Source organism: Microplitis demolitor, chromosome 10 (genome assembly GCF_026212275.2).
Source record: "Microplitis demolitor isolate Queensland-Clemson2020A chromosome 10, iyMicDemo2.1a, whole genome shotgun sequence".
In the NCBI taxonomy this organism is placed as follows: Eukaryota; Metazoa; Arthropoda; class Insecta; order Hymenoptera; family Braconidae; genus Microplitis; species Microplitis demolitor.
In genome coordinates this window covers 8,113,644-8,185,732 of record NC_068554.1, presented here as the reverse complement: position 1 = coordinate 8,185,732, position 72,089 = coordinate 8,113,644, and the positions used below count along the sequence as shown (strand labels likewise).

Below are 72,089 nucleotides of genomic sequence, written 5' to 3'. Positions count from 1 at the left end.
CTTCCTAGAACCTCAAAACGTCAAGATGTCTCAGAAATTCGATTTTCAAAAATCGGACTGAAACAAGAAGTGGGTAGTTCCAGATCTGTATAGTTCCATGAACTATGTCTTTTGTCGGATACGTATCCGATTCTTCCTCAAAATTGATTTTAGTATACTCACTAGTTCTTTTTCGTCCGTCACTGCTGTCATTACTAACAAACAGTAAAATAGCAGAATAATCTTAAGTTGATTATTTTTTATGAAACTTTGAGTTGAATACCAATCATAATTAATTTTCTATTTAGTATAAAATAATATAGTTTGCCCTGAATGCGTCTTAAACACATAGGTCGCATAGCATAATGTTGTGTATACTAGAATATTTTGTATGTCTACGTTCTAAATACTGAACCTTCATGAGAATTGAAAACATTGAATAGTTCCACGGATATGATTCCAGGAACTAGTTCCTTTTCGCTCCGGAAACATTTCAGGTTCAATCCGGAATATTCCCGGAACTACCCACCTCTAACTGAAACCAATAACTTCCCGAATTTTTGAAAATTTGCAATTTTCTTAGCGGGAAGTTAAAAAAATTACTTTTAATCAAGCAAATCCAAAAGTCCCAGGGTTCAAAATAACTACTATTTGTGAATGTGACAATTCGTATATCAATTCTGGATTAATGATTGATAACGCATCTTGAAGAAGAGCTTCTTCAGCTCAACAAGCTCTTTTCGAAAAAGAGTAAGGTGAATTATATCGGTTTGGTATAACAGATTAGCTGTAAGTATGATTTTAAACTATTTATAACAGTGAAAATGATCATTTTATTTTTAAACGCGTTTTTCTCGAAATAGCATTTTCCGAATTTGCTGCAGTGATTACTCAAAGACAAATGATCCGATCACTACCAAATTTTTTTTACATGTCCTTTATATCGTTTTCCATACAATATTCCAGACAATAAATTTATTTCTAATCAATTGGGAATTATTTGGGAAGATTTAGGAATATGACTCTATTATTTAGGACTAATTAATTAATGAGCAATTAGCATTTGTTTATTAGTTTATTATTAGCTAACGAAAAAGTCGAGTTATTCATATTTTTTAACATGCGCACTAAACGCTCAAACAGTATTAAATAATTACCCATTGATGAATTAGTGTTGAATAATAAAATTATATTCCTAAATCTTCCCAAATGATTCCCTATTAATTAAAAATAAATTTATTGTCAGTTAAATATACATTCTAAAGTTGATGGTAGGGATTTCAAGTGGTCAGAGTTTATTCATAAATGCAGCTTGGTAGTGTTTTTTTTCTGGTAGTGATTATATCATAGTAGATATTTTCATTGGTAGAGATTTTGAGATGATAGATTTTTTTATTGGAGCGGGAATTCTCTAGGTAGATATGATTCTGTAACGGGGTAAATTCGAATTTACCGCGTTCAAATAAGTCCAAAATAAAATCTATTATGCGTACTGTCGGTCATGTGACATTACCTCTTCGGGTATTCCGGGTAGGTAGCGACTAGTCGTCCGGAAATGGAAATTTCACTTGCTCGACCGTCGACCCCACCTAGAGTTAAGTAAGAGAGAAAAAGGACAACTATAGTCAAGAGTGAGCGAGCAATTATAAACGGGGACCGGAACGAAAATCGGGCATTAACCATCGGGACGTCCGAATAGAGAGGTGGAGAGACAAACTGACGAGACAACCGACGCCATAACAGACGCCGTTAATTTAATTAAACAGGTAATTAATTAATTATTAGCTTGAGTTTATTGTGGAACCAAGCGATGAAAATCTCAATTATTAATAACAAATACCAGGCAGTTAGCCGGTATTTTCTATAAAAACACTACTGATTGCGTCTGATTGTAACAGGTTGAAGGAGAGTAAGGAGAGAGAGAGAGAGAGGAGAGTAAAAACAAAGAGAGAGACGGAACCAAAAATTAGACCAAACATTTACAAGGACAAAATTAATCGGAAAAACCCGGACAGAGACACGACGAAAAAGATCTGGAAAGTTTAACTGGAGAGGTATTTATATAATTTATTCCAGGCGGGAAGCCGGAAAATTTTATTAAATACTTGGCGTACGTTAAGATCGTCGCGTCTAAAGAAAATTCTCGCGAATTAAATTAATTTTGTAAAGAAAATTAATAAATTAAAATTCGGAGATAATTTTTGTAGTTAATTAACTCCAGGCAGGTAGCCGGAGCCATTGCGTGTATAAAATATTTCCAGGCAGGTAGCCGGAATTGTTCTAGAAGTTTCCAGGTGGGTCGAGTGACGCGCGCACCGGAACTGTCGAATCTAGTCATAGACGCTAGTCAATTATTAATTACTTATAAATAAAATTTAATAAAAATAATAAAATAAGAAAATCAATTAAAATTGTCTCGGAAAAATAAGAGAAGTCCGTGGTCGAAGTCGTCGTAAAATTAAATAGGAGAATTTATGTAATTAAAGAAATTATAATTAATTAAGAAAAAGGCGTAAATAAAATAAGAATAATTTTCGCGGTGATAAAAGTACCTGAAGTAACGCGCTATTAAATTACGGAGTCAAGGTCGTGGTATTATGGAAATAAAATAAGTGATAAGAAATTGAAAAGAAATAATACTCAATAAAATAGGAAAGGAAAATCAATTAATAAATTAATTAAAAATTATATAATTCTCTAAATTAATTAAATTATTAATTGCGGAAAATTAATTTAAGAAGTGTGTGTAAAATAAGTCCAGGGGACCGAGTGAGTGAAATAAGTAAGAAATGAAAGAAAAATATTAGTAATTAAGTATCGCGAAGGTTAAGCGATTTTTAATCAGAGAGTGTGTGAGTGTGTGGTAATGCCAAAGGTAGTTGGCTGTTTTAGTGAAATATTAGTAATTAAGTATCGCGAAGGTTAAGCGATTTTTAACTGTTGTATGTGTGAGTGTGTGGAACCGCCAAAGGTAGTTGGCTGATTTTTGATAAAATTATTGCGGGTAAATAAATAAAAGGTTATAAGGTTTAATGATGTTACAAAGGTTATAAGGTTTAATGTTATAAGGTCATAAGGTTTAAGGTTTAAAAGGTTTAATGTAATAAGGTTATAAGGTTTATACAAGGTATAAAATATAAGGGTTATAAAAAGGTCATAAGTGAAGTTAAAATTATAAAGGTCAATTAGGTCATAAGAAAATAAAAGGTTTAACTTGTGAATTGAAATAGTAAATTATTTATAAGTTATCCTTCCTCATCCTTCTCTTACAATTAAATAAAATTACACCGACCCTGAAGATTTAAGATCCGGTTCTGGGAGGCCGTTATCACTTCCAGTGGCGCCCTTAAAAAGGTAATTTAAGGACGACCAGAGTAACAGCATAGCCCTGTTATAATTCGGCTGACTTCAATTGGACAGAGTTTTATTTTTGGTACGGTCATTTATGGCTGAGTCGTATACCTGCCGCCACACCACCGCAACGCCGCAGCAACAAATTTGTAACGAAATAATAAAATAATAATTGCCGCGACACCGCTGCAACACAATAGCACTATATTAATATTCTTTGAAAAAATTTCCAAATTTTGCAACACCGCTGCAACAAGTTTATGATGAAATAAAATCATGATTGCCACAACACCGCCGCACCACAGCCGCAACACTTGACAATGAATCATATATATTTTATAATTTTTGAAATAATTTTCTTTGTCTCATACCATTATGTGACTTATTTCTAAGTTCAGATTAAAAATAAACAGCGTGCCTCAAGTGAAAATATTTTGCCGAAAATAGGCCAAAACAGCTTAATTTGGCCGAAATCACGCCAAAACTAAAATTTTATTGAAAGAGGCCGAAAGTTTAATTCTGAAAAATATTTTAAAAATTTTTTTTCACGAATATTGACATACTTTAAAAATATTCTCATTCAGAAGTATTTGTAAAATATTTTAAAACTAATAAGATATAAAAATTCAATATGGAAATAAAGTATTAGAAGCACAGTTGAACTGTAATTTTTCAACTGGTTCCGTAGCGTAGCGGTATTACCGTTGGTCTCTCACGCGTTTAGTGTGTTTAAGTGTTAGGTTCGAATCCTCCATAGGGTAGTAGCGAAAATCCAATTCTCAGAGAGAAGTGCGAGCGTGTAGGTATGATAATAATATGTTAATGCAGTATAAAACTAATTACCCTTGTACTTCATTTGAATTGAGAATTTAAAAAAAAAAAAATAATTTTTTGAATTTATCATTGTTGAAATAATTGAAGACGCTAAACAAATAGAGTTACTAAAATTATAAATTCTTAATAGTGGTTACTATGTTTATCTTGTAAGGGTCCGCCCTGGCTTCCTCGTACCAGGAAGTTCGGACAGCTCTTCTGAAAATGCTCGTGTGGACGTTGAGCACCGGGTTCGGGAATGCCTGATATAGCCAAGTACGCGGCTCGATTTTGTATAGGGAAAATTGGTTGAAATAATTAAAGAATAAATATAAATAAAATTAATTTATTACAATAAATTGTTTCTTTATTTGATAATAAATAATTGAAGTTAAAAGTCTTTGAAAAATAATTCATAAATTTAATTACTACAGAAACTTAACAGAATTCCACTGCGCATGCGCGATACTCTTTCATCAAGTGCCTGAAGACTTCTACTCAGATACCCGCGATTCCTAACCTCAATTTCACTTAAATTTTATTGTTATAAATAACTCTTTTGCATTATTAATGACGGCTTTGAATTTAATTGAAAGTTTCTGCATACATAGTGATTAAATAAATGAAATTAGATATATATAAATAAATTAATTGATAAAGACGATAAAAGTAGTTTTGGAAATTACCCATGTGGTTGACAAATTGATTGTTATAATTAAATTAATCTCTATACCAAGGAACTTATAACAACTTGTCCCAAGTGCTGAGCCATGATTCAGGTTTCTCCTGGACAAAAGACTGGACTGCGGGAAAGACGACCAAAAAATTCACCAAAGAACTGACTTAATTAAAAGGCGTCTGCCTGACGATTAAACTCTGTTAAACTTGGAGACGATCACTACTGTGGACTGAGCGACTACTCGACTCGGCTTCCAGGTTACGATTCTTTTTGAGAAAATGAGTCTGACGACGAGGTGCGTTGGACTTCTACCCCCACCGTTGCGCGAAGTAATTAAAATTTGGTCGTCGCAATGGCTGGTGTGTAAAATAATGAGGCGCGAAATTTAATTTGACTGACCTGGCAGTCGAATGCTAAGTCACCCCGTCACAATATTGTGATGATAATTATATCAAATTAGGCTTGCTAACTATAGAACTATGGTTCTCATAACAATTTTCTTCTGAACATGCTGAATAAGAAACTATTAAATTTACCACGAAAGAGTTACCTTAACTATACTTTTCTGTTACTGTTAACTAATATCATATCAGTTAACAAGGTCTTATTGAAATATGTTTTTTATAGTTTAGAAAACCATTTGTTCTCTCAGTGTATAATAAAATATTTTGAATTTATTATTTAATGAAAATGTTAATTTTTTTTTATGCTGATAACTTTTTCGATCTAATAATATTTAAATATGCAGTTCAAAATAATAATAATAATAATAAATATATTACATATATGTAAGGTTTAATTGAAATAAAACTTTATGATATATGATTTAATTAATATAAGCCGAAGGAGTTTTACTTCTTCTGCGTGTACACACTTACTGATACACGCACCGATTTTTTACACTGTATATCTTACTTTTCGGAAAAGTAACTGTTACCTCTATTTAACTCCTACTGGCTCACTTTTTTTATTATGATTTAATAAAAGTAACTATAAATAACTAGATAGCACTCATAGAAATGGCAAATGAAAATTTCCTTCTTGCAAAATTACCAGCTTGTGAAAAAATTCCCCAGCTTCAAACGTGGATTAAATATCGTGAAGGATTTAAAGTATCTCGTATAAAGAAAGGTTAATTAGTTCGAAAATTATTTACTGATTTATTTTCAACATAATATTCTTTGTTAAATGCTTCTATACTTTAATTTTAAAGATGAGCTTCTGGATAAAATTCAAAGTATATGGAATGAACAATCTAATAACACTTCGATAAGAATTACTGCACCGAAAATTAAACTTAATAAACATCAGGACACATTAAATTATTCTGATATAAATAAACTCAAACGTTATGTAAGTATGAAATAAATATTTTTCAATATATTAATAATTTTTTAATTTTCCGCTACAAAATTGATAATTTTCAAAAAAAAAAGAGAAGTTATTGGGTTGATGATGTGAGAGTGTATTAATGAGCTTACGAACGTACGTGTGTATATAAAATTTACATTGTAAATATTCTATAACTTTTGAACGGATTAACCGATTTAGATCTTTGATGAGGCATTCTAAGGGGCTTATTAATTTTCAGATTCTGTGAGAAAACAAGCTTGATTGGTACAGAAGGAAACATACTGACATTTCGAATTGTTTCAGAAATTTTATTTTTGAAAAAATATTTTTTCGGATAACTTTTATCGTACTTCATGCATTGATTCCAGAATCTAATCAGCTCTAAAATTCGTATCAAATGCCTTTAACCAACAAAATTGGATCATTTGTTCGAGAGATATCATTAACTAAAAAAATTCAAAAAATTGTTTTTTTCGAACATCGGAATTGTTGAACTGATTGACTTGATTTTGTTCAGCGTTAGAAGCTAAAAAACTGCGTCGAATACCGGATTGTACATCAAAATCGGTTAATTAGTTCAAAAGATATCAATGACGATAAATTCAGAAAAAAACAATTAACGTAATTTTTTTAACTTCCCGCTGTGAAAATTAAAAAATTTTCACGGAAAGAGGTATGTTATTGGTTTCGATCCGATTTTCGAAAATGGATTTTTTATCAGATCTCGACGTTTCGAGGTCCTAGGAAGCTATTCTGACTATTTCCGGATGAACTCCGGCATGTACGTAAACTTTTTTTGTCCGATTTTATCTTTGGAACGAATAAACCGATTTAATATCACATATTTTTCTGGAAGTACACTACATTGTTATATTTTTAACAAATCATCTAAATGACAATGATCAAGTCATTTAATTGCATCGATTATTAAAATGAAGTATTATACAATAAAATACACATATACTAGCATACACGGATATTGGTTCAAGCAAAACTTACGCATGAGTTGTAGGTGGCGCGATTTCTAGTTTTGCCTCGATATCGCTAGCGAGGGCCTAGTTTATAATCTAGGTGGCCCTCGATTATTTATACTAGGGTGCTTAACTGACTAGAATTTTATAGCAAATGAACTAACTAGACTTTTTCAATAAATAAATAAACTTGACAATAAATTAGCGGACTTTACTTTAACAAATTGACTAGACTTGACTAGTACAAAAGACAGACAGCAATGTGTGCTTAGTGAACTGGAGAGTGTAAAGTAAGGACCTCGCTAGGCGTCCTCAGCCCTTCTCTAGACCTTCCAGCTGATTGCTAGATGCTAGTGTGTACTAATTGTGTATTAACTGTATGATAACTGAGTTCATCGTCAATTGTTCGCCCTTATATAGCCGTAAAATTCAAGGAGGGGTCATTCACGTGACCTCGTGTGAATTTCCATCTAGGATGTCTAGCACACTGACCCATGGGCCTCTCTTGGAGTCTCGGTGAACCGGGAAGCGAATATGTAATGATAAGGGTAGTGTGTGAACTTAGGGGCTCCCTAAAATCGCGCAACCGACTTGAGCAGTCGAACCTCTATAATAACAATAAAATTACTCAATTACTCGAACTCAAAATACACAAATCGGGCTACGTTACACTTCGCCCACCGGTCACTACTCTCATTTCCTCCAAATCCTGGCGGGCGCCAGCCGACTTTTATTTCCCCGGTATCGGCAACCGGTCTAAATGTACCCGTAAATTAAAACCTAATATCTAAATCCTTCAGAGATGAGAGCAATGAACGATGGTAGCGGCATGTGCTGGTGCGCTCAGTATGCTATGTTGTGGAGAGAGGGTCGCAGTTCTTGTGACGTGAAAGAAGCCGGTTAATTACATTAAATTAAAATTAAATAAAGAAAATAAAACCAAATAAAATACTGTAAAGATGACGCGAGAGTGACTCGGAGAGCCCAGGAGGCCCGCGGTCGAGTACTCTCGATCCATCAGACAAACAAATACTCGGGTAAAAAACATCGGGAACCTCTCGTGGACGACGAATCACAAAACTTAACACACTTCTAGATGAATAAAAGAAATAATGCGGTAAATCACGACACCACAAGTTCCAAAACGACATCAGCCCAGGGTGTGGTCGAGGCCTACCTTGGTGGCTCTCCGACTCACCACCACTCGCTCCAAAAGTCCAAACTCGACTAGCGGGTTTGCTCGTACTCGAGCGACCCCGAATCCCAACTCTCTGGCCCCATGGTCTTCCCTCAACTACTCTTCTCTATTCTACCACTCCATTCACTCGCACGCTCTACTACTAGCAGTCACTCTCACATCCTCGCTTCTCCATCCATTCTTTCCCTACTACATACAAACCGTGGACTCACGGGTCTTCCTGCAATGTCACTCCCCGTGATATCCGAAGTTAGCGAATTTTTGGCTTCCTCGAGCATCGCAAACGAGGCCTGCCATTCCCAAATAAACGCAAACGTACCCCAGCTAACTCCGGGTACCAACGTGAAGGGGCGGCGATATCTCAGTCGCTCCTTAGCGATCATCACGTCAACCCCGAGGGCTAAGCCTAGGCCTAGTCGTCATCACTGGTCAGGAGACACGTTATCTTGGCCACTATCCACGACGCAGCTAGACATCCCCCGTTAAATCCACGTTCAACCACACAGACACTCTAAAACATACAACATATCGTACACGTACTCGTACTCTTAACACACTTAATTCACCACACACATATGCTTCATACTCTCTACTCACTATTTACTACATTCAACTCGATATACATACTAACTCTATTTCTCTCTAACACACAGACTCACGCTTACTCCACCTCCAACTCCATCTCCTCGGCAATGTAACGACACATACTCCCCTCTCCTTAGAGACAGGCTCGCCTGACAAACCTTCCGGTGTCCGCAGATGAGTACATTGCCGAACTCACGATAACTTCGTGGTCCACGACCACACGGCAAACGAAATAATATTTCGATGTATTACAGTCTTCCGTCTGTAGTACGACGCGAGATATCTGCGTCAAACTCGAGATATCACGCGAGCTCCCTATTGATTTCCCGACTGGCGCGTGGAAGGCGATAGAATGTATCACCACCGGCCAAATCATTCCGTCAACTATGAAGTTGAGGATCTTGACGCCTGAAAATTGGTGCTACCTAAAGAGATGAAGAAGAGAGCATTCCAAGAAAATCATGAGACCCCGCAAGCAGGTCAGCTGGGCGTGGATAAGACTCATCACCATTTGGCCTTACACTACTACTGGCCAAACATGTTCCGAGATGTGACGGAGTACGTGCGAAGGTGTGATGCGTGCCAGCGAGGTAAAGTGGAGCATGCTGCACCCGTGGGCTACATGCACGCTGCAGACGTTATGTGTGCTGGTACTCCAAGTAAATCTGGTCACGCAGCTATTCTGGTCATTATGTGTCGCTGGGGAGTGCCGAAAGTTTTGCTTACCGATAATGGTACCGAGTTCGTTAACAGAAATTTGCACGCTCTGGCTGCGAGAGTTGGGTATAAGCACGTGAGCACTCCACCCTATCTCGCGCAAGCAAATTCGGTGGAGAGAGTCGACAGAGTCCTAGGGACTATGATACGTGCTTTTATTAGTGCTGATCACCGTGAATGGGGCCTGCATCTGCATGAGTTCCAATTCGCATACAATACTGCGTTCCACAGTTCCGTGAGGTTCACTCCAGCCTTTGCCAATTTTGGTAGAGAGCCCGAGGCGGCTATTTCAGTTCGGCGAGAGGTGAAGGGAGTTATCGAAATTGTTCCGCGTCCATACCAGGAATGGATCGACCGCATGGCACGTCTAAACAAGTGGAGAGAGTCCATTGTACATGTGTTGGAGACCGGGTTTCAACGTCAGGCGCACTATTACAACTTGCGCCGACAACATCGACAGTATCAAGTTGGTGACTTGGTACTGAAGCGTCAGCATGTGTTATTCTCACCCGCAAAGAGATTTATGGCTAAGATGATAACCCCATTTCATGGACCATTTGTTGTTTCTCGTCGTATTTCTGATACTTTATATGAGTTGGAGAGATTAGATGGATGGAGTCTCGGAAAGATTTCTGTCCAGGATCTGAAACCATACCACACTCCCGAGTAATCCGTCCCAAGATATCTAGTGTCGCAATTTTCTTTTTTATAACGTTGAAATCGGAGTAAGGCCGTTTGGAGAGTGAGTTTCTATAAAACTATTATATCTTGGATATAACTTGTGTTTATTTAAACCTCATCTTCCGATAATAGTAAAGCCGAGTTGAGACCTGTTTCAGGGGAACATTAAATCCAACGGGCTAAATCTCGTTGATAAGTTTATCGTTAAGTATCACGAACCTCTGGATTTAATCCAGTGTGTTTAGTCGATCCGTACCGCGCCTTTAAGGCAAAATTAATTTTTTTTTATTTTATAGTCTCGCGTCCACCTCCAACTCCATCTCCTCGGCAATATAACGTCACACCTTATAATATATTGTATTGATATATTTTCTTTTATATTAAAAAAATATATAATTTTTATATGAAATAAAATATATGGTAGCATACAATTTATATGATGTATGGCATCATCTATTTTCCCGGGAAAAACGAATTATATATGGCCATATATAAATGCAACAGATATGGCAATATATGGAAATTTGCGATATATGGACATAGATAGTTTGATATGACTATATATAGCTTGATATGGCCATATACGACTTGATATGACTATGTATAGAAATTTTAACAAAATTGAAAAAAAATTTTTTTTTTTAATTATTTTGGCAACGCAGAGATTATCAGATCTGTGAATAATTGAATTCCTCATCGAATTGGAATTTTTTAATTCAGAGAAAAAACGCTGGACTTATTAATGACCGCACCCGCTTCAGTAGGATTTGAACCCGGGACCTCCCGTACGAGAGATCGAGGCTTTAACGACTAGGATATGCTACCGACAGTTGCAACGAAGTTTAATTGTGCTACGTAACATTGAAAGAGTAGAATCACTTTCGAAAAAGCAAAATATAATGATATTGGTTGATTGATTATTATTACAGTAAAAATTGATTGATTGATATTCGATGTGTATGATATCGAGATATATGAAATTTTTATGTTCACTTTTATGTATTACTATGAATTATTATACATACCCATATATAGTTACATATGGTCATATGTAGAATTTGAGATGCATACAACTTTTACGTTCACTTTTATGTATGACCATATATTATTATATATACCCATATATAGTTATATATGGTCATATATAGAATTTGAGATGCATACAATTTTTATGTTCTTTTTTATGTATGGCCATATATTATTATATATAGCTATATATAGTTATATATGGTCATATATAGAATTTGAGATGCATGAAATTTCAATGTTCACTTTTATGTATGCCCATATATTATTATATATACCTATATATAGTTTTGTATATCTGTACATAGAAACCATGTATTGTTATATATGTTCCATAAATGGGCATATATGATCATATATAATTCGTTTTTCCCAAGTTATTCGGTGTATGTATATGTATATGAGTATATATATTCGCATCGAATTAACAGATTTTGAAAATTTTAACTGTAATTTAAAGAGTATATCAAAATTTAGATTTTATTAAATTGAGGCTGGTCATACCAATAAGAAAGTTTTTTTTTCCGCACACAATATAAACATATATTTTTATATATGATCAGAATATATTTTTCGCATATGATAGAAATATATATTTTTATGTATGATAAAATATATTTTTTATATATCATTTACACTTATATCTTATATATGCTAAACGTATATAGACTCGTTTATGATAAATATTACATTTTTTAATATGAAAAAATTCGTCTATCGGTTGACCCTGCGGGCCAGCCCCAAAACTTCCCGCTGTGTTCGAGTTCCTTAAGCTCGAAAACATCGCTGTAAATACATTTTCAAGCTTTTCAAGCTCGAAAATACTTCTGTATACCATTATTTTCGAAAAAAACCATTTTTAGCATTTCTTTCTCCCACGATATCTCTCGAACAAATTATCCAATTTTGATGTTTGAGATGGCAATCGACGCGTTTTAATAGATTCTAAAGCAGAATAGATTTCGGAATTATTTTGTAGAGTTGTTTCAAAGATATTCGCAAAAAACTGTTTTTCACCATTTCTTTCTCCCGCGATAACTCTCGAACGAATTATCCGATTGAGATGGCTAAGGCGGCAATCGACGCGTTTTATTGAGTACTAGAGCTGATAAGATTTTTAAGTCGATCGTATAAGTCGTTTCTGAGAAATCAATAAAAAACTAAAAAAAAAAATTTTTTTTACGTAATTCGCAAATATTTTCGAGTCTATTCGATCAAATGATCTGAAATTTTCAGGAAAGTTGATGGCCAACAAGCTCTTTCGATTGCCGCCTCAACTATCCAAATCGATTCATTAGTTCAAAAGTTACAAAGAGTTTACACACACACACACACTTGGACATCATTCTGAAAATAGTCAGAATAGCTTCCTAGGACCTCAAAACGTCGACATCTGATGAAAACTCGATTTTCGAAAATCGGGGTGAAAACAATAACTTCCCGAAATTTTTGAAAATCGTCGATTTTCTTAGCGGGAAGTTAAAAAAATGTATCAGAAAATATAGTTAAATTGGCCACATATATTTTCTGATATTTATCATTTATGGGATAGTACCGTCCATCCACTTGAATGCAAATAGAGAAACAAAGGAAAACGCGTCATTCAAGTCAACCAGTTATCCCAAGGAATACAGACCCATTGAAACATTGAAAATTATCAAAAATAAGTTATCTCTATTTGTACAACGTTACGATGGACTATTTATGCGTTGTCAGGATCTCTGTGCCATGTGAACGCCTTTTTTCCACAGCTGAAAATATTAAAACTGAGGAACGAGATCGACTGACAGCAAGTCATTTTGATGAATTACTATTTTTAGGTAGTTTAAGTGCTAATGAATACGGTATATACGGGGAAACACCCTTATATATATATATATATATATATATATATATATATATATATATATATATATATATATGTATATATATTTGTTCAGTCACGAGCTTGATTAATTTAAATCAAGCTTCGTGCATTTCCGCTCGGTTCGGGAGAAGCCGAGCTCGCTACTAACTGAAGGTCAGAATAGTGCCGGGTCACTCGCTATTTGGGCCCGGCACATACTATTTCTAACTCAGGATCGTGTCAAGACGTCCTGAGAACCCGCTACAAGCTGACCAATCACAAAATTCGCTTCCTGTTGGCGCGCTTTTAAGCCAATGGGAAAATTCGTTATAGGCAGCAAGGCTGCCACGTCGACACCAAGCGTCTCGACGACTCAACGACGCTACCAATTTTCTTTCTACAACTATCTGTCTAACCGCTTCGCTCAGAGTTTCTACAACGTGTCTTTGCTACGTGCAACCTCGTGCTTGAACCGCTTCGCTTATTAACTTGTGTGAAACTAAATCAAATCGCTACGCTAAATTATCCTCAATTCTTAGTCAGTAAATCAAGGCTGCTATTTATTGAGAATAAATAAATTATTCTTGTGATAATAAGTTAATTGTTAATTAATTATTATTGAAGTAACCGCTACTGACCACGTGTCAATTTTTATACGTGAATAAAATATCTGAGTTGCATTCGCTATCGCGTATAAATTTATCTAGTTGCATTCGCTATTGTATATATTTCTCATAATTTTAAGGTGTAAATCAGTGTAAATAAATCTATAATTTAATTTATAATAAAATCTGTGTAATTTTTAATTGTTTAACAAAACTCGCCTAAACCAGATCCATTAGTTTTATTCGCTCATTTTACAATATTAAAAATAAAAATTTTGGTACCAATCCGGGCTCTTAATAATGATATTAAGGTTCGCCTCAATCCATTTTTCTTTTTTCCATTTAAATAACACGGGAAAAAAATGTTTTTTTTTTTTTCGAATTTTCTAGCTAACAATTTAATCAAAGGATTTTTATGCACAATAAATTTTTTTGTAGAAAATTGAACGCTCTACAAAAAAAGTCTCTTATCATTTTTTGATGAATCTCATTGTTCAAATGTTATTTAAGCTTCAAGTCAAATTTATAGTAAATTTTGATATTTTGTTACTTTTCCGGCGAAACTATCAGTCTTATCGTAAAATGTCATTGGAACTTCTTGTAGATAATTTTATTCCTTACAAATTATTAGAAATAAAGTTTTTCGAAATTCCACATTGTTCACAGGTTATTTTCATTTCAATGACAAGCTCTTAAAATCAGTCTGAAATCTATTTTTTAAAGAGCTTGACATTGACATTAAAATAACTTGTGAATACATCCGGGTAGATACTAAAGATGAGGTTTGGAAATATAGGCGTTAGTTTCACAAGACAAACAAAAGAAGTGGTGGGATTCATAACAAAAATCCCCTCGAACAAAAATTTTATGAATATTTTGTGAGAAAAAGTTTTAAAATATACTCTGAACGAACGCCATAAAAATAATTAGCAACACAATCGGGATTTCTCATTAATAAAAATAAAATTTATGAAAATACTATAAGAATAATAAATTACAAATAAAGTTCCGAACAGAAAACTTCTATAGTAGTTACTTACATAAAAAAAACTAAAATTCGTACGAATTTCTACGAAACTTATAAATTAAATTCAAATTTTCCAAATTATTAATCAAAAACTGTTAAAATTAGTGTGCATTGAAATTTGACGATGAATATCTTTTAAACGGTTAATTTAATCGACTAATCATAAGAGACCATTTTCATAGAGCAGTGAATCTCCTATAAAGCCATGAGGTGCGCGTATCATAATAATTTTTTTTTGACGAGTTATAAAATTCGTAAGAAAAAAGAAATCTGCCTGAAAATAATTAAACTTTAACTTATAATAACTTTTGAACGGCGAGGTTTAGAAAAAAATTGTAAGATTCCTTTTTTTGTAGAGAATTCAATTTCCTATAAATATATGAGACGAAATATTTTTTCCAAATAGTAAATACCGAGATATGAATTTTTCTTTCTAATAATAAGAAAAAAATAAAAAACTGAGAGGCGGAGGACTTTCCTATTAAAATTAGAAGCTCATACTTAAAGAGAATTTGTTAAGATTTCTACCAACTGATTTTTCAAAGTATAAAATGAAAAAAAAAATAGTTGATTTTTTTGGCCCACCGTAGTGTATACGCTAATTGTAATAACTCAGGTATAAAGGTATTTATTCATCATTTCTCATTAATAAAAATAAAATTTATGAAAATACTATAAGAATAATAAATCACAAATAAAGTTCCGAACAGAAAACTTCTATAGTAGTTACTTACATAAAAAAAACTAAAATTCGTACGAATTTCTACGAAACTTATAAATTAAATTCAAATTTTCCAAATTATTAATCAAAAACTGTTAAAATTAGTGTGCATTGAAATTTGACGATGAATATCTTTTAAACGGTTAATTTAATCGACTAATCATAAGAGACCATTTTCATAGAGCAGTGAATCTCCTATAAAGCCATGAGGTGCGCGTATCATAATAATTTTTTTTTGACGAGTTATAAAATTCGTAAGAAAAAAGAAATCTGCCTGAAAATAATTAAACTTTAACTTATAATAACTTTTGAACGGCGAGGTTTAGAAAAAAATTGTAAGATTCCTTTTTTTGTAGAGAATTCAATTTCCTATAAATATATGAGACGAAATATTTTTTCCAAATAGTAAATACCGAGATATGAATTTTTCTTTCTAATAATAAGAAAAAAATAAAAAACTGAGAGGCGGAGGACTTTCCTATTAAAATTAGAAGCTCATACTTAAAGAGAATTTGTTAAGATTTCTACCAACTGATTTTTCAAAGTATAAAATGAAAAAAAAAATAGTTGATTTTTTTGGCCCACCGTAGTGTATACGCTAATTGTAATAACTTAGGTATAAAGGTATTTATTCATCATACCAATAACTATATCCAGTTCTTTAAATCCTAACAAATTTAATATATTTCTGCATTTTTAGCCCTACCATGACACCTAGGGCAAAATAGACCAGCCGAAAATCCTGAAAAAATGATTCGTTCATGTTTTTGTTGTCAAATTAAAAAAAATTTAATAAATTTATTCATTTTTCGGCTGATTTTTTATAGTTGGGGCATATTTAGCCACTTAAAATATTCGAAAATAATATTCGATTTTTTAATTAATAAAATTTTTTAAATAATGCAAAATAATCTGTAATCTAAAAAATAAAAAAAACACGTTTTTTGGGTTCAAAATAATGACATATAAGAAATATAGAATTTTTCTTTTTTTTATCAAATAACAATTCGTAATTAAGTTAATCGAAGGGCAACGATTTATTACATCTCAAAAAGTTTTTTTTGAGCATTACAAAACCAAAAATAGTTGTCAAAAGAAAAAAATACATTTTTACTGATGAAAACATAAAAAAAAAAATTATCATTTTTTGGAGGGGGCCTCTGTCCTCCACCAAAAATTTGTTTTTTGCCTTCGTATCCACCAATGATGTGAAATGTAATTTTTTTTAAGTACATTACATATAAAAAATTAAAGTTTGATTATGAATATCTTTTGAACGCTTAATTTAATCGTCAAAACATAAGACACCATTTTTATAGAGCAGTTAATTTCCTACAAATATTTGTATTGTGCATTTTATAATAGCCAGTTATTGTCGAGTTATAAAATTCATAAACAATAATAAAATTTGTCTTAAAATGATTAAACTTTAATTGTCAAAATCATTGGAATAGTCAGGTTTACGGAAAAAATATAAGATACCTTTTTTGTAGAGCATTCAATTTCCTAAAAAGTTCTTTCCGAACAATTTTTTGTACAATCAATTAATCATGAGGTATGTATTTTTTTCTATTGGACTGAGAAAAAAATAGAACACTGCGATGCGGAGGATCTTCCTATTAAAATTAAGAGCTCATATTTGGTGAGAATTTTTTTAAGGTGTCTAGCAACCCATTTTTCGATCGCATTTGTAAAAAAAAAAAATTGTTGATTTTTTTGACCCACCCTAATATATATATATATATATATATATATATATATATATATATATATTAGACTGTGCCAAATGAAATCGATATTTTTTTTTTCGGTCCCATACCAAAATTAGGTTATGTCAGGCTATTTCTGCTCAATATGTCCATTTTTTAGTTAGCGCTCGCGTAAATAAGAATTTTCTGAAAAAAAATTTTTTTGTCCCAATTTAATGTTCTATAACTTATTCAATATAACTGATTAAAAAATGTCCAAGGTGTTATTTTGTAGGGAATGAAATTCTCTACAGAAGCAACTTTTGATCGGATGAAAAAAATCAACTACTTTTTTATTGCAGTCATTTGAACCTTTTTTTTTTTTAAGAATGTACATTTATAATTATTATGAAATGCTTATAAAACGATGTCACTATGTATGAAACCCATTGAATTAAATTTTTTTAGAAATCGTTATGTTCTAAAAAAATAGTTTCCATACTTGAAGTAATAAAACTAACATTAAACTATTGATATTAACGATTTTTCTAACAATACTTTTCTCTCGTTTTGACGTATTTCTCATTTAATCTTTCTATTAATTTTTATCTGCATTAGAATATCGTTCATAATTGTGATTTTGAGATTCTCATACCGTTTATCAAAAATTATTACTTTATTGATAAAAATATACATTGTTTATGATAATACAATATCCATAAAAATTCAATTAAAGGAAAAAGTGATCTTCGAGTGTGCAAAAAATTTTCTTTCAATTCTGTTACTAGTTTTTACCCGACTAGAATTTTCATGAAAACTTGACGCGATCCTCATCAGTTTAACCTTATTTCAAATAAAGTCCGGATCAGGATATCCTGACTAGGAACTGATGTCGATGTAACACTTAAGACCCATGAGATCGTTAACAGGATTGCCTTATCAGGTCCTTACCAGGATACACTCATCGAATCCTTATCAGGGCTGCTTTATTAGTTATCAATTTTAAAAAAATATTAAATTGCGAAAAAAAATAAGAGAATGCTAATTCGATCGGAAATATTATCTATTGTATTGAGGGCATTAATTAGAGGAAGTAAACATTTTTTTCATTGACGAAAAAGTCCCGATGACTGCTGGGCTCGAACCTGCGTCCTTCCGATTCGGAGTCCGTGATGCTATCAACTGCGCTAGCATACATATGTGATCTGGTAAGGATAGATATTATATTGACTATGATGTCGAAGAATTATAACGGTGGGCCCTGGCTACTTCGTGTCCAGTAGCCACGAACCACAGTTAAATAATTTCCCGATTGAATAATTAATTAATACTAATTTATTAAATATAAATATAACTTATAATTATTATATCGCTGGTTCTGAAATGCGGGAAATAGATCTCAGAGAGTAGGTCGACTCGTTTTGACCGGACACGCGGCTGAAATTTAACTTATTCTAAAGACACTGGTGATGAAAGTAATTTTATTTAGAGAGTTAATTCAATTATTATATATAATAAATTTTATTTAACCAAATTCCCAAATATGTACAAATTCCCCTTTATATAAAATTAAATTTCTTTTATAAATAAATAAATAAGTAAATGTCCATTGACAATAAATAAATTCATTTAACTTGCAGTTATTTAATTATCGCGGGAAATAAAATAATTGTCATTTACGCTAAATTTACGTTGAAGAGAGAGATATAAATAGTAAAACTTTATTATAATCTTATCTGGATTTTATTGTATACGACGTACTGCTGGTATCGGCCGTCGCTGCATCTTGGACCTCAACGGAGCTTCTTTTCAGGTTCCTGGGCTATTGGTGCTGGACACTCTCGCGAAATCACTCAGACAAAATTGCACAAGGTGACCGAATGGTTGTATAAATCAGTTTACACTATAATTTTATAGAAACGAATTAAAATTTTCAAAGTCTTGCAAAATAAAAACGGCTTATGCGTGACTAACTCGTCAAGCACTCGAACTTGTGTGTTGATCGCTTGAGCTTGAATCGATCGCTTGAGCTTGAATGAGTTCACTCGATCCTTGAACTTCAGTATTGGACTCAATGACTAGATATATCAAACTAATAGACTAGATATCGTTAGGCCGACTCAAATAAATTGTTATGAGTCCTGGTGCTAGAGTGCGACCTCGCTAAGCGTCCTCAGTCCACTCTAGGTGATGGCCAGGGCCTAAGTCTCTCGAGCAAGTGTTTGCTGGCCCTTTTATATCTTAATTTTTGGAGGGGTGGAACTACCCCACTGTCGTCTAAGTTCGAATTCGATCTAGATGGCCTCTGACATGGCCCAAGTGACTAAGGAAGTGCCAATCAATATACAAATCATTCCAATAGATGGCCGTAGAATCAGCTAGACTTTGCGCTCGATCTTCAAATCGTAAAATCAAAACGCACGTTTACAGAATAACTGATGAAGAAGTAAAGAATCCGTGCTGCAAACAATGTATATTTTTATCAATAAAGTAATAATTTTTGATAAACGGTATGAGAATCTCAAAATCACAATTATGAACGATATTCTAATGCAGATAAAAATTAATAGAAAGATTAAATGAGAAATACGTCAAAACGAGAGAAAAGTATTGTTAGAAAAATCGTTAATATCAATAGTTTAATGTTAGTTTTATTACTTCAAGTATGGAAACTATTTTTTTAGAACATAACGATTTCTAAAAAAATTTAATTCAATGGGTTTCATACATAGTGACATCGTTTTATAAGCATTTCATAATAATTATAAATGTACATTCTTAAAAAAAAAAAAGGTTCAAATGACTGCAATAAAAAAGTAGTTGATTTTTTTCATTCGATCAAAAGTTGCTTCTGTAGAGAATTTCATTCCCTACAAAATAGCATCTAGGACATTTTTTAATCAGTTATATTTAACAAGTTATAGAACATTAAGTTGGGACAAAAAAATTTTTTTGAAATTTCAACACGTTTTTTTTTTGTATGACACAACCTAATTTTCGTATGGGGCCGAAAAAAAAATCGATTTCATTTGGCCAGTCTAATATATATATATATATATATTTCTTATTTAAAATGACCAATTATCTAAAATGCTATTTGTTGATATTGTTAAAGACTTAATAAATATTCCATATTAGGATGATTCAAAAAAACCGAATATTTTTTTTTTAGCTTCTGACATTGAAAAGTTGTTTCTCAGGCACCTCTAAAAAATGCTCACCAAATTTGAGCTCTTAATATTAATAGGAAGATCCTTCTCATCACAGTTTTCCATTTTTTCTTTAGTCCCTTAAATAAAAGACGATATCTCATCATTCATTGAAGGTTTAACCAAATCATCATGCATATTTTTATAGGAAATTGAATGCTCTACAAGAAAGGAGCAGTGTGTTCAAGCGATAACTTTCATCATTTAAAAGATATTTGAGATCAAAGTTTGACGAATTTGTTAAAAAAATATTTTTTTTTAATAATTTTCTACATCATTGAAAAATGATTATTGATAAATGAGCGTGACATATTTTTGTAGGAAATTAAACGTTCTACAAGAAAGGTCTGATGTATTTATTTGATTTCTCTAACCGTTTAGAAGATATTCCTTGCCGAATCCCAATGTGTTCTCTCCAAACATAAATTTAGTGAAAATAAGTGAATATTCACTATTTCTAAGTGTAAACCGAACCACTGATTTCAAAAAGTGGTTTAAAATTCGGCACTCAGAATTAGTGAATATTCACTTATTTCATTTATTCATGTTTAGAGAGTATGAATTTCGAAAGTTTTTCAATATCTTTCTTAAATTCATCAACTTAATTAATGGATTTTATAAACATTCATAAGAAATTCAGCTTATATAAATAGAGTAAAAGTATTTACTTTAGATTTAATGTGAATGTCAAAAATATAATATTTTCTAACCAATTTCTTATCAATATTTTTTAACTGATTTATTAAAAATGTAACTCTAAGTTTTTCCCCCAAAATTGATAAATAAGTATATTTTTTGGGGATATCTGGCAAAATATCCCAATTTTAATACGACGAACAGATATATTTTTTAGTATAATTAATATTTTCGTAAGTACTAATTTAAAATAATCGATTATGAATAATTAATTCGATTTTTTTTTCTTTTATATTAATATAAATGATGACATTTCTAAAATAAGAGCGTTTATTTCTCAAAAATGAATCTTAATTTATCTCTATGTAATAAACTGACGTATTATTTATTATTATTATTCTTATTATTATTATTTATTTTATTATTCTCTTCTTCTAAAAGTGAAGCTTACATACATCTATGAAAAGGTTTAAAAGAGTTGAAAATGTTTATTCTATTGACATGAGCTGAAATTCTTATGAATATTTATAAAATTCATGAATTAAGGAAACTCGGTGGTCTAGAAATTTCGGAAAAATTTTTTTTTTCATATTTTGAAAGTATAGTATTTCAAAAATATACTGTTAAAATGCGGTGATGATATTCCCAGTATTTCTTGTTCTAAAAGCGAGTGAGTAATTTTTATTCTATTCCCGGGAAAAAACGATCAGACCTGACCATGCCTGTTCATGTATGATCAGGACTGAAATTAGACCTGATCAGGCTTGATCATACCTGTCCATGCCTGTTCATGTCTGAAGCGTTGAATACGCTCAGGCCTGATCATACCTGTTCATGTCTGTTCAAGCCTGATGTATGGGATTAAATTTAAAATCTTAGTTATAATTAAATATAACTACCTTAGTTATAATTACATATAGCTAACGTAGTTATAATTACATATAACTTATATAGAATTTCATATAACTATTAATCAATAATTAATAAATTTGATATAAAATTTTGTTGACTAAAAATCAATCATGTATAAGATATAAAATTTTGTTGACCAAGAATCTATCATGTATAAGATTTTTATTACTTGAAGTTTATACGAAACAAACTTTTCAAGTCAATCTCTTAGGTCAACGGGTAGCGGGTTAAAGTTCCGAGCGTAAGATCCACAGTTCAAATCCTACACACGCCCGAATTTTATTTTTTTTTTTTTTCATTTTTATAGAAATAATTATATATAATTATATATAATGCAATTATCCATAATTATATATAATTATCAAGGACCATTTTTTATCTATAATTTTTTTACCCGGATGGGCCTGAACAGACATGAACATACATGATCAGACCTGAACATGCCTGGCCAGACCTGATCAGGCATGGCCCTTTTTCATGTCTGATCAGGCCTGAAGACTCATGCCTGTTCATGTCTGATCATTTTTTCCCGGGTTGTTTGGCGGAAAATATCTGCTTCGAATTCTATACCTAGTTATAATAATGATAAACAAGTCAACATATAATGAAAAACAAGAAAAACCGAAGAAATGCACAAGAAAAAAATCAGTCTATCGGTTGACCCTGCGGGCCAGCCCCGAAACTTCCCCCTCATTTCGAGCTCCTTGAGCTCGAAAATATTGTCAGGAATACAGTTTCGAGCTCTTTGAACTCGAAAATACTTTGGTATGCCGTTGTTTTCGAAAAAAACGTTTTTCACCATTTCTTTCTCCCACGATATATTATTGACAAACGATTTGATTTTCATGTTTGAAGTAGCAATCGACCCGTTTCGATAAAGTTTAAAGCTGATCAGATTTTGAAATCGTTAGATTTAGTTATTTTAAAGATTTTTGCAAAAAACCGTTTTTCACCATTTCTTTTTCCACGATACTTCTTCAAAAAATAACCCGATTTTGATGGTTGAGGTAGCAATCGACGCCTTTTACTAAATTCTGAAGCTGATCAGATTTTGGAATTGGTTTCTTCAGGAGTTTCAAAGATATTCGCAAAAAACAATTTTTTATTGTTTCTTTTTCCCGCGATAACTCTAAGACAAATGACCCGATTTTGATGGTTGAGGTGGCAATCGACGCGTTTTATTAAACTCTAAAGCTGATCAAATTTTGGAATCGTTTAGTTCAGTTATTTCAAATATATTCGCGAAAAACCATTTTTCACCATTTCTATTTCCCACGATAACTCTAGAACGAATTGTCCGATTGAGATCCCAGACAGCATTCAAGTCGGAATGACTGCTTTACGACGTCTTTTTGAAGGAGTCTTCAAGAAGTCTTATGATGACTTCTTAAAGATGTCATTTTTAAGAACTCTTAATTAAGAGTTCTTGAAGACTCCATAAATAATACGTCAGTTTTTTGATGTCTAAATGTATTCTTTTTTAAACTTCTTTATGAAGTCAAAATTAAGAGCTCCTTAGAGACGTCATAGTAAATTCATAATGGAGTCTTCTTTGTGAAGTCAGAAAAAAGCACTCTTTGAGAAATTTTTTTAAAGACGTCTTATTGAGTTCGCTAGGTGGCTCATTCGACATCTTGAGAACTTCTTAAAGACTTCTTTAAGATGTTGATGAGACCTCCAAATCATAAATAGGAACTCATTCAGAACTCATTAAGACGTCACTTTGCTATCTCGGATGGCTAAGGACGAAATCGACGCGTCTTTTTGAGCCCGAGAGCTGATTAGATTTTGAAGTCTTTCGTAGGCCCGTTTCTGAAAAATCAATAAAAAACTAAAAAAAAAAAAAATTTCTCGAAAATATTAGCGAATTACGAAAAAAAAAAAAAAAAATTTTTTTTTTCGTAATTCGTTAATATTTTCGAGTCTACTTGATTAAATGATCTGAAATTTTCAGGAAAGTTAATGGCCATCAAGCTCTTTCGATTGCCGTAAGAACCATTCAAATCGGCTCATTAGTTAAATAATTATAGACCGGTCACACACATGCATACACACACACACACACACACTTATACAGACACTCGGACATCATTCTAAAAACAGTCAGAATAGCTTCCTAAGACCTCAAAACGTCGACATCGGATGAAATTTCGATTTTCGCAAATCGGGGTGAAAACAATAACTTCCCGAAATTTTTGAAAATCATTGATTTTCTTAGCGAGAAGTTAAAAATATGGTGCTGGAATAGCTGACTAATCGTAAGTATATGTTAAAATCTAGTTTTCTTCAGAATTTCTTTAACTAAAACTTTAAACGCGTTTATCTCGAAACTACTTTTTTCTGCCTGGCGTAGGGGAAAAAAAAACTATCCGGTTGATTGCTTTCAAATTTAAATATATTATTTAATACACTAACAACTATCGTTGGAACTAGAATAAAATTTTTTCGTCGAATATTTCTATTTTTTAACATGCAAAATGTTAAGAAAAAAATGGAATTTTCGGACTACAAATTTCAACAATGTGCCACTTCTTTAAAAAAAATTTTTTTTTTTTATTCTAGTTCCTGCGATAGGTATATTTATATTGATTAAAAATCCATTAATTTTTTTTTTTCAGACCCAAAGAAGAGCTGAATTGTTCTACGCCGCCCGGGTCTCTTTTTTTAAAGGGGCTGGCTTCAACGCAATCTTTTAAATATTAAAAAGCATATTTTTTCTTAACTATAAGGATTTTTGTATATTTTAGTATTAATAAAATAATCCCTCAAAATTTCAAAAAGTTTGATTTTTATTAAGATATAAAAAAAAATTTTTTTTTTAAATCATGAAATTTTCAGCCTCTCGACCACCGGGTCCCCTTAAGTTGATGAATCTAAAAAAGTTATTAAAAAACTTTTGAAATTCAAACCCATTGGGATTCAGCAAGGAATATTTTCTAAACGGTTAGAAAAATCAAATAAATACATCAGACCTTTCTTGTAGAACGTTAAATTTCCTACAAAAATATGTCACGCTCATTTATCAATAATCATTTTTCAATGATGTAGAAAATTATTAAAAAAAAATTTTTTTTTAACAAATTCGTCAAACTTTGATCTCAAATATCTTTTAAATGTTGAAAGTTATCGCTTGAACACACTGCTCCTTTCTTGTAGAGCATTCAATTTCCTATAAAAATATGCATGATAATTTGGTTAAACCATCAATAAATAATGAGATATGGTCTTTTATATAAGGAACTTAAGAAAAAATAGAAAACTGTAATGAGGAGGATCTTTTTAATAATATTAAGAGCTCAAATTTGCTGAGCATTTTCTAGAGGTGCCTGAGAAACAACTTTTCAATATCGGAAGTTAAAAAAAAAAATCGGTCTGTCGGTTGACCCTGCGGGCCAGCCCCAAAACTTTCCGCCTATTTCGAGCTCCTGGAGCTCGAAAAATCGTTGTAGATACATTTTCGAGCTCTTCGAGCTCGAAAATACTTTTGTATGCCTTTGTTTTCGAAAAAAAAAACGTTTTTTCATTTCGAAAACAAAGGCGTACATACATACATACACTCGGACATCATCTTGAATTTAGTCAGAATAGCTTCCTAGAACCTCAAAACGTCGACATCTTTTGGAATTTCGATTTTAACAAATCGGACTGAAACCAATAACTTCCCGAATTTTAGAAAATTTGCAATTTTCTTAGCAGGAAGTTAAAAATATTCGATTTTTTTAAATCACCCTATTCCATACGCTTTTAAAATGTCTACATTTTTCATTAGATCAATTTCATTTCGCTGTAGATTCATTTTGAATTTTCTCCCCCATTTTTATACTCGATCTTCAACATCGATGTTACGATATTGATGTATTTTTACAACATCGCCCATCCCTATCGCAGGGTCACTCGTTTTTCGGATTTTTTCGAATATATCATTTTAATAAAATATTTTCTTTAGTCTTATTTTTTTTTGCAGATTGAACTACTAAAGAAAAAATTATTTTATTATGAAGTGAAAAGATTACAAGTCAATCATTCACGTTCTGTGTGGAATCAACTGGAATTTAATATCTTTTTGCCAGATTTATCATTCAAAACAGCTTATTTTACTTATCAAGCAATGTAAAGAAATCAATAGTCTTTTGTTTAAGCCGTGTTTTCGTTAATCAATGAAAAAATCAAAATAATAGAGTTTCTTATTCATTTATCGCCCATTTATTCGAAAACTATTTTGTAACACTATTTTTTATCAGAGATTCAATTGGAAAATCGTGAAATTTTAATTAGACCATGAAGAACCTACTCGAATAAACGAATATATTAATAATCAAAACTTGTCTGTTAAAGTAAACAAACCCTAGAAGAGTTTTGACATCCAGTTAAGAACATTAAGAAATATAGAAAAATAAGAAAGTTACTGTGAAAAGTTACCACTCTTCTCTTAATGTTTCAAGATTTTATCGAGTGATTAGTCATGAAAGAAAAATAGCGATTTTTTACCATTAACGCGAATAATCAATAATCAAATAAATATAACAATTTTTACAATCTCACACAGAGAAAATGATAATATAAATTTTACCTTGTAACTGTGAGTAAACTTAGGTCAAGACAAATAATTTTTCTTGTTTCTCAATATTGTCCGGTAATAATGTAAGCTCGATTTCGAGTAATTATTAAAAATAAAATAATAAAACGTAAAACAGAAGGTATTCGTATTTATTCTTCTAGTAGTTCTATTGTTTTTGGCCCAGGTTTACTTAAAATTGTCCGGTAAGTGTTTTAAAGAAATTATTCTTATGCATGCATTAATAAATAATAATTTAAACAATCTGATAACTATTTAATGAATAATATGTAAATTATTAGTTGTTAATTAACTACTATTTATAATGACGCACACACATAATCATGCAGCAATAGTGTTAAGAATATCATAATTTAGTAAATATTTGTTTATTTGTAGCATAGAAACTTATGTTTCATATCGATCATATCTTTTTACATTACGATAACTTAAGTTTAATTTTCTTATATCTAACAGAATTATCACCATTAAATAATATTCGAATAATTTGTCGCATATATATTTTATCACTTTTTGACCATATTAAAAAATTAAAAACATTTATTATTATTTTTATTACCAAAATAATATTTACAAATGATTATTAATCATGGTTAAAATAAAGCACTTGATTCGTGCTCTTGCTTTTTCCGGCAGTCGACGAACTTGTGGTTGTAACTTTAATAAAAAGCGGTTTGTTTCACTTCTAATCGGTAAAAGAGTGTTTCGAGTACGAGCGGTCATCACTCTACGTCCCGTTTTTTGTCTTCCACAATTAGACTGTTGTCGTTCTTTCTCATTTTTTTTTTGTTCTTGCTCATTATTTCCAACAATCGTATTGAAAACAAACTGGTTATGTGAATTCATCTCTTCATTAATAACATCAGCATTATCAATATCCAAAATTTCTTCTGCATTTTTTTCTTGGCCTTCTTGTTCTTCTTCTAAACTCTCATCATGATAATTCTCGTCAATTGTTTCAATTATAACTTCTTCCGTAATGTCATTTTCTAAAAGTGTTTCGTCATCTTCCTTCGTCTCTTTTGTCAGCGTCAACAATTCTTCTAAACTGTGATTAAGTGTTTCAGGTTGTTGTTCGTTTACAATGTTAACGATTCGATTTTGCATTTTACGTTTGCGTCCTCGTTTACGTCTCTGCAATACCACCATTGATTCATCATTATTATTATCTAATTTTTCACGTTTTTGCGGTTTGATATTATTCACATGTGTATTATTCGTTTCAGGTAAATCAATTTTTATTAATAAACCCGGTGGAATACTTTCTAAACTTGATACAGGAATAGGTTTACCTAAATTTGAAATATTACCTGTAAATGGTAGTATAACTTTTTTAACATTCGTCGAATTAACATTAGTTAATGGTGTTATATTATTTGCAATTGTTATCGGTTGTATTTGGTTAGGTTGGATTTGAGTGAATTTCCATAAATCACAATTATTTGATGCCGGTGGCAATGGTAATTTACGTAATACACGGTTATCAATTATCATTTGTGGCGGTGGTTGTAATGATGGGGGTGGTGGTTTTGGAATCGTAATTAACGTAGGTCGTTTAGATTTACCACGTTTTTTAGCTAATGGCATAGGTTTATTCGCGATAAACGGTTTTTTACTAGATACTATGGGTGCCTCTTTTTTTTTTTTACGTTTATCACTATCTGCAAACATACATTCACTGTCTAAATGACTTGTATTTCCATTAATTAATTCACTTCCTGATGCTTGCTTAATTTTTTGATCCATATAATCCCCAGAGTCAATAGGTATTGTTATTTCTTCAAAATCTTTAATAGTGGGTACAGCATCACATGGTCCGACTTTTTGAAATGATTGACCAGATAAAAAATGCTTTGAGCACAATACAAGTTTACGAATTTGATTAGGTGACATTCTCAATAAATCTTCACGACCTAAAAACTGACACCATCTTAAACAACGGCCAATTTCATAAGCAGGAAACGGATGAAATTTGTATTTTTCTACACGGTTCATTGGATCAGATCGAGATCGTCCGCATGCTGCACATGCCTGGCTTTCTAATACTTGTGGTGGTAATGGTTCAAATTTCTTCATTTTCTCACTAATCGGTTTGATTATATCGGCAGGTGGCAATCCGACAACTAATTCATAATCTATCGAATCAGGATTGCGGATCATCGGTACGGCATTATCGATAAGACGATTACGGTAACCCGGCAAAAATTGTGATTTTATAAAATGATGAGAACAAATATAACAATATAAAATTTCTTTCCGTGTCAAACGATAATAAGAATCAATTCCGACAAAATCTAACCATTTGAGACAACGAAATTCTTCACCTGGAAAATGATGAAATGTTGTGCCATCATAATCTGGGTCTGGCGGATCTTTACGATACCTTCCACATAATACACAAGTAATATTATATAAACTTTGTTTAGGATCGTATATAGTCGGTACAGCGGTACAATTTAAACGATCCAAATATTCATTGAGAAAATCTTTTTCTTGAAAGTGTTTAGAACACACCATACGTTGAAGTAATTGTTTTTTTGTTAATTTATAAAGATCTTCACGGCCACAAAATTCAAGCCATTTTTTGCAACGATCATCATAATTTACAGGAAAACCAAAAAACATATATTCTTCTTCTCGGTTATTTGGGTTCATCCGAGACCGCCCACATACTACACATGGATGAGGCATTTTTTAATGTCTCTATGTATACTCCATATTTACGGTGCATCAGTCATGAGTTTTTGAAATCTATTGAAAAGAAAAAAAAAAGTACAAGAATTAGTAAGTATATGTTAGTGAACACATATATATGCATATATTAGATTGATTCGATAAAATCGAGTATTTGAGAAATTACTAAACGACTTGTAAAATTTGCTTATCTGTTTATAAATTTTTCATATAAATCACAAGCGTTTCAAGATTACTATCCAAATTTAGTAATTATTCTCATATTTTTTAGTAAAATTTACTATATTTTTTTCTTTGTGTACTAATTTCTGCTTAAATATATTGATTTTGCAAATTTTGAGCATAAATAAAAACTTTAAAAACACTCGATTATTTAATATTTTTCATTTCTCTAGTTTTCAAAGTTTAATATGAAATATATATATGTTTAGTTCTACATATCTTGGAAAATAGGAATATAATTTTAGAATAAACATTTTTCAGATTACACAATGGCTTCTCTGAGTTCAAAATATAGAGAAGAAAATATTAATGTACATTTGTTATTGCCTAATGAGGTCACTTTATTGAGTCATGATTATCAAAACCAGATCTAAATCATTTGCAGTAGATTTAAATTTAATAAAGTTTTATGAAATTTTATAAAATAATACAGGATCATTTTTTCATCGGAAGTGATACAATGCTGAGAATTTGCAAGCTTACGTTCCAAACGTCTTTCTTAAAGATGTTTTGGAGTTCAAATAATTCGTCATTTAATTTTTGGTTCAGAAAAAAAAATCGGTCTATCAGTTGACCCTGCGGGCCAGCCCCAAAACTTCCCGCTGTTTTCGAGCTCCTTGAGTGGTAATTGACGCGGCTTATAAAGTTTTAGATCTGATTAGATTTTAGAATCGATCCATCGAGCACATTAAAAGTTATCTGAAAAAAAATATTTTCGAAAAAATTTTATTTTTGGAATATCTTCGAACGCACTCGATCGATCAAGCTCAATTTTTCACGGTTTCTAGATATTAACAAGCCGCGTCGAATGACGCCTTAACGATCAAAATCGGTTCATTCGTTCAAAAGTATAAATTGCTCACACGTCTCATCCGACATTGCCATTATAATTATTGTTGTTTACATGTAAGATTTTATTTAATTATTGCGTTAATAATACTTCATTGATTTCTTAGGTGTGAATTGTGTTTGAATCAGGAGATTTCACTGATTAATTTAAGCATATATTTGGATTTTGTAGCGCTGGGAAAATAGTTGCGCATTTCATTTATGTGCTTATGATTATTTTGAATTGGTTGGCGCATGCGCGTCAACGCAACAGTTGGCATCCGTAAATTTAGTCATTATAAATAAATTTACTAGTTTTATGAATAAATCATTGATTGATTTATCGGTAAATAATATTAAGAATTAATTATGGAAAATACAATTGGTCATTTAGCGTCAGGAACTTGATAAATTACACGGCCATAGTTATGTAGTACGTTGGTGGTACTGTAAAGAAATAACATGCGACGGTTGTATATCTCTATTGGTCAAAGTGAGATATACGACAAAATGGCGTCGGCCTAGGTGCCGGCGTGAGATTCACGTGCTGTCATGGTCAGACGTGGGAAAGTCTCTGTAAGAGTAGCGTGTGTGCTCTGTTACATTAAAATAATTATAAATTTGTCGCCATTTGGTATTTTGTGTAGATAATATAAATCCATTGGCATTATTTGAGCATTTTGATAAATCGCATAAAGGGAAAATACATTAACCGTATTAGCGTGCAACCAAGGGAGTTGAATAATACGTAAACTGTAAGTACTTTTTTGGCTAATACATTGGCGTGTAATTTGGTTCCCGAGTTGGTGATCATTTGTATATGGCATAAGCGTGAGAGAGATAGTGAATTCTGAGTATTAATAATTTGTCATAAGCATATGATGGAATGCGTAAATATTATACTCAGTAAATACGAATACAATCAGTGAAAATATTCAGTACTATTTCACCAAATATTGAGTGTGATAAATGTTTGGTTATTTTTCATTATCATTTATTATTAATTTGAGTTATTATTTTTATAATTAATTTATGGTGCGTATTATTATTTTATTATTTTAATTATCACGTGAGAGTGATACAAAGGTATAAATATCACTCATAATTATTGTATCCAAGAGTGCTCTTTATCTGTATTATTTGAGGATAAGATAATATTATTTTGTGAATACCGTAAAATTCACCATTGGAAATTATTGGGAATTTTACTGGAAATATTTCAAATTCTTATATGAGATTATTTTATTTAATATTTTCTATTCACTTGCGAGTGATATAATAATTTACAATTATCGAAGTATTATTCTGAGATTGTTCTCCGTGAATTATATTCAGTTTGTTTATGTTCACGTGTGAGTGAGACTATTAATTATTAATAGTTATATGTTTTTACAATACATTTAGTGTTTATGCAATATTATTATTTGAATTATAATTTTATATGCGCATACTATTATTATCATTTTTTGTAAGTGATTCCTATTATTCTCGATATTATTTATGTGAGTATGCGACATATATTTGACTGATGATTTATTAATTAAATTGATAATTAAATGCAAATGGTCAGCAACCCGGTAGTATTTAATATTTATTATTTTAATTACTGCTATCTTTTTCTTGCTATCCTCATTCCTAAAATCTGAAATCGCTATCCTGTTATTTATTTTATTTTCATTTTCGTTTTTCTCCGTTGTGTTATTTTTCGAGTTAATTTTGTTCGTGGGGCACACGAACTGGCGCCCAACTAGGTTGTCTAACCCAGCCTGAGCAGAGCAGCTAGTCCAGGGAGATTCAGGATATCTCCAGGTGGGACATTTGTTTTTTTGGTTTTATTTTATTTTTCAGTTTTTCAATCAACGGAGAGCCATAACGGCTATTGAGCGCCAACCACACTCCGCCGTGGGACGCGTAAAATAGAAGAGAACGTTGTAAGTTATAATATAATGTTAAGTTTAATAACTTTCTTATCTATTGGAGAAACGTTTGACTTTAATTTATTATTGTTGTAACAGTGCGGTTTTGATTTTCAACTTGAATATCGAGCGCGAAAATTTAAATGATTTAACGGCCATCTGTTATCATAATTGTATCTTATTTGACACTCTGCAACCACCTAGGACCCTGTCAGCGGCTTCTTAGATCGAATTCTACTTGAATTTAGATGACTGTAGGGTAGTTCCACGTCGCTAAAATATACCTATAAAGGGCCAGCAAGCACTTGCTCGGACTTAGGCCCTGGCTACCACCTACAGTGGACCATTAGGGTAGTGGACTGATAGCGCTTGGCGAGGTCCCTACTCTACAACCAGAGCTCAGTACAATTTACATGAGCCGACCTAACGATAAATCTAGTCATATTTAGTCATTTAGTCCCAGTGATTACTTCGTTTTAATTTATTGTGTCTATACTTGAGTTTGGTCGCCCGGCATTAATAACTGCGGTGACAACTTAAAATCAATTAAGTGAATCGTGTCGATAAAATTTGAGAGTGCTGGTGGTCACTTCCTGGATTTCACACCACCAAAGATTAGGTCCAGGTTGCTGCTGCCACGTTAGCTGCTCAGTCACGTTTATTCTACATCGAGGGTCAACTTCAAGTGCTGTTCTAGCCCAGGTTTTCTACCGAGGTCTACTAAAGGTTCTCTCTTTTGGTATGGCATGCAACGTATCACCAAAGGTACCGTAAGTGGGATTCATCTTTCCCAATTAAAATTATACTCGGTCTCCTCCCGAGATTATTTTCTTCCGCTAACAATATAGTAAAAAAAAATTTTTCAAAAAAATTTAAATAATCCATTTGTTTATAAAAAATTTATGAACAAATGGCATGAAAAAATTTGAAAAGTAATCATATAATGCCTAACAAGAATATGAAATCAGTTATAGCTTAAAATTGAAAAAAAAATTATTTAACATACATTATTTTAATTTTTAATATTTATAATAAGTTCAAAAATTAATAATTAATGAAATAAAAATATTTCATAATCTTTCATAATGTCATCTTGTTGAGTACGTTTATAAAAAGGGCTCCAAGAGAAGAAAATTTTATGACAACACAAACCCAAAAAAAAAAATGTTGATTAAGAATTGAATAACTTTTTTAAAAATGGTGATACAACTTTTATTACCGCGGAATCTTATTCTTTGAAGTGTCTAAATGACAACAGAATTTTTTAGTTAATATTTAATTGCATAAAAAATTATTTAAAAACTACGCTCACCAGAGTGGCGGCGCGCGCATGCTGAAACTGCCGTGCAAAAGCCGATCTTCAACGTTAAATTAAAATTATAAATATTAGAGCTGCGATTCGGGGAGTAGAGAACTTTTTTACTAAAATTTTCTGCTCTTTCAGAAACTTTTTTTAATATTTGAGCTATCACTCATACTTATTAAAATTTTACCAAAAAGCCCGACGGCTAATTTTTTTAAAGGTTTTTTATTAATAACAATTGTAATTTTGTTTTCCAGAAAAAATCCAAAAAACATCTTTTTTTTGACGCTATCCTGAATCGTTTGAACCATCAACCATATTTTTAGGAGACTCGTAACTATTTTTCGCAGGAAATCAACTTCTCGCCTAGACTAAAATAAAATAAAAATACAATATTGGATATTTTCGTTGATTTATTTATTTTTCATTTGATATGGCATTAATTTTTTTTCTTAGACTGGTAAGCCTTTTTTGTGCCTATTTAGACAGTCGATCTGAAGTAAACTCCAATCGTGCGTCGGAAGTGATACACACACTTTTTTTTTTTCTACATTTTTTTTCTACATTTTTTTTCATCTTTGCATTAGCCTAAAGGGTTGTTTTTGGGCTATGGTGTTTTTTTTTCTGCAGGGTAATAGATAGGGTGTGTTGGGACCATAGCGGAGTCAAACCGAGATTGTAAATAATTTCAATTTCAATTAAGTTCAATTTTTCCAACGCAATTTTTTATCAGGACCGTAATTTTCTTGAGAAGGGGGTATTGTAACGAATGTGAAACTGATCTTTAAAATATTTGAATAACTAGAAAACAAATGCCTTCTTCTGTTGTTTTATAGATGCGCGATTAAAGTCAGTTAGTCTTAAGTTAACAGCATAACAGCATACATCTGTATATAAATAAACTACATCTCTCTTGCCTTTTTTTTACTGCTGTAAATTGTGGTGTTGTTATTCCCAATCTAAGTGTGTCATTGTAATAAAAGTGATATTAATTTATAAATTATCAATTACTACAGTATTTATGTATTTATGAATTAATCACCGACCAACTATGATCTCGCTTGAAAATAGAATTAGAATTTAGTGCTGTTTAAAACACGATACACGAAGAAAAGTGAGATTTTAGAATACACAAAATAACATTATAAAATATATCAAATTTTACAATGCTTCTATACCTAACTTCAAACAGGCCACTTCTTTTTTTTAAATTAAGATAATCTTGTAATAGAATGCTTTTCAGTTTGTTAAATCTGATCACCCCTTTAATTGTTGTTAATTAATAAGGGCGCCACTGAAAGACAACAGAATTTTATTAATTTAATTTCAATTCAAATTTATTAATATTTAAAATTTTATAATTTTTTTTTTTGCACGTAAAAATTTCGTTTCCTGGAATTTTATCCTTTAATAGCTAATCAGTCCCGTAGACTTTATTTCTTTAGTATTAACGTGTCTCCTGTTTTGTTAGCAACTAGTAAGCCTCGGGAACTTTCTATTTAGGACAACTTTCTGAATCTTCTGGATCTTTTTTATTTAAATGAGTCCTCTCGACTTTTACTTTCGAAATGGAGTCCCCTGGATTTGACTCACAAACATACATTTTATAAAAACACTAGTGCTGCTTCCAGTAGTTGATGGAGAGATAAAATGAAGAAAAAAAATAAGATCAGTAAAAATAAAAGTGGCATCTAATTTTTTCGTGAATAATAACTTTTTACGTTTTTTATTGATTACAATTAAACAAAAAGAATTCAGATAGTGATTTTCGAAAGAGTTCTCATGATAAAAAATTAAGTTGATCAGTCGTGTTCTTCGAAAGATATCGCATTTAGACGAGTCCGAATACCACAATTGACGCATAGGGGGTTTCGGTCTAAATCCCTTTTTTTTTTTTTTTTTTAATTAATCTCATTATGAGTCAAATAAACATTATATTGAAAAATATTTCGTGATAAATTACCTTTAAAATGGTAAATAGTTTTAATAACTTTGGTGTACGATAACGAAGGTAGAAAGGATTTAAAGTCAGTGAAAGTCAGTTCAAATAAATTTAAGTTCAAAAACGAAAAGAATGGTGTATCAATTCTGTATGTAAGAATATTCTATAGTCTCAACTAAGCCTAAAATATTTTATTGTTGCTACTGTTCAATGGTACTAATTTATAGCAAAAATGCGGAAAATCCAAAGTACACCGAGAGAAATGAGGATCAAAAGTGTACCTACCAATTTATATTGTCAATCAAACGACTCTAAAGTTAGCAGACAGCTGACAAATAAAATATTTGACCAAGCATATCTTGGTTATATGTCATGATATTGAAAATTAAAAAATGGAAAATGGCGCGTTATTTGAAACCGTCAATATCCATGAAAAAAAATTTTTTTTTTTAACACACTTGACCAGCAATTTAAAAAATAAAAATTAATGAAGGTCTCACGACTTCAAATTTTGATCAAATTCAATGAAATTAACACATTATGATTAGCTAGTTACAATCTAAGGGCCCATTTCACAATTTTAAAAATTTTTAGCTTAGAATCTTTAGAACGTTATAACTTGTGAAATAATCATCTAATCTGATTAAAAAAAAAAAACTCAAATTATTCATTTTTAAATTCTCTAAAGCCCCATTTTTATTTTTTTTTATTTTCACTTTTAATTCACTGTTATTAATAATGATAACTTTTTTTTAATTTCAAAACGAACATATCAAGGTAATTATATAGAAGTGGGGCTGCCTACGTTTTTCAGTTTAAAAAAAAAAGTATTTGAGATACAGACTTCGTTTTGGTGCCATTTTTTTCAGCTTTTCGGCGGATTTATGAGAGCGTATTGACATTTATCCAAAAAACTTAGATAACATATTTTTTTTCACTTTTTTATTGAAAATTTTGTAGTTTTTTTAGTTTTTCAATGGTATTCCATCCAAAACTATTTTCTGGGTTATCATATTTTTTTTCGTAAAGTACATTAAAAACTGAAGAAAATGGCGCCAAGACCATTTCGATATCTTAATTTGGACGGATTTTAGAAAACAAAAAATGAGCTTTTTTTTTTACTTTTTACATAAATTAGGTCTGAATTTTTTTTTTTTTTTTTTTTTTTTTTTTTTTTTTTATTATTATTTTTTTTTTTTCTGTATTATGATAATTTTTTTTCTTTTTTTTTAAATATGAAGATTGAAAAAAATTTTTATTTTTCACTTTATTTTTTTTTACCACTAATTTTTTTAAAATTCTTATATTTTCACATATACAAATGTATATTAAGTCTAATTTTTTTTTTCTTTACTTTTTTAACTTCCCGTTAAGAAAATTGCAAATTTTCAAAAATTCGGGAAGTTATTGGTTTCAGTCTGATTTTCGAAAATCGAATTTCTAAGAGATCTTGACGTTTTGAGGTTTTATGGAGCTATCCTGACGAATTTCAGCTCGAAATGAGGGGGAAGTTTCGGGGCTGGCCCGCAGGGTCAACCGACAGACTGATTTTTATAATATACTGTATCTATCACTTTTTTTTTTTTGTTTAATTTCAGTATTTTTACATATATTAGATCTAAAATATATATATATATTTTTTCTATATTATGAGAATTTTTTTTCTATTTTTTAGATATGAAAATTGAAAAATCATTTTTTTTTTATTTTTTATTCTTATATTTTCACATATACATATGTGTACTAGGTCTAATTTTTTTCCTTTACTTTTTTTTATTGTGCAATATCTATCAATGATAAAATAGAGTTTTGTCTTATTGATTGGCGTTAGTTGTTATATTTCAAAATAAGAATTTATAAATATATATAAACATATATATTTTTTATAAAATGATAATTATTAGGTGTACAAAAAAGTTCTACCCGTTTTTCAAAGATGGAGTTATCTAACAGCTATTTATAGGTTAGCTATGAATACGTATATGTACATGCACAGCTGTTTGTACTCTTTAAATTCATCAAACTTTTAATATATTAATCTTCGATATATATATTTTTTTATTAAGTTAAAAATGGAAGTAAGTAATGAGCATATCCGCCATTGTCTTTTATATGAATTTCATCAAGGAAAAAGTGCTGCTGAAGCTCAAAGAATAATCTGTGCAACTTATGGTGACAGTGTTATTGATGACAGTACTTGTCGAAGATGGTTTCGGAAATTCACAAACGGAGATTTTAATTTAAATGATAAACCACGCTCTGGAAGACCTTCAACAATCAGTGACGAGGAATTGGAAGAATTACTGAATCAAGATTCTGCACAAACACAACAAGAACTTGCGAAAAAGTTAAACGTTACTCAACAAGCTATTTCTGAAAGATTACATGCTTTAGGTAAGATTCAAAAAGAAGGAAAATGGGTACCTCATGAATTAACTCCAGAACAACGAGAGAGACGAGTTGACACCTGCCTGTCGTTGCTTTCACGACATAAAAAAAAAAGTTTTTTGTGGAAACTTGTAACAGGGGACGAAAAGTGGGTTTACTATGAGAATCCTAAACGTCGAAAACATTGGGTAGACCCAGGACAACCAACGACATCAACACCAAAACGTCATGTTTTTGGGAAAAAAATATTGCTTTGTATTTGGTGGGATGAGTGGGGTGTGCTATATTATGAGTTACTCAAACCAGGAGAAACCGTTACTGGAGAGCGCTACAGTTGTCAATTAAAAAAATTAGCAGATGAAATCAACAGTAAAAGACGATTTGCGGGACAAAAACCTCGACCAGTGATACTGCAGCATGATAACGCCAGGCCTCATAGAAGTTCAATCGTCCACCACACTATAAATGATTTACAGTGGGAAGTTTTACCGCACCCGGCGTATTCACCAGACCTTGCACCGTGTGATTTTCACCTATTCCGTTCATTGCAAAATTACTTGGCTGACAAACACTTACAAAATGAAAACGAAATGCAAAAAACAATAGATGATTTCATTTCGACAAAAGATCAAGCCTTTTATCGCCGTGGGATCCATCAGTTGCCTGAGCGTTGGCAAAGGGTAGTAGATGCTGATGGTGGTTATTTTGATTAAAATTTGTATTTTATTTAAAATTTTTAAATATATTTTTTTTTGACAAAAAACGGGTAGAACTTTTTTGTACACCTAATAATTATCGCCATTGGATTGTTTAAAATTATTTATTGGTTTTTCGTGACTAATTATCATTTGTGTGTATTATTTTTATTTGTTCTATAAATAAATCTTAAATATCATTGTTATAAATTTTAAATTTGAAATAAAATGAGTTGTAGAAATTGTAGTTTGAATCTAAGTGAAGCTATTATATTATTCAATAATAAAGATGATACGATAAAATATTTGATGGACCATAACGCAATCGAAACTACAGTTATTTGTAAAAATTGTAATAATATATGCAAATTAGATACGAAAAGTATGAAGTCGCGTTGTCAAAAAAAACGATATATACGGAAAATAAGAAAAGGAAAACGAAAATTTGTAATTTCAAACAATCATTAAGAACGGGATCATGGTTCCAAAATGCACATTTATCCATTGAAAAATGTTGTTCGTTTACTACGCAATATTTGTTACTTAATCCACCTCACCAACAATACTTGATTACCGAATTTAAAATATCTCCAAACACATGTAGTGATTGGAGTGCTTTTATAAGGGAAGTATTAGAATATTGGCTTGAAAAAAATTCGAATCCTAAGATTGGTGGTCGCAATAAAATCATTGAAATTGATGAGGCTAAATTTGGTGTTAGAAAATATAATAAAGGGCGAATTATTGATGGACAATGGCTATTTGGTGGTTTCGAAAGAGATTTTAAAAATTTTTTCATTGAACCCGTACAAAATCGAACCAAAGAAACATTATTGGAAGTGATAAAAAAACGAGTACGTCGCGGATCAATTGTTTATTCTGATTGTTCAAAGCTTACAATTGCTTAGAAGACGAAGGTAATAAAGTAAAATAAAAAATAAATAAAAATAGTATTTCGATTACTTTAAAATATCATAACGATGTATTGTTATTAAAAATATTTTAGGATATCGACATTTATCTGTAAATCACTCAGTGAATTTTGTTGACCCTGAAACTGGTGCACATACCCAAAATATCGAAAGAACTTGGCGTAATGCACGGGCAAATATTCCGAAGTATGGACGATCTGAGGAAAACATGGAGAGATATATTGCCGATTTTATATTTTGAAATCGATTTACAGACCACACATTACGTCTGCATAATTTTTTTGCAATATTAAGTGAATTTTTCAAAGATCACATTGAAGTTTGAATTTCAATTCAGTAAAAACAATAATTTAAGATATTTTAAGTTTTATAAATGAAACAAAGTTTAGTAAAACAAACTAATCAAAAACTATTAGTGAAAAAATGTTTTTTTTTAATGGAATTTGCCCCCATTACCCTCAAAATAAAAGTAAAAAAAAAAATTAGTTATTGATATGTTAAAAAAAAATTGAAAAAAAATTTTGATCATAACAGAAATTTAAAATAAAAGTGGAAAAAAAAAATTGCTCACATTACTGTTAAAATAAAAGCAGAAAACAAAAAAAAAATTTTTTTCATACAGTAATTTTAAAAAAAATTAAAAAAAAAAAATCAGACCTAATTTATGTAAAATGTAAAAAAAAAGCTCATTTTGGATGTTTTCTAAAATCCGTTCAAATTAAGATATCGAAATGATCTTGGCGCCATTTTCTTCAGTTTTTTTAAGTACTTTACGAAAAAAAATGATAATAACCCAGAAAATAGTTTTGAGTGAAAAATCATTGAAAAACTAAACAAACTACAAAATTTGAGATATAAAAGTGAAAAAAGAAATAGGTAACTCAATTTATCGACCAATTGTCAACGAAGATTAACAAATCCGCCGAAAAGCTGAAAAAAATGGCACCAAAACGAAGTCCGTATCCCAAATACTTATTTTTTTATCGCAAAAAACGTAGGCAGCCCCACTTCTATATAATTACCCATTTTTTTTATTCCTTAGCTTTAATTTGTAAATAGAAAAAAAAAAAAAAAAAAAAAAAAAAAAAAAAAATTTCAAAAAAATTTGAAAATTGAATATCTCGGTCAAAATGATTAAAATTTATAAAATAAAAAACTTAATACAATTTATATTTATATTTAGAATTTATAAATATGGAGTTTTTTATTTTATAAATTTTAATCATTTTGACCGAGATATTCAATTTTCAAATTTTTTTGCGATTTGTTTTTTTTTTTTTTTTTTTTTTTTTTTTCTATTTACAAATTAAAGCTGAGGAATAAAAGAAATGGATACTTAGATTTTTTAAAACTGCAAATTTTTTTTTTTTTATTTTACAATTTGGATCAATTTTCAAATGAATATGCTTATTTTCATTGTCTTTTAAATTTATTTTAGTCGCTAATTCGTGAATATAGCTTAAAAGTGAAAAAAAAAAAAAAAAAAATTGAACATTTACATTTTTCAAATATATAAAGGCCCTATTTGTTATTTTGTGAATTTTATTTGTTTCGAATTTGATATGTTCGTTTTGAAATTAAAAAAAAGTTATTATTATTAATAACAGTGAATTAAAAGTGAAAATAAAAAAAAATAAAAATGGGGCTTTAGAGAATTTAAAAATGAATAATTTGAGTTTTTTTTTTTAATCAGATTAGATGATTATTTCACAAGTTATAACGTTCTAAAGATTCTAAGCTAAAAATTTTTAAAATTGTGAAATGGGCCCTTAGATTGTAAGTAGCTAATCATAATGGGTTAATTTCATTGAATTTGATCAAAATTTGAAGTCGTGAGACCTTCATTAATTTTTATTTTTTAAATTGCTGGTCAAGTGTGTTAAAAAAAAAATTTTTTTTCATGGATATTGACGGTTTCAAATAACGCGCCATTTTCCATTTTTAAATTTTCAATATCATGACATATAACCAAGATATGCTTGGTCAAATATTTTATTTGTCAGCTGTCTGCTAACTTTATAGTCATCAATCAATCTTGAAGCAGGCCAATGATTTTTTCGACAATTGTTACGTTATTAAAAATTTTTTTAGCGGTTGAACTTCCCTATCCACGTGAAGCGATTTTTTAATTTACAAAATTTATAATTTAATTTACGAAAAATTGCCCAAGATTATTAAAAATAGATTAAGTTGTAAAAAAAAAAACAAAAAATGTATGTTATTTTAATAAAAATCAGAATATTTAGTGTGTTTTCAAGCTTTCAAGCTTTTTTTTTTAAATATGCGTTTTTTGTTACTGATGTCTAAGGTACAAAAAAAAACTGAAATAGAAACTCTAGACAGTCAGCACAATTATAAAAATTGTTAGGTATCTTATCCTCATTTCTCTCAATGAAGCCTGTCAGAAGCTTAATATTTTGGCATAAAATACTTTATTTATCCAGCTAGATTTCTCAAAAATATGCTTTTTCCAAAAAGAATTTTTCCTTTCTTTCATTTTCAGACAACTCTATTTCTTAATCAAAATTTTCTTTCGAAAATTTCAAATGTCAAGCCAATAAAATTTAAAATAACTCTACTGTAAGGAAAAAACAGCTCTTGTAGTAAGATAGGCTATTCAAAACTTTCACATGAATAAAATGGTTAATTTTTTCAGTAATTTAAAGAAAACTTTATAAACATTATTAATCGAGATAAAATGTTATGATTAATAGTGAATCAATTCTACCGGATAACAAAAAACAAACAATAAAACTATGAAAATTCAGACTAACAGATTTCATAATCCAGAAAGCATTTCATTTTATTTGATTGTCAAGCAACTTTAATTTTTATTTATTCATTTTAATCGTCAGTCCTTTTGTAGATGATTTAGATCATTTACTTCTTTCTAAATATTTGTTATGTGCAGTATAAATAAAAATTTTACTTACTTTACTAAAGTACTTTAAATTTTAGTTAATATGATGATTCAATGGAGAATAAATTACTGCAGTCAATTTATGAATGAACAATAATCATTATTTAATAATTTTTGTTAATTAGAGAAATTCTTATTTACTGCAATGGTTGAATTAAAATATAAAATATTTTTCGTTCGTAGACAATAGAAAATAACAATTTTTTGTTAGGTTATGTTTTACGAAAAAAACGAGAGTTGATATAATGGCAGTGTGACAACTTTACTCAGGATTTCTTTACTCGAGAGCCATCTGTACTCAAAAGCAGTTCTTAAAACACCAGTTTTGTTTTAAAACTGTACCCAATTCTCTTTTTATTCGCCCTGATAACACGAGTTGATCGTGAAAAAGTTGGTCATTCATCAGTTTCCGACCAACTTGACGACAAGTTATCGACAACTTCAGCTTTTACAACTTTTGGCTACAAGTTACCGCCAACTTTCTCAAAAAGTTGGCGCCAGTATGGAGCCTCAACTGGAATGCAAGTTTCTGAGGAAATTCAAAGGAAACTTACCGTCAACTTATGATTGCCAACTTTTGCAAGCAACTTTTGCCACCAACTTTCTCAGAAAGTGTCCATCAACTTTTTGGATTTCCAACTTTTGCCACCAACTTTCTCAGAAAATATCTATCAACTATTGGAGGTACCAACTGTTGGCGGTCAACTTGGTGTCCAGTTGCGGCTGCAAGTTTCTCGTCAGTTTCTCGCCAACTTGGCTGTCAGGGATCAAGAACGACTTTACTCAATGACAACTGTACTCAATGGCTCAGCCAATAAGAAAGCAGGCGTCGGTAAGAAAGAAGTATGTAAGTCGGTCATTATCATATGGCGCTGAGTGAAGATTCTGAAATTATCTCAGTTTTTAATTAAGATAATGAGATATGATTCAAATATTATATAAAAAATAATTTAAAAAACAACGTTTATACAATAAAAATACTAAATGTACGAATGTTTTAATAGTTCTATAATTATTATAAGTTTATAATTATGAATTGAAGTATATTCATGTCTTTAATTGAAAAAATTTGTTTAAAAAATATAAAATTTCTATACATTAAATTTTGAAATTTACAGGTAAGTTGTTTTAACAGCCAATTTAATAACTAAACATAAAACTGCAAGGAATTAATGGTTGTTAAAATTTATTATTAAATGAAAATAAATATCAAATGGAATACAAAATAACACATAATTGACAGATTCTTAAGGATCCTGCAAAATGAGGTTTAGATGTTCAATATTGCCAATATTTGGTAGCTGTTCACCTGCAAAAAAAAAAAAAATAAATAATTTCTATTAAAAATCTGGAAAAGGTTCAAATATTTATAATTTTAAAACTGTCTACACGGAAAGAAAATTATGGGAATCATTCCCATAATAGTATAGGAACGATTCCCATAATGATATAGGAACCACTCTTGTAATATTATGGAAATCGTTCTCATACTATTATGGAAACCATTCCTATAATTAATGGGAATGGATCCTATAATTATAGAAACTGCTCCTATAATTTATGGTCGTAATTCCTATGATGGTATAGGAAAAAAATTCAGAAAATAATAGGAACTGTTTCCATAATTTTCTTTCCGTGTACCAACTTTCATTTATATAATGTTAAGGTAGTTCACTCGCGACATTCGTAGTCAAAAGTATAACATAATCGCAACTACAAAAAATTAGAGATACTCAATGCCAGAATATTTTATTTTTGTGAGAGACTGTATCCAATACATTTAAGTTTTAAATATACAGATGCACACTAATACAATCACACTGATGAGTATAATAAATGTGGCAACGCTACAAATATTTATATTGAATAGTCTATAGATTAAACGTATAGGTAGCAATCTTTATATCGTGTGAGTTTAATATATATGTAGTTTGTTATTATTGACAATTACAAAATTTGGATAGAATTAATTTTTGTGCATATTTTCATAATTTTTTTTTAAACTTGCAAGAAAATTGCAGTTAAAAAGACAAAAATTGTTTGATGTGTGCTACTTTGAATATCATAATTTTTCAAAATTCTAAAACTATTAGAAAAGCTCGGCTGACCAATTTCAAAACACAGTAACTGACAAAAATAAAATTTTTGAAATATGTATAGAATCATGTTCACAAAACTCCATTGGAACTAAAAATACTAAAAAATCGATTTTGAAAAATTTGTCACTTACTGTGTTTTGGAATTGGACAGCCGAGTTATCGTTAACATAAGTTAATATCAAAAAATAATTTTTTTGTTTGTTCCAAAAATTTTTTGACCTCCAATCCTTTCATGCCTAAAAATTAACCTAACTAAGTGACATTTGAATTTCCGCGGGTTAGGTATGACGACTGCAACGTTACCGAGTTGTAATTGCTGTATCCCACCACACGTCAAGTATTTTAAAATTATTTATATTTTAAAAATCAATATTTTTGAAACGAATCGATCAAGAAATTCGAGTTTTTTTTCAAAAAATTTCTAATTTTTTTATTTAACAGTGGATAAGTTTTTAAAAAAAATGGTAAAAACTGTTTCCAAGATATTCAGGAAACTACATGTTTTTCTTATACTTGGTAGAACTCCGGCATGTTAATTATGCACTTTTTGATTGTTAATATCTCGTCTTACAATCATTGACAAAATTTCGTTTTTTTTTCATTAAATATTAGACATTTTTGTTAATCTCACGTTTTAATTTCATCGCATTCCGAAGAAAAGTCATTTTACGAGTGAACTACCTTAATTAAATTAACAAAAACATAGTTTTGGACTCACGTTGATTATCATTTAATATTAAAAATATTGAATCATGAAGATCCCAATTCACTGCAGCATGTAGAAATTCTTGTAACGTATACCTGTATAAAAAACATTTTTAGTTTAATTTCTAAGATACACAACTTATAAAACTTACATATGATAGAGTAGAGTATATTTTCATTTTTAGTTAATATTAATTTTTTTTCGTATGTAAATATTTTATTATTTTCTAATATGACATTAATTCCCACAATCTATTTTTAAGCGGCCAAATGTGGCCGCAACGATTGAAATCGGGTCGTTTTTTCAAAAGAAACTATTGTCGGAAAAACTTTAATGGAGTGTGTGCGTGTGGTTTTTCTTTTAATACAATCGAAATCGTTTCACTGATTAATTCTCAAACTTTTTTAGTGTAAGAGGTTGGAAAACTGCCCTAGCTGCCTCTTTAAACACTATAATCAATTGTTTTGTTCAAAAGATATCGGCAATAAAAAGCGTCTACCGTGATTTAAAACTACTGGGATTTCATTTTTTTACATTTTCTCCTTAGTATTTCATCTATCAAGGGCATCCTTAGTCAATGTCTCCCACTTTTTTAATCTATCCGAAGATTTCGAACTGTTATAATCGCATTAAAATTTCATTACAAAAAAAAAAAAAAAAAAAACATTAAAGCATTAATTTAGAAAAAAACAATGTAGTTGTAATAAAAAAGAATAGCTTTCCGAATGTTAGAAAATTTACCATATTTTCAGCGGGAAATTAATATAAGTACAATAGGAAAAGTACCCCTCTAAATTATAGCTCCTCAAACTATAATTTAGTCATGAATTATATATAATTAATTTTTTTAATTTTTTTATAGCACAATTAAAAAATATTATTAGAGATATGAAGATCCAGTGGGGACGGTTAGATGCCGGAATTGATATAAATCGTCAACGCCGATCAGTTCAGCGTCATCATGACATCCGCGTTCAGCATCTTCAAGCATCTTTGAGATCTGGAAGGTAAAACAACTCAGCCAATTAATGAGCAATTGATGAAAAAAAATTAATATTAACTAAAAATGAAAATATACTCTACTCTATCATATGTAAGTTTTATAAGTTATGTATCTTCCCTGCTTAAAAAATCTCATAAGATCCGATAGCTTCTTATAAATTCTCATAGGAATTTTATGAGAATCAATAAGTTCTATGGAAAGCGGGAGTCCTCTTCTCATAGAACTTACTGAATTTTATGAGATTGTATAGGAAGTATTTAAAAAAATTATTTTCTCATAGATTCTGATAAGGGTTTCTTTATAAGAATCTATCGGAAAATACAAATGTTTATAAAAAATGAGTTTTTATAAGTTTGGATGGGATAAAATATTCACGGGATCTATAAGAAAATATAAAAATTTACAAAATTTCTATTCAGTTAAGAATGTATGAGGAAATGATTTAGTCACTAACAAATGGAATCTATGAGAAAATAAGAAAATTACCAAAATTTTTGTTTCAATGAGAACGTATGAGGAAATCATTCCGTCAGTAATGATGGGATTCTATGAGAAAATAATAAAATTGACAAAATTTCTATTTGGATGAGAATGTATAAGGAAATGATCTCGTCACTTACAACTGGAATCTATGAGAAAATAATAAAATTTACAAAATTTCTGTTTTAATAAGAACGCATGAGAAAATGATCCTGTCATTAATAATTGAATTTCATGAGAAAATAATAAAATTCATCATATTACCGTTTGTATGTTCAATGACTTGTTGTCTCATGTAAGTTACGGTACCCTGGTGGAAATATTTCCGAGAAAAAAGTCTAAGAAATTCTTCAGAAGTCTGAATAAAACTTTCTGGAAGTCTTACTCTTTCAGAAAAGTAAAACAAAACACCCCAAAAATCTTAAAAAGTCCTACGAACTCAGAATAACTCCTCAAAAGTCTAATATTTTCTGAAATTTCGGACTTTGTAGAAGAGTTATGAAGATTTACTAAGATTAATTCAGAGTTCAATGAAAAAACACGGAGAACACGCAAGAAGAGTTGTGAAGAGTTACTAAGACTAATTCAGAGTTTAATGAAGAAAACAGGGAATGCAAGAAAGAGTTTTTCAGAAATATTAAGTTTTATAAATTCTTATAAAATAGATATCAGTTTGGAGAGAAAAAAAATATTGATGCAATAAATCAAATCGTTATAATATTCAAAAATATATTTTGATCATTCTTAATTTTTTTCTGGTACATAGTTTTACGAGATTCTTTTGAATAGAGAACTTTAAACTTTACTAAATAACCTAAAATATTTGTTATCTCATTTAATTAAAAATTTTTTGACGTATCAATATGATACTGGTTCGTTTGAAAGGAAAGATGACAAAAAAAAACCGATAAACATATTTATATAAAGACAAATATGCAACGATAAATTATAAATACTAAAAGATACAAAAAAACTTTACCAAAATTAGCCGTTTTACATATTAGTCAATTTCACAGATATCGAAATGGAACTCCACATTGACATTGACTAATATGTAAAACGTCTAATTTTGGTGAATAGTTTTGTTATATATATTTTAGTATTTATAATTTATCGTTGCATATTTATCTTTGTAGAGATGTTTTATGATTGTGAATCTTAATAATTTGTAATAATGTTTCGCATCGTAGAGCCCTGACGAAGTTAACAAAGTTGACGAAACGTTGGCGATGACATCAAAAAGTTTTACATCAGTTTTTTTGTCCATCATTCCTTTTAAACTAACCATTATTATTACAATGGACAATGGAGAGTTTAACATGAATATCAATATAATGTATAACATTTTGAAACACAGTAATGGATCATTCATAAAAGTATAAGAACAAAAATTTTTTTAGCTTAAAAATTGAAAATAATTTCGAAATAAGTGCACACAATATGAATTTGGATTATGACTAGTTAAGGCCATTCTCCAAGGGTGCCCCCCACTTTTTTCCAAAAAATGTGGCGCTGCCTGGTGGCCGGCAGCCGCACTAAAAAAAGTACTAGAGCTGAAAAACTTCATAATTAAATTAAAATTATTTAGAATAAGCAGATGCAAAAAATATAAATTTTATAATGAATAAAAAAATTAAGATTATTTTTTTAAATCATTAGTTAGTTTAAGAAAAATTTAAAACCTGAGATTGGAAAATAATATTTTCATTGACCTTGAACTGTCAATATCATATTTATTTTATATGAGTAATTAAAAAATAATTTTAATATTTATCCAAAAAAGGCCAACGTACAAGTAATTTTAAAGACACGTAGAATATTCAAAAAATTACTTACAGTAATTATAAATACCCAGCTGAGCGTAGTTTCTTTAATAAATTTCAGCATTATATTTGCCATTTAGTAACTTTTTATTTTGACAGATGTAAACATCAGGTCTGTACTATTTTGTGGGCGCGTGCAGGGCGCTCAAATATTGTAGCGGGAAAAATTAAATTTTTTAAAAATTCATTTCTTTCAGAATTAGTAACCCTGGAGAGAATGAATTCGCCCAACTTATATATATATATATATATACAATAACGTATGATTACATATGAGGTACATATAATTATTTATAATTATGTATGTGTATAACATTATCATATCAACATTTATATATACAATGTAAAAATCAAAATTGTAGATTTTTTTTTTACTTAAACTCTTTAATCTATGATTATGAAATCATTGAAAAAAATGCATGTACTTATATTCAAGAAACGATCAAATATTGGTCTTATTCACTTTCGTTGAGACTTATTTGACTGAACTTGTATAAAGATATTTCCGTTATTCAACAAATATTATTTGGCGAAAGTAAATAATTTACATTTGTGATTGTCTCTTGAATAAGTACATGATTTTTTTACAATGATTTAGTAATCATAGATAAGAAAATAACTGAAAAACATCGGAATTTTGAAAAATTTTCACAAGATAGTTTATAGGAGATGAAATAGCCTAAAAAAAAAGTCATACGGTATTTTGTGACAAGTCTCATAGTTTCGCCAAAATAGTCAAAAATATTTCAATTCTTCGTACTTTAAACTTTAACTTGATAATACTTATGAACTGGTCGATTTATCAAAAAATTATAAGGGCCTTTTTTTATAGCACGTCGAATTTCTATAAAAAATGTATATAAATCTGTTCGACCTATCGATCTGCTCATAAGTTATAACTCTTGAAAAAATAATTTTCTGATCGATTCTAAGGGCTTGACACTGAAATAAAAATAACTAGAAAACAATGCGGAGTTTCGAAAAATTTTATGCGTCATACATTGTCAGGAATAAATTTACTGATTAAAAAAGGGCTATGACTTTTTGTGATAAGTCAGCTTGTTTCGCCGGAAAAGTAATAAGACCTCAAAATTTACTATGAATTTGTCTTCAAGCTTAAATTACTTTCTCGAAGTCAAGTTAGAGTAATTTTCGAAATCTTTTTACTTTTTCGGCGAAACTATCGGACTTACCATAAAACGTCATAGAATCTTTTTTGTAGATAATTTTATTTTCTACAAATTGTAGTAACAGTTACTATCAGGATGGTAATATTTACTATCAGGGTGATAATATTTACTTCTGCAATAAATTTCGTAACAGTTACTATCAGGATGGTAACAATTATAATTTCTGATGGTAACTGTTACCATGTGGATTATAAATATAACTATTTAAAATAATATAATAATGAACTCTAGTTACTATACAGGATTGTAACAATTATCATAAATATATGGTGAATATTACAATCTACATGATTTATATACAATCATGTAGATAATATTTACTACTATCTGATTGATGGTAGAAATTTTTACCATAGCTAGATAGTAACTCCTATTATTTATTTACTGAGTGTAAGTTTTCGAGGTCTCACATACGCTAAATCTTTTTTTTTAATGATTTTCAAAGCAACTAAAGAAAATTTCAGCTACCGTTAAAAAAAAAATTTCATTTTTGCGGGCACAATGAGATACTTCCTTTCGAACGAAATTTAATATTAAAATCAATTATGATTCATCAAATTAATAATCAATTATTAAACAACTACGGTACATATCTTCTTTTAATACTTTTTTAATGATACGAAATTCAATTAATTGATACCAATAAATAAAAAATCGCGTGACCTTGACAAGTCCGTTGTAAAGCACAACCTCTCCGCTTCGCGTTCGAGGCGTGCAAAATAAAATTTTATTATTACTATTTCTGAAAAAAATGAATTTTTAAAAAATTTAATTTTTCCCGCTACAATATTTGAGCGCCCTGCACGCGCCCACAAAATAGTACAGACCTGATGTTTACATCTGTCAAAATAAAAAGTTACTAAATGGCAAATATAATGCTGAAATTTATTAAAGAAACTACGCTCAACTGGGTATTTATAATTACTGTAAGTAATTTTTTGAATATTCTACGTGTCGTTAAAATTACTTGTACGTTAGCCTTTTTTGGATAAATATTAAAATTATTTTTTAATTACTCATATAAAATAAATATGATATTGACAGTTCAAGGTCAATGAAAATATTATTTTCCAATCTCAGGTTTTAAATTTTTCTTAAACTAACTAATGATTTAAAAAAATAATCTTAATTTTTTTATTCATTATAAAATTTATATTTTTTGCATCTGCTTATTCTAAATAATTTTAATTTAATTATAAAGTTTTTCAGCTCTAGTACTTTTTTTAGTGCGGCTACCGGCCACCAGGCGGCGCCACATTTTTTGGAAAAAAAGTGGGGGGCACCCTTGGAGAATGGCCTTAACAATATGAAAAATCTCTTTCCCAAAAGTATAAAGTTACGTGGTTCTCCACTAAGTACGGAAAAAAGCAATTTAACATCCTGTTGTAATTTTTTTTTAATAAATATATGTGTATACATGATTTAGAGAAAAAAAAAAATCTTTACAAAATTTTTTTTTTATACAAAATTATTAACAAACGTGGTTAATATATGTAAGATAATAAATGACAAACTATTAGGATTTTTGCTTGAAGTTGATTTAATCACCATAACATCCTTTTGGTATATTTATTATATAATATTTTGTTCCTATTTTTTTTAATATTCCGGGTCGCATTATAGAGTTTGGTTTACATACATATAAATCATTAGTTATAAGGCACTCATTGATGCTATGAACAGTTACGTGTCGAGTAGAGTGGAAAAATTTTCCTGTGTGTTTTATTTCCTGGTAGAATATTTTTATTTCTTCATTTCCATTTTTATCCTCGAAACAACAAATATTGCTTATCATTCCTTTTTTATCATCTTTTAACATTATTATCGTATCATCTATTTTTTGACACAAGCGATAACCTTTCGATGTGTAACGGTTTCCGTCATAAATCAATCTATTGTATGACTTACATTTAACAGGAGTAAAATCAATTGCTTTTTTTTCTGAATCATTTAAGTTGTATTTTTTTCCATTCCCTATTAAAATACAATCATCAATTTTAAATATATTTTTAAGACGGCCTGTTAAATTTCTATCACAAAATTTGTGAAATGCATCACTAAGTTTAAACCGTTCGCTGAAAGCAGGGAGTGATTTTTGAAAAAAATATCTTCTTGCAATTTGAAGACCTACATGAGAAGGACTTTTTTTCATCTTTAAAATGAAGTGATTTTCATTTTCAAAGCAAAAAGTATTATGTGCCCACAGTGGACCTAAATTAGCTACACTATTGACCATATGTAAAAGTAAGTGTACATTATACGTCATATGTTCTGATCCAAAATATTCTTGATAGTAGGAAACATATCGAATAAGTAATCCGTCTGCAGTTTGTAGCATTTCAATTGTAATTTTATCTTCCAAAAGAATCGTCACAGCTTCCACAAGTAATGCCAAGTGATCCAAGTATTGATGTGGAATTATTTGACTTAAACATAGTAACGAGTAAAAAAGCAACCATGAACGCCATTCTGAAGCTTTCCACTTATTTCTTTCAATTATATCTCGCGGTGATCGTGTTATAGATGTTGGGTGTTTAAATGTTAATAATATTCTATTGATTGCTTCCAGTTGATTAGGACTTCCCGCATAATATTCTTCTCCGAACGATGATAATAACAATTCTGTATGTTGTTTCACAGTTCCAAGCAAAATTGAATGTAAATAGTCGGGAGACATTCCGTCAACTAAATCAAAATATTTTAGATTCATTAATTGTGATGGACCCCATACACCTGTAACATCTTGTCTGTACTCATTTTCACTTGCCAAAACCATTTGATCTTTTATAGATTTATCAGTTCTTTTTACTGGTACTTTCGTTAACATAGTAAATTTACAACATTTATTTACAGTTTCCGTAGGGTGTTCACAAAACGTACACCCATATCTACCATTATATTGCTTCATGTTAAGCATTTTACACCTAGCAACAGAATCGACACAAGCACACAGTGGAACAAATTTACTTGTAATGGTTTGTTCACCCAATTTCCACTTTAAACCTTTATTAGATAAATCGTTTGCTTCATCAACAAATGATTTCAAAAAAAGATTCATATCAGGTTCTACTTTGTCTACCCAAAGACCAGTCATTATAAGATGTTTTGATTTTAATTTTGGCGGCAATTCATTTATAGTTACGTATGTGGGCCAAATTGAAAGATTACTAGATTTTGCTGCCTGGCAACCATCGGTATTAAAAGTGTAGGAAAAATTGTATTTATTACATAAAGGATTATTTGGTCCAGGAGTTGATAATTTTTTATAAATGTGTCCATCGGTTATATTTTTTTATGGAATTTTCTTCTTCTTCCTCTTCATTTTCAATAAGATTTAATAGTACTTCTTGAACTTCGGAACTTTCGAGAATTTTTTTCAATTGACTAGCAAAATCTAGGGTTAAAAAATACGATATGTTCGATGAAGTGTAATGTTTTTCACAATTTTGGCAAACAAATTCGTTACTATTCAACGTTGAACGGACGCCGAAATAATAAAAACATTCATTGCAATATAAATGATGTGAGAAATTATTATTATTCATTTCCAAGATTTGGAATAATTGAAATTTCGATGCTGGAACGACATTACTTCCAAATAATGTGTTGATCATAGATAGAATACCAGTTATAGCTTTCCATGTCAAAGACTCTTAAGCCCCAAGCATGAGTGTCATCATCATTGCTTCTCCGCGTGTAACTGAAGTACATTGACAGAGCGGTTGATTGTAACAGTAAGTATCAGATTCTTCACTTCTAGAAGTTTTCTAAAAAATGAAGTAAACTCATTAATTATTCACTACTTATTGCTAATAAGTTTATGGAGTTCAAAAAATTTTCGATTTATGAAATATAAGGAAAAATTCCCTGTAAGTTTCAGCCCTTAATTCTTATTTTAAGTACTTTGCATTTGGTTTGAAGTTTTCCCATTAAAAATACATTGGGAAGTTAGGATTTTTTTTTCTCAATTCTGTAAATCTCTGCCGCATTGTAACTTATCGGGTCAGTGTTTGTGGCATTTTTTAATTAATTTAATACTCTTCAAAATTCACCCAAGTAATTTTACTGAGACTCTAATTGTTTTTTCTATACTGTTTCTAAAAATCATTTTTTTTTTTTAATAATGATGTAGGTATTTATTTGATTTTGACTAAATAACGAAATTTATAGTAAAAATACAGGTAACGATTTTTTAGGGAATTTATTTCTTTACAAAAAAGGTCCTTTTAGTTAAGTGGCTCAAGTTCTTCGTTTACGTGATATAGGGATTTTATTAATTTTGTAAATAAAATATTTGTCAAAAATTTTTCCGAAGCGTATCAAATTCAATCCTTCGTATTTTCATTAATGGGTTTTAATTAATAATAATAAAATTATTTACTTATTTAAATTTAAAATTGAAAGTAATTTGGTCTAATTTAAAAGAAAAATATTTTATCTACAAAATTAATAAAATCCCTAAGGTAAAAGCCCCCATTATTGGAACTATAAGAATGTCTGTGATTGTTTGAATTTTTTTATCGTATTTAAAATTAATATAATCAACTTTTTTGCATTGGACGTTTTAATTGATGTCTCTACTTGTATATTTAAACTAATTTACTCAAATAGCAATGAATCAAATAAAAAATATATTAATTAAAAACCAACAAGTCGAGTGCAGGTATTATTGAAGGGGTAAAATAGTGTCAGAGCCAACTATTGACATATACCATGGACCCCATTATTGACAGGTCTAATGCGCATGCGCGGCAGTTTATAAAAAATGATTAAAGACCACCGTCAATTAGGTTCAAATTAATAATAAATGTTTTAATTGAAAACGACAAAATACGATAATTACAATTAAAAATTCATCTAGGACACACTTTTATTTTTTTATAAATTCGACGACACTATTCTTGATTCGACAATTTTTTATTCAATGTTTTGTTTATTATGAAATTACTAGACAGCGTGTTAACATAAATTTATCGATATGTATGTTAAGGAGGTTAAATTACTTGAGTTTGTGGCCTGTCGCTAGTTGACACACGTGAATTTTTATGTACCGACTATTGACGCCCGCTATTTTGAAATGATAATTAAGATTTATCAGTCTAAATTAATGATTCTGGGGTTATTTAGACTATAGATAAACTGAAACAATTAATAATAATACACTTACATTAGAACTATATAAGGAAATTCGTTTCTAAAAATACGATCTCTCTAAACGAAATTGTTAAGAAATTTCAAACATTCTAGCGAAAGTGGCCTAGTCGGGAAAATAAATTTTTTTTACAGCGAATAGTTTATACCCAGAAATAAAATTGAACTATTTTTCCATTTAAAAATATCAAAAAATTGATAAGAAGTTTTGAGCAATGTGATTATTCATACAGTTAATTAAAAAATTAATAAATTAAAACAATATGTCAATAATGGGGGCTTTTACCTTATATCACGTGAACAAAGAACTTGATCCACCTAACTAAGAGGATGTTTTTTGTGAAGAATCAAATTTTCTAAAAAATCATTACCTGCGTTTTTACTGTAAATTTCGTTATTTAATCAAAATCAACTAAAAACCCGCATCATTATAAAAAAATCGGTCTGTCAGTTGACCCTGTGGACCAGCCCCAAAACTTCCCGCTCATTTCGAGCTCCTCGAGCTCAAAAAATTGTTGTCGATACATTTTCGAGCTCTTCGAGCTCGAAAATACTTTTGTATGCCTTTGTTTTCGAAAAATAACGTTTTTTACCATTTTTTATACAACGATATCTCTCGAACGAATAAACCGATTGAGACGTTTAAGGTAGCAATCGACGCATTTTATTGAGTTCTACAACTAATCAGATTTTGAAATTGATTTATCCAGTCGTTTTGGAGAAATTCCCAAAATACTAAAAAAATTTTTTTTTTTTATTCTATCGTTAACGGTTTCTCTTGAACGAATGAACCGATTCTAATGGTTGAGGTCGTATTCGGCGCGGCTTACAAAGCTTTAGAGCTGATTAGATTTCGGAATCAATCCATCGAGCGAATTAAAACTTATTCAAAAAAAAACATTTATGAAAAAATTTTATTTTTGAAATATCTCCGAACGTACCTTACCGATTAAGCTTAAATTTTCAGTGTTTATAGTAAATAACAAGCCGCGTCGAATGACACCTCGAAAATCAAAATCGGTTCATCGGTTCAAAAGTTACAGAATATTTACATACATACATACACTCGGACATCATCTTGAATTTAGTCAGAATAGCCTCCTAGAACCTGAAAACGTCGACATCTGTTAGAATTTCGATTTTCACAATTCGGGGTGAAATCAATAACTTCCCGAATTTTCGAAAATTTGCAATTTTCTTAGCGGGAAGTAAAAAAAAGAAAATTATTTTTAAAAACTACAGAAAAAACAATTAGAGTCTCAGTAAAATTACTCGGGAGACTTTTGAAGCGTATTAAATTGTTTTAAAAATACCACAAACTCTGACCCGATAAGTTGCAATGCTGAGATTTACAGAATTGAAAAAAAAAAAAAAAATACTAACTTCTCTATGTATTTTAAATCGGAAAAATTCAAAATCAAATGCAAAGTACTTAAAATGAAATTTAAGTGCTGAAACTTGCAAGGAATTTTTTATTTTTAATGTCTACAACAATATTTTGAAGTGGGAGTGACTAAAAAAATAGTCGTTCCAAACAGACGACACATTTTACATTTTAAAAAAGAACTCTGAAAAAGTTGTTCAGAATGCCAAAAAAATGACCCTCCTAAAACGGCAACTTAATTTTAATATAAAGGGGTGTTTCGTCACGATTTTCTATTTCCCATTTGATTAACATGGGAAATTTTTTTAACTTTCCGCTACGAAAATTGCAAATTTTCAAAAAAAAAGAAGTTATAGGTTTTGTTCTGATTTTCGAAAATCGAGTTTTCATCAGATGTCGACGTTTTGAGGTCCTAGGAAGCTATTCTAAATATTTCCGGATGGACGTCCACGCGCGCGTGTGTCTGTGTGTGTGTGTAAACTTTTTTTGTCCGATGATATCTTTGGAACAAATCAACCGATTTCAACCTGCTTGGTGACAATCAATAGGACTTACCAAGACTTAACATTGATTAAATTTTTGGGTTTGATTGGTCATGTAGTTTACAAGTTATATGACAAATAAAAGTTAAAAAATTCTTTTTTAGGTTTTCTTGCGTATAATTCATAAACCACTTGCTCGATTCACCTCAAAATGTAATCAGTTTTAAATCTTGGTGAGCCCTTTCGATTACTATCAAGAACGTTCAAATCGATTGATTCGTTCCAAAGATATCGTCGGACAAAAATTTTATTTTTTCAGTGAAGGTATGTTTTATCGGTCTAATAGATTTTTGAGCTCGAAAAATTAAAAAATTTACAAGTAGTAATGTTTTCGAGCTTCCTGAGCCGAAAGTTTTGGGGCGGGTTCGCAGGGTCGGGTGGTTTTCAGATTTTTTTTTCAAGTTCGAAATTTTATCACGCATTAGCAAATTGACGTATCATAAAAATCAATAAAAAATATTTGTTGGAAATTGAACGCCCTATAAAAAGTTTTTTTTCTCGCCTCCGGGCGGAAAGCGTCAACTTTCGTCCCGCTCTGCAAAACGAAGTTGCCGCTTTCCGCCTCCGTCGACGAGAAAAATAGTATAAACTCTTCGGGAAGTAAATAAGAAAGCCTCAGATCACACGTTTGTTGACCTCAGCTTCGCCTCGACCAACAATTACATGCGATCTGAGACATTTCTTACTTTCCTTCCCTAGGTGTGTAATATACTATTTATCATTTTTCGATAAGTTCAATTTTTCAAAAGTTATTCAAGGTCAAAGCTTGATACGTTGTTAATTTTATCACTATTCAACTTTTTCGGTGAAACTATCAGATTTATCGTAAAATATTATGAAACCATTTTTGTCAACAATTTTATTCCTTGCAAATTATTTTGGATAGAGTTTTTTTAAATTCCGCATTGTTGCTGACGAAAAAGAAATCCAATGCGTACCAGTATTTTAAAAGCCTGTGACTTGGTCAAAAATAAACCACATGGCTATTTTTTTTTGTTAATTCTCTTTGTTTCGGGGTGTAGTTTTTGAAAAAAACAACAAAATTATTTATAGGTGTTTTCGATTTATTTTCCACTTTTTTGAATTAAATCAACAATTTTCCGAGGTTTACCAATTTTGTTTCTCAGTTTTTTGAAAAAAATCGAAATTTTTTTGATGATCACTACTTGCAATTTTTTTTTCAATAGACTTTGAGATTTTTTTCTGCGTCTCCGAATCGCTTCGAAGTATTTTTATAAGAAATATTGTATACTGCAGAAAAATTTTTGCTTCAATCAATTAAAAAAAAACATCAATTAGGTGATTTTAAGGATGTACGAAAAATCTTAAACTTTTTTTTGAGAAAGAAACAGCATAAATACAACAATATTGCTTTATTTTTCTCAAAAAGTTCATTTCAAAACAAAGAAAATAAAAAAAAATTTCATTTGCTTTACTATTAACCAATCGACAAGCTTTTAAAAAAGAAAAATCAATTTTTTTGAAAAAATCGCAACTCGATTACGATTAAAAAAAAATCAAAACAGCTTCTGTTACTGAATACAACTTTCAAAGAATCTAAGAATTTAAAATTCGAAGTGCTCGATTAGGCATGGAAAAACCCATATACATTATGTATAATATAGTGTAAGCCGTCTTACAATATTTTAAGCTTCACACAGTTGAAAATTTTGTGTTCTTGTGTATAAAAATTCAATGGTTAAATATTTCGTGTCAATTACTCTGTACTATCAAGTGTAAATTTAACTATAGTTAAATGTGTTATCTATCTGATCTCAACAAGTTTTAAACCTGTGTTATTGTTAGATACAAGTATAATGTGTTAAGTTAATACAAAAAATTGAGTGGACCATTTGAGATATGTGATTTGTGTTAAATTTAACACAAATATTTCAACTGTGCATTTGTATTTATTTATAACAACACACTGAAATTTTTCGTTAAATTAAAATTATTCACAAGTAAAAAAGTAACTTTTAATATCGAATTCAATCAGGTTTGACAAGCCGATATCAATCCTAATATTTTACAATATAAAGAAAACACTAATTGTTAAATACACTTTCGAAATCGCATCTTTCATTCAAAAAAATAACTAGACTTATTTAAATGTAAAAAAATTAACTGTTACATAGAATCATTTAGCTAAGAAAAAAAAAGGTGGGTATGTTACAACTTTTATAATTAGTTTGATTTATTATTTGACAACATATATACCTGGTTAAACTTGTTATTAGAACCCATACAAAAATCTTCAGCCGATGGTGAGTCTTCAGCCTACGAAAAAAAAAAAGATAATTATAATATTCTAAATTTTTTTTTTATTTCATTAACTAAACGTTAGTATATTACGTCAAACCAAATTTCTCGGTCCAGGGTTTCTGTATCATAGTCTCCATATATCCAAGAATCAGGCACCGTATGGATTGTAGTTGAGCTTTGATCATAGATAGGAGAAGCAATGATTTCATCCACATTTTCTACTGACGATAAGTTGTTATCTTCAGAAATTTCCACGTGAGCAATAAATTAGTTGCATTTGTATCATGATCATCAACAGTTTGATTGTAAAGTTGATTACTTTTATTTGCAGTTGTATCCTAACGAAAAAATCAAAATATTATATACATAAGTTTTTTTTACAAAATATTTCAAATTTATATTCATAACATTATAATTGTCTGAATGAATGTATCATTAGTTTTTTATGACCCTAAAGTTAGCCGACATCCGCCATTTTTAAGATAAAAAATCTTATAACTTTAGAAAAAAAAATTTTTTTCAAATTTAAAAAAAATACTCGTGTAGATTTTTTAATTTTCTAGACGAGTATTTTTTTAAAAAAAATTAAAAAATACATACTCGACTTATAATTTGAAATTAAATTTTAAGATTACTGATTTTTTATTTAAAAATTTAGAAACCTCATAAATTTTTGATTTTTACTTACAATTTTAAGAGGTTTACAAAAAGTTAAGTTAAGAGGTTTGTAAAAATTTTGAAATAAAAAATCAGTAACCTTAAAATTTAATTTCAAATTATAACTAGAGTATGTATTTTTTGATCTTTTTTAAAAAAAAACTTGTCTAGAAAATTAAAAATCTACACGAGCATTTTTTAAAAATTCGAAAAATATTTTTTATAAAGTTATAAGATTTTTTATTTATAAAATGGCGGATATCGGCTAACTTCAGGGTTATTTAATTATTATCCAAGAAATAAATAAATTTATTAAACTTATACTTACAGCGCAACGAATTTTTTTTATTTTGTCATAAAAAGTTGATCGCGGTATAACGCCGTCACCATCAGGACCCAAATATAATTTATAAGGGCCTCGCTTCATTCTTCAATTTCACTTGTAATAACTCATCACAATGAATTTATAATTAAAATACAATAGCCTGTCTTAATTAAAATGGATAGAAGTAAAACTATCACTCTTATCTGATTAAATAATACTAAATTGAGGTTTGAAAGTTTTATTAAGCTACACTATTATATACTTTACAAATTTTCAGTCCTTATTGTAGGCTATTATTTACATAATTCACTAATCAGATAACTGATCACCACATACAATTTATGTTTCAATAAAATAAGATTTCACTTTGGCTGTTCGAATAAAGCAACTAAATAATGCAATTGATTTATTTCACGATATCAGAAAAATCACATTTCATCTAATTACATTTATCAGACACGTACTCATGAGCATGAGATCTACACAAATGACTATAATTTATGACGATAAGCGTGTCAGTCTAAATATAGTCAATAGACGAAATGCTTCCTCTTTGTTTACTTTTGGCTGTAGCTAACCCGTGTTATGAGTGCATCCAGATCACGTGTAACTCAAGGCGCTAAAGTTCTTTCAAATTGTATTGGCTCTTGCAGGGGTGAAGTAACATCTTAAGTCAGAAGGATCTCCAACTCCCTACTCTTCAGCCTCTCCCCTCTTATGCTTGTATATACACATGCTTACATATACATTCGATCCTTCATGTATTTGTATATCTATATTTACTAAATATAGCTATACTAATACATGGAGTGATCAAGTACTAGATCTTTTACCTTATTATATTCATTAAAACTTGATTTTTCTATCCCTATCAAACATGTATAAAAAACATATTTTTAATCCCTCTATATACATATATATATATATATATATATATATATATATATATATATATATATATATATATATATATATATATATATATATATATATATATATATATATATATTTTTTATAATTATATTTTTTATATATTCGAACAATTTATATATTTAAACATACGTTTTTTTATAAATTTTTTTCATAGGGGGGAGCTCGAGCTCTTTGTTTTTCATGTAAATTATTAAGAACGTAATAACTTATTACTAATAACTAATTATTCATCATTAATTAAGTAATTAATAAGTTATTTAAAATTTAAAAAAATTACGATAAAGCACCATTAAAATTTGAAAAAACAAAAAACATTTCATTGTTTTAAAGGCGAGTCAGTACTCGAGTAATATTTTTTTTTTAGATAAATAATAAATTCAAAAGATAGTGACGATAACGACGGATCAAAAGTTAAAAACAAAAAAAAAAAATTTCCTTCCAAGCCGAGTCTTTATGCGCTACTCTGGTACGCCGCATGGAGAGGGTAAATCATGACGTGTGATGTGCCTACACTTTTAACAACAACAGTTGATGCCTCTACCCCCGTTTTGAGATAAATGGTTAGTCTGTGGTGTTTTTATGCGGTAGAGCGCGTGCCGTGCCTATTGTACATCCGTGTAAGCATTCTAACTGTCGTTCAGTCGTGTTAAGTGACCCGAGCAAATCAAACAAAAGCAAATTTCTAAAATGAAGTACGCATTGGTATTAGTACCTAAAGAGGCTGATAAAGAACTGATTGTTAGCACTAAATATATAAAAAATTTCGTTAATTATAACCGATGGACAAAAAATAATGTTTTTCATTACCAGAGGGGCGAAAGAAAATTCAAATGTGTGATACTACATATTGCAGGTAAGGTCATTGAAATAAAGTTTTTTAAATAATTTAACTTCGATATTTTTTAAACTACCGAATCACTTTTTTGTAAATTTTTTTTTTTTGATATTCACATAATGAATAATATTTCAAGTTTGCTGATTGAATGTGGCCCAATTAACTGTTTTGTATGTTATTCGGTGAAATAAGTTTTGTACAGACAGTTGTCAATAAGATTTCAATGCAAGCACATATTAAATATCTTTTATTTATGTAATAAATAGAAATCATATGAATATTATGAATTACTGACATTGAAATTAATTATGTATCACTAATAGAATGTAACTTTATTTCGAAACATTATAACCCCTTAAAAAAAAAAATTGATGAAAAAATAGATTTTTAATCGCTAACTTTTGGTTAATTTTCCTATATATTTTTTATATTTTAAATTTAATTTAAATGTATGAAAATATAATTATGAAAATATAAAAAAAATATTTTTAATTCAACCACCAACACATGGAAAAAAATTTATATATTTTTAATAATAAAATTTTCCGTGCATCACTCGAATTTTTAATATAGTCACATTTTCCATGTAAGTGTTTATATTGGGTCATGTCAATATTTTGATCTCGAAAAAACTTAAATTTCACTGAATATATATTATTATTTTAATTCATCAATTACAAAATATTCGTTATTTTTGCAATTAAAATAAATATGATAAAGATGGTAATTTAAAAAAACAATAAAACATTGAATGACAATTTTTACGTTGTATTTTATAATACATTTATAATACAATTATTATAAAATTTTTTCAGCTAAGCCAATACATAGGTCGGTTAGCTAATTGAATCAGCTTTAATTTGCATTTTTTAGAGATTCGTAAGACACTTTGTTGCTGAGATATCAGTCTTCAAAAGGATAATGATCCTTTTGGGTTTGATCATCGATATTTCAGGTACGAATTATCGCACAGTAAACTTGAGGGCGGCGTTAAAAACTTGAATAAATTTCTTACAAGGTCCTTTAATCATTTACAATAAAATTTTTTTTTTTATTTTTAACATCCATTAGCAGTAAGTATAAAAAAATTTCTTTTTTTGATTTTTTAGAGAATCAACCGCTACTCTGCAAATATCGATAAAAAGACTAATGTTGCCAGGTACTTTTTTAGCTGAATATACCCCCAATAATCCTGTAAATTTTTGAATTGATCTATCGAATCGTTTTTCGGAGTCAATTGATCAAAGTTTTTCTATTAAATTAAAGGAAAGAGTTTTGTTCCTTTCATTTTGTAATCATAATCAAAATAAAAAAATAGTTCTTTTTCGACTTTTCTTCCATATTTACTTTGGTTATTCTGCAAATGCAAGAAAAAGACAAAAAAAAAAGTTTACAAAAAATCTCCAAAAAATTTTTCGAAAACAAAAAAAATAGTTTCAATTTTTTTTTTAGATTTTTTTTGACATGTTTTAGAAATTTTTATTTTGTTCTTCACAAAGTTACAGCCTTGCAAAAATTATTAAAAAATTTCTAAAAATTTTCTGTTTTTTCATTTTATGGCATGAATGTAATTTCATCAAAAAAATTTGTCTTCATATCATTGCGTAAATATAATGAGTTACAATTCAATACATGTAATGATCATATGTCAAAATTTTTTGTATAAAAACATTTTTTACTGATTGTTATTCCAAATAGTCATCTATGCATACGCCAAAAAATTGTTGTTCGAAATTGAACCTATTTTTTCATTATTGCGCTGTGTAAGCTCAATATGTTAAATGTTTTTACATTTCGAGCTTTTTGAGCTCAAAAGTGTGATGATTTTCCATTATTTTCGTAGTTTATACAGTAGGATCTAAAATTATCAATATGTTTTAGAGCTCAATCGTTCATTTTATTTTATTTTAAAAATTTTAGATGTAAAAAAGCAAAACGAAAATATCACTTAAAATTTATCTAACCACCATTTATTTTTAACCGATTATTGAATCTGTGTCATTAGTCCTTACTATTGAGTACTCAACAATAAAATAAAATTTATTATGTTTTTGTAGGATATGTCATCAATATCAACAGGGCGCAATGTTTCGGAATCTCGTCCTATTTTAAAGAGCATATTGGTAAGCGTAATATAAATTATATTCGATATTAACATTTTAATTTTCATCATTGAGCTCATAATTATCAAACTTATTTAATAAATGCGATTTATATTCAGAATGTAGATTCAAATCAGTTGACAAAGCAACTGTACGAAGAGAACACAAAAAAAGAAGAAGACATACGAAAACTGAAACGTGAGCTTCAGCAATCTAAATTAACAATAGCTCTAAACCAACGAAAAATAGAAGAACTACAACAACAGCTACAACATCAACAACAACAACCACAACAACAACAACAACAACAAGACCAACAACAATTACAATGTCCTTATCGTAATCCTAACTATTACCTAACTAACAGCATGTTCCACGTTGGAGATAACATAAATATCCCCAGCAGTGTAGCCCGTACTGCATTCGATGCTCATACTCTTTCGAAATTCATTATTACCATGGCTCATGAGATTTGGAAGCCTATAACACTTTCTCAACGCGTAGTCCGAAAACAAAAAAATACAAGAGATCGTAAGGAATTAACTCCTCGTAAAAAAGAACTATTGAAGCTACATTACATTAATTATTTAAATGAAAAAGTAAAATTTCGTGAAATACGTGATATGGAGATCGTCAATTATAACACTTATCTTGATAGAGCAATAACTAGTGCAAAAAAGAAAATTTTAACAATAACTAATTCTATTTAGTATTTCATCATATCGTTATTTAATTATAAATTTAAGATAATAATGACTGCCATGATACTTAATTTAAAATATTTATTGTATTTATTGTAAAGTCCAGAAGCTAACATAAGCTAAATTTAACTTTGAAAAATTTTTATGCAATAAAAATTATTGCCTTTCTAGCCGGAACATTCAAAAATTTGTTCAAAATATTCTTTACAAACAATTATTAGGCTAGTTAATCATTTTAAAATAAAAGTCGATTAAATAAATTTTAATTGTCGTAAGTTCTCATTGAATTTCAACGATTAATATTATTTATTGTCAAGGAAGATTTTTAATTAAAACTTGATCGATCGTAGAAAATTTAAGTTCTCATCTAAATACCGTTAACTTGTGAAAAGTTGATTTTTTATATTATCAAAGTTTAAAAATAGAAACAGAAAATTTTTTTTTAGCGCAGTATGCTAAATCTTTCTTTTTTCTTTATTTTACAATATCTCAATAAACCTAACTTCTTCAATAAAAAACACTTCGTACTACTGCAAATCAGAGAAAAAGTAAATATGTTATTATTCTATGTACCAGAAAAAAATTAAGAATGATCAAAATATATTTTTGAATATTATAACGATTTGATTTATTGCATCAATATTTTTTTTCTCTCCAAACTGATATCTATTTTATAAGAATTTATAAAACTTAATATTTCTGAAAAACTCTTTCTTGCATTCCCTGTTTTCTTCATTAAACTCTGAATTAGTCTTAGTAACTCTTCACAACTCTTTTTGCGTGTTCTCCGTGTTTTTTCATTGAACTCTGAATTAATCTTAGTAAATCTTCATAACTCTTCTACAAAGTCCGAAATTTCAGAAAATATTAGACTTTTGAGGAGTTATTCTGAGTTCGTAGGACTTTTTAAGATTTTTGGGGTGTTTTGTTTTACTTTTCTGAAAAAGTAAGACTTCCAGAAAGTTTTATTCAGACTTCTGAAGAATTTCTAAGACTTTTTTCTGGGAAATATTTCCACCAGGGTATTTACGCATATAAACATATTAGTCTAGTTAACAAGTGCCTTTTTGACGAAAATCTGTCCAAGACCACCGAAAATTATGATTAAGGTCTGATTTGATTCGAAATGGCATCTATAAAAGAAAAATTAAAGTGGAAATTTGGGCCTGGCAAAAATTGTAAGTTATTAACAATTTAGTAAAAAAAAAAAAAAAAAGTGGTTTGGTTTTTTACAAATAGTTCAACAACTATTTGAGATATCCAAAATCTGTAAAAAGATCCTCAAAGAGCAGGAAATTTCCAAAAAAAAGTCCTGTCTCTCCGAACTGTACCAACAATATTTATAATTTTAATTTATCGGTGAAAATGGGACTAAAAACGGGTAGCAGCGCATGCACACGTGTTAATAGAATCAATAGCATAATAGAACAAAATTATTTTAACCGATTAAATATAAATATTGAGAAATAAAAAAAATTTGGTTCTTTCTAAACACATGGATTAATAATAATCCACCGAAAAAAAAATTTTACCTCAATTTTTCAATTAACTATGCTTTTGTTATTTAGTTCATTTTTACTCGTTTAAAGTTTATATAAAAACTCCGATTATTTCTAAACTAAGAATCCAGGATTTTTTTCACTTCGTAGAGCGGTTCTTGAATGGGTTTAGAAAAAATTGCCATTGGAAAAATTAGAAAATTTCGATATTTTACTTTTTTATTTACGATCTAAGGAATTGAAAAATTAAAAATGTAAACAAAGTGTTACGTTTCCGTAATATTTTGTTGATTAAATTAAATTAATTATTTTTAATTAAATAATTTTATACAATGAAACGGAAATCGGTTATGATAAGAGAGTCGCCGTGGCTCGCGGGTAGGCAAAACAGATGACGATGCATGAGACCCGGGCTACGACGATTCTCTCACAGGGATCCTGAGATGCAGCGTCAACATTTTGTCAACTCTGTTGGCTTTATTATATTTTTATAGTGACGAAATAGTCAGTCTTACGAGAGAGCTCATGGAGCTCAAACCTCTGCTCTCCAGCCATAATTAATAAATTATAATTAATCCTAAATTAATTTAACCTTATTGTGGGGTGCCAATTGGCACCCCATTTTTTTCACTTACACTATGACCTATCCATATCTCTATTAATACCCAGGGGCGAGCGCTTACTAGCAGTTCTACCCTGTCCTATAACCCTGAGCGCTCAACAGCAGTTCGGGTTTCCCTCAAATTTCCTGCCAATTTTCCTACCATTCACCTGTTATTGTAAAAATAATTATATGGAGTTGGAACCGGCAACGAAAATACTTTAAATCGCGAAAAACAATTAAAATTAATAATTAATAAAATAATCGACGACCACGGCCCACCAGGGGTCTATAGACACTCTAACGAGGCCAAACCTGGATAAAATTAAATAATTAAAAATTATTTTGATTTTTAATTAATTTTGGGTAATTTCCCAAAACGTAACAAAAGCAATCAAGGAATTTTATTTTTTTGATTATTTTGTTTTTTTATTGCTAAAAGCTACTTAACAATAATTTGAAAAAATTATTGCTTACATCGTTCAAATAATTATTATAAACAAATGCATTGTTAATAAAATTAAAAAAAATTTTTTTTTGGGAATAAGATGCTTGATGAAAATAATGATTTTTAAGAAAAAAATCGTCCCTTAAAAAAATTTTTTTATTGCTAAAAAGCGCCTTTGCTAATTAACAATTTTTTTTTGTTGCTTAGTATTAATATTAATGAACTATTTTTTTTAACCATAATTTATCATGTTCTCTTGTTTTATAAAAAAATAATTTTTTAATAATTTTTCATTTGTTTATTAAACAAACAATTTATTGTACACAAATGAATTTTTACGCTATATTTTTTTTAAATACTAAAAACAATACTAAAAACATGTGTTTTTTGTTTTATCGGGAAACATTTTAGGAATATTCGAGTTTTATTTTATCTGTTTTTTCTTATAATTTAATCAATTTAATAAAGGTTCAAACTGTCATTTTTCAAGATTATAAAAAAAGAAAAGAAACGATTGAGTATTTTTCTTAAAAAAAATGCATTAAATGAATTTAAAACTATTACAAAAAATAAAGAGAACATCATATTATCAAAATTTCAATAATAAATAAAAATAATTTTTTTTTAAGCTTAGTTTTGGCCATATATAGTACTGGACAGCCTTAACTAAAAGAATAAATTTCGATTTCCAAATGCATGTGGTGGCCGAGCGGGCTAAAGCACTTGACTTGAACTGTTTTCAGAGCTTCCATCGAAGGGTCGTCAGTTCGAGTCCCATCACATGTTGAAAAATAATTAAAGATTTCTTCTTTACCGAAGTTGAAAAATAATATACGGTAGACTCTGGTTATAAGTTATATTTCTATCTATACTCTTACTTACAGGAAAAAATGAAATTGACGTGAGAGTGAGTAGAGCGTTCGATGTAACTTATAACCAGAGTCTACTGTATAACTCTCAGTGGGTTAAAATGAGTTGTCAACTAGTAATTAAATTACTTTTTTAAACAAAGAAATAAATGATTTTGTTTTTTTATTCAATTCAACTAAAAATAATTTCAAAATTTAAATTACTTCAACTAATTTTTAATTATCTTAGGAAACAGAAATATACGATATTTCTCTAATTTTTTTTATTATTATCTCATAGAACCCCATAAGCATGTCGCCTACGAATTAACGTAAAAATAATAAAACTATTTTCTCGTTGATTCTTATACAGCGGTAAGAGTGGTATAAACTTGTACCCATAGAATCTTATAAGAAATTGACGCATTGCAAATTATTATCTCATAGATTCCCATAAAATGTCGCTTACAAATTCACGTGAAAAAGTAAAACTATTTTCCCATTCATTCTTTTACAACAAGAAGAAACAAGACGTCTATATTTCCAATTGATTCTTTTACGAAATGTATAAGTACGACGCATTCCTAATCATTCTGATAAAAATGTGAACATGTACAACAAATTTTATATAAGAATGAATGAGACATAAGTTGAAGGATTTGGTAAGTTTCTATCGAATTATGCTCGGGTTTGAATATTCACATAGGTCCTAATATGGATTATCATTTTTCGATGGGACACTTTACCGATTCATTCTCATAAAAATTTTTTTATGAGAATCTATCGGATTTTGTAAGCAGGGTTAGAAATTAAACTAAAAATGTTTTTTATACAGGTATACGTTACAAGAATTTCTACATGCTGCAGTGAATTGGGATCTTCATGATTCAATATTTTTAATATTAAATGATAATCAACGTGAGTCCAAAACTATGTTTTTGTTAATTTAATTAAGGTAGTTCACTCGTAAAATGACTTTTCTTCGGAATGCGATGAAATTAAAACGTGAGATTAACAAAAATGTCTAATATTTAATGAAAAAAAAACGAAATTTTGTCAATGATTGTAAGACGAGATATTAACAATCAAAAAGTGCATAATTAACATGCCGGAGTTCTACCAAGTATAAGAAAAACATGTAGTTTCCTGAATATCTTGGAAACAGTTTTTACCATTTTTTTTAAAAACTTATCCACTGTTAAATAAAAAAATTAGAAATTTTTTGAAAAAAAACTCGAATTTCTTGATCGATTCGTTTCAAAAATATTGATTTTTAAAATATAAATAATTTTAAAATACTTGACGTGTGGTGGGATACAGCAATTACAACTCGGTAACGTTGCAGTCGTCATACCTAACCCGCGGAAATTCAAATGTCACTTAGTTAGGTTAATTTTTAGGCATGAAAGGATTGGAGGTCAAAAAATTTTTGGAACAAACAAAAAAATTATTTTTTGATATTAACTTATGTTAACGATAACTCGGCTGTCCAATTCCAAAACACAGTAAGTGACAAATTTTTCAAAATCGATTTTTTAGTATTTTTAGTTCCAATGGAGTTTTGTGAACATGATTCTATACATATTTCAAAAATTTTATTTTTGTCAGTTACTGTGTTTTGAAATTGGTCAGCCGAGCTTTTCTAATAGTTTTAGAATTTTGAAAAATTATGATATTCAAAGTAGCACACATCAAACAATTTTTGTCTTTTTAACTGCAATTTTCTTGCAAGTTTAAAAAAAAATTATGAAAATATGCACAAAAATTAATTCTATCCAAATTTTGTAATTGTCAATAATAACAAACTACATATATATTAAACTCACACGATATAAAGATTGCTACCTATACGTTTAATCTATAGACTATTCAATATAAATATTTGTAGCGTTGCCACATTTATTATACTCATCAGTGTGATTGTATTAGTGTGCATCTGTATATTTAAAACTTAAATGTATTGGATACAGTCTCTCACAAAAATAAAATATTCTGGCATTGAGTATCTCTAATTTTTTGTAGTTGCGATTATGTTATACTTTTGACTACGAATGTCGCGAGTGAACTACCTTAACATTATATAAATGAAAGTTGGTACACGGAAAGAAAATTATGGAAACAGTTCCTATTATTTTCTGAATTTTTTTCCTATACCATCATAGGAATTACGACCATAAATTATAGGAGCAGTTTCTATAATTATAGGATCCATTCCCATTAATTATAGGAATGGTTTCCATAATAGTATGAGAACGATTTCCATAATATTACAAGAGTGGTTCCTATATCATTATGGGAATCGTTCCTATACTATTATGGGAATGATTCCCATAATTTTCTTTCCGTGTAGACAGTTTTAAAATTATAAATATTTGAACCTTTTCCAGATTTTTAATAGAAATTATTTATTTTTTTTTTTTTTGCAGGTGAACAGCTACCAAATATTGGCAATATTGAACATCTAAACCTCATTTTGCAGGATCCTTAAGAATCTGTCAATTATGTGTTATTTTGTATTCCATTTGATATTTATTTTCATTTAATAATAAATTTTAACAACCATTGATTCCTTGCAGTTTTATGTTTAGTTATTAAATTGGCTGTTAAAACAACTTACCTGTAAATTTCAAAATTTAATGTATAGAAATTTTATATTTTTTAAACAAATTTTTTCAATTAAAGACATGAATATACTTCAATTCATAATTATAAACTTATAATAATTATAGAACTATTAAAACATTCGTACATTTAGTATTTTTATTGTATAAACGTTGTTTTTTAAATTATTTTTTATATAATATTTGAATCATATCTCATTATCTTAATTAAAAACTGAGATAATTTCAGAATCTTCACTCAGCGCCATATGATAATGACCGACTTACATACTTCTTTCTTACCGACGCCTGCTTTCTTATTGGCTGAGCCATTGAGTACAGTTGTCATTGAGTAAAGTCGTTCTTGATCCCTGACAGCCAAGTTGGCGAGAAACTGACGAGAAACTTGCAGCCGCAACTGGACACCAAGTTGACCGCCAACAGTTGGTACCTCCAATAGTTGATAGATATTTTCTGAGAAAGTTGGTGGCAAAAGTTGGAAATCCAAAAAGTTGATGGACACTTTCTGAGAAAGTTGGTGGCAAAAGTTGCTTGCAAAAGTTGGCAATCATAAGTTGACGGTAAGTTTCCTTTGAATTTCCTCAGAAACTTGCATTCCAGTTGAGGCTCCATACTGGCGCCAACTTTTTGAGAAAGTTGGCGGTAACTTGTAGCCAAAAGTTGCAAAAGCTGAAGTTGTCGATAACTTGTCGTCAAGTTGGTCGGAAACTGATGAATGACCAACTTTTTCACGATCAACTATAGTGTTATCAGGGGATAGTTCGCCGAAAAACTAGAGTGGTAAAACAGAGCGCCTAAAGCAGCAAAAAAAAATGTTGATAACGAAGAATAATAAAAACATAGTTTGTGTAAATTCCGATAGAGAGCGAGTAAAGTACTAATTGAGACTTATAAAATCAAATACGACGTGTTGTTCATACTGCTATAGTTTGCCCGTTTGAAAAGACGGACAAAATAATTTTTAATTATAATTAAGAATTTTTTTATTTTATTTAATAACTGATGAACTTGGTTTACTTTGAGAAAAGTAAACATTATAATGTGGTTAGAATATTTCGTGGTTAGTTAAAAGACAGCATTGAAAATATACTACAAGTCATATCCATTTGAAAAATTAGCTGTTTGAATAATATTACTTTATTGATAAAATTTTTTTTTTTATTAAATTAGTAACGCAGTCTCTTCAAGATTAAAAGGGCGCTAACACTACAATGTCTATAAGCACAGTACTACTTTGCAACGTGCAGCTGACGGAAAACTGTCGGTCCACCCGTTCAAGGTAACGGGTAGATTAAATTTTAACTTTTAATTAATAATTAATATTTTTTTTTTTTTTTTACTTAACGGCGTAGTGACGTCCAGTCGTACATAGCTGTAAGAGAAAAATGACATATCTGCGTACTGTCTTGCAGTATGCCAGCTTATAAACCGTCAGCCTGCCCGTCTAAAGAAACGGGCAGATTAAT

At 29.7% G+C, this 72,089-nt stretch overlaps 3 protein-coding genes across 5 annotated transcripts; 1 reads left to right on the top strand and 2 right to left on the bottom strand.

Annotated features, from left to right (window-relative positions):
- Positions 1 to 27,108: 27,108 nt before the first annotated feature.
- Positions 27,109 to 42,791, bottom strand: LOC103569171 (uncharacterized). The gene is made up of 2 exons (XM_014443577.2): positions 42,427 to 42,791; positions 27,109 to 29,324 (listed from the first exon to the last, which is right to left on the bottom strand). Exon 2 carries the CDS (start codon positions 29,262 to 29,264, stop codon positions 27,144 to 27,146), a length of 2,121 nt encoding a protein of 706 aa, XP_014299063.1. The 5' UTR covers positions 29,265 to 29,324; positions 42,427 to 42,791; the 3' UTR covers positions 27,109 to 27,143.
- Positions 42,792 to 51,254: 8,463 nt separating this feature from the next.
- Positions 51,255 to 60,920, bottom strand: LOC106693851 (uncharacterized). The gene is made up of 4 exons (XM_014443193.2): positions 60,039 to 60,920; positions 59,144 to 59,391; positions 59,009 to 59,068; positions 51,255 to 53,481 (listed from the first exon to the last, which is right to left on the bottom strand). Exon 4 carries the CDS (start codon positions 52,806 to 52,808, stop codon positions 51,255 to 51,257), a length of 1,554 nt encoding a protein of 517 aa, XP_014298679.2. The 5' UTR covers positions 52,809 to 53,481; positions 59,009 to 59,068; positions 59,144 to 59,391; positions 60,039 to 60,920.
- LOC128668765 (putative mediator of RNA polymerase II transcription subunit 26) lies at positions 51,884 to 64,645 on the top strand. Of its 3 annotated transcripts, XM_053742405.1 has the most exons (5): positions 61,379 to 61,821; positions 62,619 to 62,758; positions 62,913 to 62,962; positions 63,861 to 63,926; positions 64,025 to 64,645. In XM_053742405.1, the coding sequence occupies exons 4-5, from the start codon at positions 63,864 to 63,866 to the stop codon at positions 64,613 to 64,615; spliced, it is 654 nt and encodes a 217-aa protein (XP_053598380.1). In that variant the 5' UTR covers positions 61,379 to 61,821; positions 62,619 to 62,758; positions 62,913 to 62,962; positions 63,861 to 63,863; the 3' UTR covers positions 64,616 to 64,645. The 3 variants fall into 3 exon arrangements, with proteins under 3 accessions (XP_053598382.1, XP_053598380.1, XP_053598381.1); XM_053742406.1 differs by lacking the exon at positions 62,913 to 62,962; XM_053742407.1 differs by lacking the exons at positions 61,379 to 61,821; positions 62,619 to 62,758; positions 62,913 to 62,962 and adding an exon at positions 51,884 to 51,958.
- The last annotated feature ends 7,444 nt before the right edge of the window (positions 64,646 to 72,089 follow it).

What these genes read in the sequence shown, in the direction of transcription:
- LOC106693851 (XM_014443193.2), bottom strand. Translation starts at nt 52,808, where the DNA reads ATGACTGGTCTTTGGGTAGACAAAGTAGAACCTGATATGAATCTTTTT.
- LOC103569171 (XM_014443577.2), bottom strand. Translation starts at nt 29,264, where the DNA reads ATGCCTCATCCATGTGTAGTATGTGGGCGGTCTCGGATGAACCCAAAT.
- LOC128668765 (XM_053742407.1), top strand. Translation starts at nt 63,864, where the DNA reads ATGTCATCAATATCAACAGGGCGCAATGTTTCGGAATCTCGTCCTATT. An exon ending in CTATTTTAAAGAGCATATTG is followed by an intron (nt 63,927 to 64,024) that starts GTAAGCGTAATA and finishes ATTTATATTCAG; the next exon opens with AATGTAGATTCAAATCAGTT.